The sequence below is a fragment of the Engystomops pustulosus genome, chromosome 7 (genome assembly GCF_040894005.1).
Source record: "Engystomops pustulosus chromosome 7, aEngPut4.maternal, whole genome shotgun sequence".
Classification (NCBI taxonomy): Eukaryota; Metazoa; Chordata; class Amphibia; order Anura; family Leptodactylidae; genus Engystomops; species Engystomops pustulosus.
In genome coordinates, this window is record NC_092417.1 from 2513599 (window position 1) to 2584410 (window position 70812).

General features: G+C 54.1%; 3 protein-coding genes and 1 long non-coding RNA gene across 6 annotated transcripts; 1 reads left to right on the top strand and 3 right to left on the bottom strand.

The window, feature by feature from the left end:
• The first annotated feature begins 1474 nt into the window (after positions 1-1474).
• LOC140069119 (uncharacterized) lies at positions 1475-2600 on the top strand. Its single transcript, XR_011848720.1, has 2 exons — positions 1475-1548; positions 1868-2600. It is a non-coding gene; the product is annotated as an uncharacterized lncRNA (long non-coding RNA).
• Positions 2218-6300, bottom strand: ILF2 (interleukin enhancer binding factor 2). The gene is made up of 14 exons (XM_072114479.1): positions 6147-6300; positions 5557-5613; positions 5431-5473; positions 5236-5340; positions 4376-4453; positions 4162-4264; positions 4017-4082; positions 3542-3658; positions 3383-3461; positions 3044-3193; positions 2854-2968; positions 2686-2776; positions 2446-2610; positions 2218-2368 (listed from the first exon to the last, which is right to left on the bottom strand). The coding sequence occupies exons 1-13, from the start codon at positions 6149-6151 to the stop codon at positions 2453-2455; spliced, it is 1167 nt and encodes a 388-aa protein (XP_071970580.1). The 5' UTR covers positions 6152-6300; the 3' UTR covers positions 2218-2368; positions 2446-2452.
• A 10855-nt stretch (positions 6301-17155) lies between these two features.
• SNAPIN (SNAP associated protein) lies at positions 17156-22640 on the bottom strand. Its single transcript, XM_072114022.1, has 4 exons — positions 22460-22640; positions 18692-18738; positions 18500-18618; positions 17156-17664 (listed from the first exon to the last, which is right to left on the bottom strand). Exons 1-4 carry the CDS (start codon positions 22561-22563, stop codon positions 17560-17562), a joined length of 375 nt encoding a protein of 124 aa, XP_071970123.1. The 5' UTR covers positions 22564-22640; the 3' UTR covers positions 17156-17559.
• Positions 22641-38615: 15975 nt separating this feature from the next.
• Positions 38616-52564, bottom strand: LOC140069121 (mothers against decapentaplegic homolog 4-like). Of its 3 annotated transcripts, none has more exons than XM_072114482.1 (12): positions 52379-52564; positions 47532-47780; positions 43108-43282; positions 43012-43032; positions 42712-42933; positions 40574-40729; positions 40385-40489; positions 40245-40298; positions 39992-40175; positions 39739-39907; positions 39500-39638; positions 38616-39324 (listed from the first exon to the last, which is right to left on the bottom strand). In XM_072114482.1, the coding sequence occupies exons 2-12, from the start codon at positions 47766-47768 to the stop codon at positions 39113-39115; spliced, it is 1674 nt and encodes a 557-aa protein (XP_071970583.1). In that variant the 5' UTR covers positions 47769-47780; positions 52379-52564; the 3' UTR covers positions 38616-39112. The 3 variants fall into 3 exon arrangements, with proteins under 3 accessions (XP_071970583.1, XP_071970581.1, XP_071970582.1); XM_072114480.1 differs by lacking the exon at positions 52379-52564 and adding an exon at positions 48634-48777; XM_072114481.1 differs by lacking the exons at positions 40385-40489; positions 40574-40729; positions 52379-52564 and adding an exon at positions 48634-48778.
• Between the last annotated feature and the right edge of the window lie 18248 nt (positions 52565-70812).

Consider the following 70812-nt stretch of genomic DNA (forward strand, 5'->3'; position numbering starts at 1 on the left):
GGTGGTCTCCGTGCTCGCCGCACACATGATGGGATTAGATACACGGCTCAGCAGTCTGTATCACACGTTATATGATAGTATATAGTCTGGGTCGCGGTTCTGGTGGTCTCCGTGCTCGGCGTACACATGATGGGATTAGATACACGACTCAGCAGTCTGTATCACACATGATGGGATTAGATACACGGCTCGGCAGTCAGTATCACACGTTATATGATAGTATATAGTCTGGGTCGCGGTTCTGGTGGTCTCCGTGCTCGGCGTACACATGATGGGATTAGATACACGGCTCAGCAGTCTGTATCACACGTTATATGATAGTATATAGTCTGGGTCGCGGTTCTGGTGGTCTCCGTGCTCGGTGCACACATGATGGGATTAGATACACGACTCAGCAGTCTGTATCACACATGATGGGATTAGATACACGGCTCGGCAGTCAGTATCACACGTTATATGATAGTATATAGTCTGGGTCGCGGTTCTGGTGGTCTCCGTGCTCGGCGTACACATGATGGGATTAGATACACGGCTCAGCAGTCTGTATCACACGTTATATGATAGTATATAGTCTGGGTCGCGGTTCTGGTGGTCTCCGTGCTCGGTGCACACATGATGGGATTAGATACACGGCTCAGCAGTCTGTATCACACATGATGGGATTAGATACACGGCTCAGCAGTCAGTATCACACAGGAGAGGATTAGATACACAGCTCAGCAGACAGTATCACACATGATGGGATTAGATACATGGCTCAGCAGTCAGTATCACACGTTATATGATTGTGTGTAGTCTGGGTCGCGGTTCTGGTGGTCTCCCTGCTCGGCGCACACATGATGGGATTAGATACACGGCTCAGCAGTCTGTATCACACATGATGGGATTAGATACACGGCTCAGCAGTCAGTATCACACGTTATATGATTGTGTATAGTCTGGGTCGCGGTTCTGGCTTCTCGCTCTTGGTATCGGAGAGGATGTAATAATCTTGTGGCGCCCCCTGGTGCTCACAGCTGAGGGCTGCAGGGGATAGGATTAGTGTAATGTGGACGCTGTACATGTGCATGTTATAGAGCAGGAGGAGCAGCTTATACACACAGGGGGTCACTTATCTGTCGTCGTGATTTTCTTGCTGTTTCTGGGTTTTGAACTTATTTCATTTGTCTTAAGGGATTTATATCCGGAACTACAGCGAGGGTCACCAAAACCTGGGACCCCCGGATGACTAGTAAGCACGACCACCAATAGCCATCGCCAAATACACCCAACATAATAAGGTCCAAAGAGATAGCCATCTGCTGCCGGACCAAAATAGGCGCATTATTCCATTACGGGGTTAAATTGCGTGAATAACCGTTATTATCTCATGTTTCATTCATTCGTTTACTAGTTAAAAATTTACCGTTATGTTTAACCCATGAGATCTTAATAAATGGTTTAAATCCAGATGACGCATGACCTGAGGCTGCCATGGTAACAGATACGGAGCTACCCTGGTGCTAACGGCAGCGATCAAAGGGTTAACACCCGTAATCTGTGTCAGCGGTGGGTACAGTATGGAGATGGGGGTCACCCCGTGTACGGAGAAGGGGGGGGGGTGTCACCTCGTATGGAGAAGGGGGTCATCCTGTGTACGGAGAAGGGGGGGGGGGGGGGTCACCCCACAATCAGTCCCCATACACCCGCAGCCGATGTGTGACGCCATTACGAGGTTATAAAGTCTCAACATTTCATAACTCTTCCACAAATTCTAGAGATCCCCCCCCCCCCCCCTCTCCTGATCGGGACCAGTTTAATTTTGACTTTTTAACCTCAATTTACACCAAAGTTGCACCGTTTCTCCCCCTTCTATTCACATGTGGAGATGTATCAGGCGTAACACAGAGTTTCTTGCGCTGCTAATATATCAAAGGTGTCGGAAGAGTCGCAAAATGACGAGGGAAGAGAAGATAACGACCCCCCAGGAGGACGCGGCGGCCGCTACACGAGGGGGAGCGTTACCATGGATCCTCTGCAGGTCACACACTAATGAAACCATCCTTCACGTGGGGTCTGAGGTCTCCCTCTAACGCCCTCCCTGGGGAGACATTAATACTGCCGGAGGATGCGACAGGCACCAGGAACGCGTGACCCTTACTCATCCAGACATCAGTACAAGCTACTGCTCCCTGTTATCAGCCGCACATAATCCTCAGGGATGAGACGAGACAAAGATTAACGAACAAATAAAAATTTATTGTGGACAAGAACTCAAGTCGCTACAGTATAAAATAAGTCACAACAAGGCGGGAAAACACAAAGATGGTGGCAGGGGCGGGGCTTGGTCCAGGAGGAGGCGGGGCAAAGAACTGACATCAACCAACACCTGGAGAGAGAAAAGCAGAGGTTAGGACCGGACCCCAATATGACACCTTACATGGCGGAGCACCCCTACCCCCTTACCTGCAGGTCACTCCTGGGTCTCCATGTTCTCCTCCTCCTCCGCTCCCTCTGGGATATCAGGACTCTCCTCCTCCTCACCCTCCTTCCTTTCCGGGGGCCTCTCATAAGCCTTCTCTGAGGGGGTGACGATGACTCCGTCCCAGGTGGACATCTCTGATGCGAGTGCTGTGGAGGCGGGAACTGATTAGGACTGAGCTCCTCCCTCTATAGCCAATACCTCCCCCATATTGAGCCACTTACCGCTGGCGTCGCCCTCCAGGCCCAGGATCTTGCGGTAACCTCCATGAGACAGGATGCGGATCAGGGTCTGTGCGGTGTAACACACCATGTCCTGCAAGGGGCAGAGGTCAGTAAGGTCATGCCTTCCAGGTGTTCACCCCTCCCCCATATAGTATCCCCCCCACTCACCTGCTGCTCCAAGGTCATCACTGTGTGCACCCGGAAGTTTCCGCTTTCACAAGGGTCCGTGATCCCTACAGATCCAGGGAGGAAGAGTCCAGCGGCCAAGATCTGGAGACATCGCCTGGAGGAGAGACGCACATTGAAGTAGGAGTGTCCTCATTCACCCCACCCCCTCATCAGATGCCCCGCCCCTTACCTGTAAGCTATGTTCAGTGCCAGTGGCTGCCGGGAGGGGTTATTCATGACGGCATAATGTGCCAGCAGGTCCAGGATCCAGGGGGTTAATGGTTCAAACCCAGGGAAGCGGCTGCGCAGGTCCTTCAGCAACCGGATCAGGACCTTCACCCTGACGGAGAGAAGAGCGTGAGGACCCCCTCAGAAAATAACGACTCCCCCATGGAAAGTCAAGAGCCTGCACAACATAATGGGAGGAGCCACACAATGCCGGGTGCAGCGACTCCTTCATGCACCTAGGGCATTATAAGACATGTAGCCCCCCCATTAGATGCAGCTCTGGATGTAACTGGAGACTTACGTGGAGTGTGACGCGTTCTCCTCGAACCATCGGGCATGTCTGATGGCGGCCAGCGCGCTCTGCAGGACCTTGATGTCCACTATAAGAGGGAGAGGGGTCAGTGACCAGAGAAGGGGTGATGGGGTCTGGTTTTGTTATGGGGTCTCAGGGGTTACTTACGGTGCAGCTCGGGGTCCAGCTTGCGCAGGTTTGGGGGGACGGTGGTGATGAGGATTTTCACGGTGGCGTCTGCAGAGCTGATCTCAAAGCCGGTGTCATTTGTGAGCATGGTGAGCACTGGGGGAGGGGAGACCGAGGTGAGCGGGGGTCCACACCACACACTGAGCAGACCACCCAGAGGAAGGTGTCACTGGTACGATTTACCCCACATCTTGGCATCTCTGCCCTCTAGAGCGCCAGCGAGTGGTCATGTGACCTCACCGATGCATCAGCGGCTTCTACTAAACCTCTAGTGTTACCCGTAATAACCCCCCACCAATTCACAGGTCACATGACCTCCCCCAAGAGCCATTATAGGCCCAGGTCCTGCATCAGGCAGTTACAAAACTGACACTGACAAGGGGGTGGAGCCTCTGGGGCCCCCACATAACACAGGAGAGCAGGGGCCCCTCCGTGCAGTCTGGGGGTCACTCACCTTCAGAGGGGTCCTGTGTCCGCAGAGTTTCCACAACTTTGATCCCCAGAGCAGCCACAGCTTCCACTACAATCAGATGGGGAGGAGTCAGTATAAGACATGGGAAAGGGGAGGGGCATGAGGGGTCAGGGGTCACACTACTCACATGTGGGGAGGATCTTCAGGATGACCACCAGGTCCGCCACGTTGTGCCCGGCAGTCATTGTGCCCTTCTTGTAGGAGCCCACCTGCCGCACCTCCTCTATTTGCTGTAAAAGGGAGGAACAGCATTAAAATCCGACCAATAGGGAGGCCACAAACACGGGGGAGCCAAGAGGCAGCCACATTGGAGGGGGGGGGGGGGGGGGGTCGGGTCTTACCACTTCAAAGTTTCCGGGGGCCACAATCAGGTTGTCGATGACGTTGTTGATCTTTGTTACCAGAGAAAGAATAGAGGCCTGGAGGAGAAATCAGAGGGTGAGGGCCACAGACTGGCACCAGGGGGCCCCAATACTCCTCCCACACCACCTACCACCCACCCTGGAAGAGAGACCAGAGGGCGAGGGGCACAGACTGGTACCAGGGGGCCACAATACTCCACCACCCCTGGGGGCCCCCTATTTATATACACCCCCCAGGCCTGCAGAAAGCAGAGGGTGAGGAGCATAGACTGGCACCAGGGGGCCCCAATACTCCTCCCACACCACCCAACCTGGAAGAGAGACCAGAGGGCGAGGGGCACAGACTGGCACCAGGGGGCCCCAATACTCCTCCCACCCCTGGGGGTCCCCCTATTTATATACACCCCCCAGGCCTGCAGAAAGCAGAGGGTGAGGAGCATAGACTGGCACCAGGGGGCCACAATACTCCACCACCCCTGGGGGCCCCCTATTTATATACACCCCCCAGGCCTGCAGAGGGTGAGGAGCATAGACTGGAACCAGGGGGCCCCAATACTCCTCCCACACCACCTACCACCCACCCTGGAAGAGAGACCAGAGGGCGAGGGGCACAGACTGGCACCAGGGGGCCCAATACTCCTCCCGCCCCTGGGGGTCCCCCTATTTATATACACCCCCCAGGCCTGCAGAGGGTGAGGAGCATAGACTGGCACCAGGGGGCCCCCCCCAATACTCGTCCAACACCCTGGAAGGCAGGGACTGAGGGGCGCTGACTGATTCTGGGGGTCCCCTAAGTTATAAACCCCCCACCACCAGACATGGGGGCTGCCCCTCATTACCTGCTCGGCGGGGGTGGGGGCGAGGTCCTGGTTACGTTTCAGCAGCGTCTCGCTGAAAGGGGTCTCGTCGGGGGCGGGCTTCACCCGGGGGAACGCCATCTCACACTGCGGGGGGAGACAGAACAGATTATTATGAGCACAAGGAGTCACAGAGGCGGAGTCACCAGACAGGACGCAGGGGGCGGAGTCACTCACCACATGGAAGTCGAAGGGAATGTGTGGAACGAAAGGTCTGAACCTGCAGGAGAGAAGGAGACGGATGAGTCCACAGAGACCCCCCACATCACAGAGAGACCCCCCAGAGATACCCCATGTACTTACCCGGTGCCGGGACCAACCCTGGAGCCAAAGCGTCCACGACCGCGACCACGCTCTCCCCTGCAAGACACACAGGCCACGTGACCACAAGATCCACACACAGTCATGTGACCACCCCTGCAGATGACATGGGTCCCCCTGATACCCCTACAGTCATGTGACCTGCCTTATACATAATCATGTGACCCCCCTGATACCCCCACACAGTCATGTAAATGCCCCACACATAACACCAATATACAGTCATGTGACCTGCCTTAAAGGGGAGCTCCATAGACACCTCCAGGAGCCCAGCATCACTATGGAGCATCAGCAGCGCCCCCGCTCCTCGCACTGAGGAGAACTACAACTCCCAGCAGACACTACAGCGCCGCAGCGGCCTGAGCAAGGCCCGGATAGGGAGACTACAAGGAGAGCCCGGGACTCCTGCTCACTTCACAGTCCCCCGGCTCCTCTCTCTTCCCCCGGCTCCTCTCTCTTCCCCCGGCTCCTCTCTCATCCCCCGGCTCCTCTCTCATCCCCCGGCTCCTCTCTCTTCCCCCGGCTCCTCTCTCTTCCCCCGGCTCCTCTCTACCGTCTCCCGCTCCTCTCACCTCATGATTCCGATCTCAGCTCCTGCCGTTCCCGCACACAATGAACACACGCTCAACCCTCGAGGCTGCGACACTGAGAGAAGAAGCCGCAATGCTATTGGGTATAAACGCCGGCAGCCCGGCCAACCAGCGAAGCCGTTATTCAAGCCGCGCCCACACCACTGCTATCGTCCAATGGAAAACTACTACACAGTTACGTCAAGAATGACTGACAATATATTTGACCAATAAGAATAGGCGCAGTATCCCCGCCCCCTGAACGTCTTTAACATGATGGCGGCGGCTTCATTGAATTTTAAATAACTTTATTTAGTCGTAGAACACATGAACAATACAACATGTCCCATTCATTCCAGGAAAACGGAACCAAAATGCAACAGTCAAAAACTGATATAAATAACCGCCCAGTATCTAATCCTCTCCTATGTGATACTGAGCTGTGTATCTAATCCTCTCCTGTGTGATACTGAGCTGTGTATCTAATCCTCTCCTGTGTGATACTGAGCTGTGTATCTAATCCTCTCCTGTGTGATACTGAGCTGTGTATCTATAATCCTCTCCTGTGTGATACTGACTGATGAGGTGTATCTAATCATTTCCTGTGTGATACTGTCTGCTGAGCTGTGTATCTAATCCTCTCCTGTGTGATACTGAGCTGTGTATCTAATCCTCTCCTGTGTGATACTGAGCTGTGTATCTAATCCTCTCCTGTGTGATACTGTCTGATGAGGTGTGTATCTACTCCTATCCTGTGTGATACTGTCTGCTGAGCTGTGTATCTAATCCTCTCCTATGTGATACTGAGCTGTGTATCTAATCCTCTCCTGTGTGATACTGTCTGATGAGGTGTGTATCTAATCCTCTCCTATGTGATACTGAGCTGTGTATCTAATCCTCTCCTATGTGATACTGAGCTGTGTATCTAATCCTCTCCTGTGTGATACTGCTGAGCTGTGTATCTAATCCTATCCTATGTGATACTGAGCTGTGTATCTAATCCTCTCCTGTGTGATACTGTCTGATGAGGTGTATCTAATCATTTCCTGTGTGATACTGTCTGCTGAGCTGTGTATCTAATCCTATCCTGTGTGATACTGACTTCTGAGCTGTGTATCTAATCCTCTCCTGTGTGATACTGCTGAGCTGTGTATCTAATCCTCTCCTGTGTGATACTGCTGAGCTGTGTATCTAATCCTCTCCTGTGTGATACTGCTGAGCTGTGTATCTAATCCTCTCCTGTGTGATACTGCTGAGCTGTGTATCTAATCCCCTCCTGTGTGATACTGCTGAGCTGTGTATCTAATCCTATCCTGTGTGATACTGACTTCTGAGCTGTGTATCTAATCCTCTCCTGTGTGATACTGCTGAGCTGTGTATCTAATCCTCTCCTGTGTGATACTGCTGAGCTGTGTATCTAATCCTCTCCTGTGTGATACTGCTGAGCTGTGTATCTAATCCTCTCCTATGTGATACTGCTGAGCTGTGTATCTAATCCTCTCCTGTGTGATACTGTCTGCTGAGCTGTGCATCTAACCCCATCCTGTGTGATACTGACTGCTGAGCTGTGTATCTAATCCTATCCTGTGTGATACTGACTGCTGAGCTGTGTATCTAATCCTATCCCGTGTGATACTGACTGCGCTGTGTATCTAATCCTATCAGGTGTGATACTGCTGAGCTGTGTAGCTAATCCTCTCCTGTGCAATACTGACTGCTGAGCAGTGTATCTAATCCTCTCCTGTGTGATACTGAGCTGTGTATCTAATCCTCTCCTGTGTGATACTGCTGAGCTGTGTATCTCATCCTTTCCTGTGTGATACTGCTGTGCTGTGTATCTAATCCTCCCCTGTGTGATACTGCTGAGCTGTGTATCTCATCCTCTCCTGTGTGATACTGCTGAGCAGTGTATCTAATCCTCTCCTGTGTGATACTGAGCTGTGTATCTAATCCTCTCCTGTGTGATGCTGTCTGCTGAGCCGTGTATCTAATCCTTTCCTGTGTGATACTGTCTGCTGAGCTGTGTATCTAATCCTCTCCAGTGTGATACTGCTGAGCTGTGTATCTAATCCTTTCCTGTGTGATACTGCTGAGCTGTGTATCTAATCCTCTCCTGTGTGATACTGCTGAGCTGTGTATCTAATCCTCTCCTGTGTGATACTGCTGAGCAGTGTATCTAATCCTATCATGTGTGATACACGGTATCTTTAGCCCTCCAGCTCCCCTCATGCATTATTCATGTGGTCGGTGTATAGCGCCCCCTGTTGTGCTATTGTCTGCTGGTGTCGGCCCCTCCTGTCTGGTGTAGATGCAGATCACCTGTAATACATAACAATGTGGCCCTTGTGGCTGCAGATTGTGGAGTGGCTGGAGCAGGACATACATTGTGGCTTTATGTATTGGGGAGATAAGCGGTGGTGGAGCAGCGGCTCAATCATCCCCTGACAATGAGGATCCGCAGACAATTGTCACCGCTACATAAAGTTTTTGAGTGAAATACTGAAAAAATAAAGCACAAGCAAAGGCAATAAAGGGGGACCCTACCCACAATGCTGTACAGAGACCCCCTAACAGGCTGCAGTGTATAGGACCCCCAGCAGGGGGCAGCATTGTACCAGAGACCCCTCATCCCATATAATCAGACCTTTGAGTATGTTGTTAGGACTGTGATGAATGGATTTATATTCCAGAATTGTGACAGGGGGCCTGTCCTCACACTGCTGTGCTCTCCGCAGCCAGCATTTTCAATAATTCCTAGAGAGATGTTTAATCATCCCTCACACTGCTGTGCTCTGTGCAACCAGTCTTATGAATTGTCTCTGGAGAGTTGTGTATTGATACCTTACACCGTTGTACTCTGTGCTCTCTGCAGTCAATGGTGGCTGTTTCTCTGGAGAGATGTGTAATCAGACCTCACACTGCTGTGCTCTGTGCTCTCTGCAGCCAGTGTTATGTATTGTCCCTGGAGAGATGTGTAATCAGACCTCACACTGCTGTGCTCTGTGCTCTCTGCAGCCAGTGTTATGTATTGTCCCTGGAGAGATGTGTAATCAGACCTCACACTGCTGTGCTCTGTGCTCTCTGCAGCCAGTGGTATGTACTGTCCCTGGAGAGATGTGTAATCAGACCTCACACTGCTGTGCTCTGTGCTCTCTGCAGCCAGTGTTATGTACTGACCCTGGAGTGATGTGTAATCAGACCTCACACTGCTGTGCTCTGTGCTCTCTGCAGCCAGTGTTATGTATTGTCCCTGGAGAGATGTGTAATCAGACCTCACACTGCTGTGCTCTGTGCTCTCTGCAGCCAGTGTTATGTATTGTCCCTGGAGAGATGTGTAATCAGACCTCACACTGCTGTGCTCTGTGCTCTCTGCAGCCAGTGTTATGTATTGTCCCTGGAGAGATGTGTAATCAGACCTCACACTGCTGTGCTCTGTGCTCTCTGCAGCCAGTGTTATGTATTGTCCCTGGAGAGATGTGTAATCAGACCTCACACTGCTGTGCTCTGTGCTCTCTACAGCCAGTGTTATGTATTGTCCCTGGAGAGATGTGTAATCAGACCTCACACCGCTGTGCTCTGTGCTCTCTGCAGCCAGTGTTATGTATTGTCCCTGGAGAGATGTGTAATCAGACCTCACACTGCTGTGCTCTGTGCAGTCAGTGTTATATATTGTCCCTGGAGAGATGTGTAATCAGACCTCACACTGCTGTACTCTGTGCTCCCTGCAGCCAGTGTTATGTATTATCCCTGGAGAGATGTGTAATCAGACCTCACACTGCTGTGCTCTGTGCTCTCTGCAGCCAGTGTTATGTATTGTCCCTGGAGAGATGTGTAATCAGACCTCACACTGCTGTGCTCTATGCTCTCTGCAGCCAGTGTTATGTATTGTCCCTGGAGAGATGTGTAATCAGACCTCACACTGCTGTGCTCTGTGCTCTCTGCAGCCAGTGGTATGTACTGTCCCTGGAGAGATGTGTAATCAGACCTCACACTGCTGTGCTCTGTGCTCTCTGCAGCCAGTGTTATGTACTGACCCTGGAGTGATGTGTAATCAGACCTCACACTGCTGTGCTCTGTGCTCTCTGCAGCCAGTGTTATGTATTGTCCCTGGAGAGATGTGTAATCAGACCTCACACTGCTGTGCTCTGTGCTCTCTGCAGCCAGTGTTATGTATTGTCCCTGGAGAGATGTGTAATCAGACCTCACACTGCTGTGCTCTGTGCTCTCTGCAGCCAGTGTTATGTATTGTCCCTGGAGAGATGTGTAATCAGACCTCACACTGCTGTGCTCTGTGCTCTCTGCAGCCAGTGTTATGTACTGACCCTGGAGTGATGTGTAATCAGACCTCACACTGCTGTGCTCTGTGCTCTGTGCAGTCAGTGTTATGTATTGTCCCTGGAGAGATGTGTAATCAGACCTCACACTGCTGTGCTCTCTGCAGCCAGTGTTATGTATTGTCCCTGGAGTGATGTGTAATCAGACCTCACACTGCTGTGCTCTGTGCTCCCTGCAGCCAGTGTTATGTATTGTCCCTGGAGAGATGTGTAATCAGACCTCACACTGCTGTGCTCTGTGCTCTCTGCAGCCAGTGTTATGTATTGTCCCTGGAGAGATGTGTAATCAGACCTCACACCGCTGTGCTCTGTGCTCTCTGCAGCCAGTGTTATGTATTGTCCCTGGAGAGATGTGTAATCAGACCTCACACTGCTGTGCTCTGTGCTCTCTGCAGCCAGTGTTATGTATTGTCCCTGGAGAGATGTGTAATCAGACCTCACACTGCTGTGCTTTGTGCAGTCAGTGTTATGTATTGTCCCTGGAGAGATGTGTAATCAGACCTCACACTGCTGTGCTCTGTGCAGTCAGTGTTATATATTGTCCCTGGAGAGATGTGTAATCAGACCTCACACTGCTGTGCTCTGTGCTCTCTGCAGCCAGTGTTATGTATTGTCCCTGGAGAGATGTGTAATCAGACCTCACACTGCTGTGCTCTGTGCTCTCTGCAGCCAGTGTTATGTATTGTCCCTGGAGAGATGTGTAATCAGACCTCACACTGCTGTGCTCTGTGCAGCCAGTGTTATGTATTGTCCCTGGAGAGATGTGTAATCAGACCTCACACTGCTGTGCTCTCTGCAGTCAGTGTTATGTATTGTCCCTGGAGAGATGTGTAATCAGACCTCACACTGCTGTGCTCTGTGCTCTCTGCAGCCAGTGTTATGTATTGTCCCTGGAGAGATGTGTAATCAGACCTCACACTGCTGTGCTCTGTGCTCTCTGCAGCCAGTGTTATGTACTGTCCCTGGAGAGATGTGTAATCAGACCTCACACTGCTGTGCTCTGTGCTCTCTGCAGCCAGTGTTATGTACTGTCCCTGGAGAGATGTGTAATCAGACCTCACACTGCTGTGCTCTGTGCTCTCTGCAGACAGTGTTATGTATTATCCCTGGAGAGATGTGTAATCAGACCTGACACTGCTGTGCTCTGTGCTCTCTGCAGCCAGTGTTATGCATTGTCCCTGGAGAGATGTGTAATTAGACCTCACACTGCTGTGCTCTGTGCTCTCTGCAGCCAGTGTTATGTATTATCCCTGGAGAGATGTGTAATCAGACCTCACACTGCTGTGCTCTGTGCTCTCTGCAGCCAGTGTTATGTATTGTGTCTGGAGAGATGTGTAATCAGACCTCACACTGCTGTGCTCTGTGCTCTCTGCAGCCAGTGTTATGTATTGTCCCTGGAGAGATGTGTAATCAGACCTCACACTGTTGTGCTCTATGCTCTCTGCAGCCAGTGTTATGTATTGTCCCTGGAGAGATGTGTAATCAGACCTCACACTGCTGTGCTCTGTGCTCTCTGAAGACAGTGTTATGTATTTTCCCTGGAGAGATGTGTAATCAGACCTCACACTGCTGTGCTCTGTGCTCTCTGAAGACAGTGTTATGTATTGTCCCTGGAGAGATGTGTAATCAGTCCTCACACTGCTGTGCTCTATGCAGCCAGTGTTATGTATTGTCCCTGGAGAGATGTGTAATCAGACCTCACACTGCTGTGCTCTGTGCTCTCTGCAGCCAGTGTTATGTATTGTCTCTAGAGAGATGTGTAATCATACCTCACACTGCTGTGCTCTGTGTACTCTGCAGCCAGTGTTATGTACTGTCCCTGGAGAGATGTGTAATCAGAACTCACACTGCTGTGCTCTGTACTCTCTGCAGCCAGTGTTATGTACTGTCTCTGGAGAGATGTGTAATCAGACCTCACACTGCTGTGCTCTGTGCTCTCTGCAGCCAGTGTTATGTATTATCCCTGGAGAGATGTGTAATCAGACCTCACACTGCTGTGCTCTGTGCTCTCTGCAGCCAGTGTTATGTATTGTCCCTGAAGAGATGTGTAATCAGACCTCACACTGCTGTGCTCTGTGCTCTCTGCAGCCAGTGTTATGTATTGTCCCTGGAGAGATGTGTAATCAGACCTCACACTGCTGTGCTCTGTGCTCTCTGCAGCCAGTGTTATGTATTATCCCTGGAGAGATGTGTAATCAGACCTCACACTGCTGTGCTCTGTGCTCTCTGCAGCCAGTGTTATGTATTATCCATGGAGAGATGTGTAATCAGACCTCACACTGCTGTGCTCTGTGCTCTCTGCAGCCAGTGTTATGTATTATCCATGGAGAGATGTGTAACCAGACCTCACACTGCTGTGTTCTATGCAGCCAGTGTTATGTATTGTCCCTGGAGAGATGTGTAATCAGACTTCACACTGCTGTGCTCTGTACTCTCTGCAGCAAGTGTTATGTATTATCCCTGGAGAGATGTGTAATCAGACCTCACACTGCTGTGCTCTGTACTCTCTGCAGCAAGTGTTATGTACTGTCCCTGGAGAGATGTGTAATCAGACCTCACACTGCTGTGCTCTGTGCAGCCAGTGTTATGTATTGTCCCTGGAGAGATGTGTAATCAGACCTCACACTGCTGTGCTCTGTGCAGCCAGTGTTATGTATTGTCCCTGGAGAGATGTGTAATCATACCTCACACTGCTGTGCTCTGTACTCTCTGCAGCAAGTGTTATGTACTGTCCCTGGAGAGATGTGTAATCAGACCTCACACTGCTGTGCTCTGTGCAGCCAGTGTTATGTATTATCCCTGGAGAGATGTGTAATCAGACCTCACACTGCTGTGCTCTGTGCTCTCTGCAGCCAGTGTTATGTATTGTCCCTGGAGAGATGTGTAATCAGACCTCACACTGCTGTGCTCTGTGCTCTCTGCAGTCAGTGTTATGTATTGTCCCTGGAGAGATGTGTAATCAGACCTCACACTGCTGTGCTCTGTGCTCTCTGCAGCCAGTGTTATGTATTATCCATGGAGAGATGTGTAATCAGACCTCACACTGCTGTGCTCTGTGCTCTCTGCAGCCAGTGTTATGTATTGTCCCTGGAGAGATGTGTAATCAGACCTCACACTGCTGTGTTCTATGCAGCCAGTGTTATGTATTGTCCCTGGAGAGATGTGTAATCAGACCTCACACTGCTGTGCTCTGTACTCTCTGCAGCAAGTGTTATGTACTGTCCCTGGAGAGATGTGTAATCAGACCTCACACTGCTGTGCTCTGTGCAGCCAGTGTTATGTATTGTCCCTGGAGAGATGTGTAATCAGACCTCACACTGCTGTGCTCTGTGCAGCCAGTGTTATGTATTGTCCCTGGAGAGATGTGTAATCAGACCTCACACTGCTGTGCTCTGTGCTCTCTGCAGCCAGTGTTATGTATTGTCCCTGGAGAGATGTGTAATCAGACCTCACACTGCTGTGCTCTGTACTCTCTGCAGCAAGTGTTATGTACTGTCCCTGGAGAGATGTGTAATCAGACCTCACACTGCTGTGCTCTGTGCTCTCTGCAGCCAGTGTTATGTATTATCCCTGGAGAGATGTGTAATCAGACCTCACACTGCTGTGCTCTGTGCTCTCTGCAGCCAGTGTTATGTATTGTCCCTGGAGAGATGTGTAATCAGACCTCACACTGCTGTGCTCTGTGCTCTCTGTAGCCAGTGTTACGTATTATCCCTGGAGAGATGTGTAATCAGACCTCACACTGCTGTGCTCTGTGCTCTCTGCAGCCAGTGTTATGTATTGTCCCTGGAGAGATGTGTAATCAGACCTCACACTGCTGTGCTCTGTGCTCTCTGCAGCCAGTGTTATGTATTGTCCCTGGAGTGATGTATAATCAGACCTCACACTGCTGTGCTCTGTGCTCTCTGCAGCCAGTGTTATGTACTGTCCCTGGAGAGATGTGCAATCATACCTCACACTGCTGTGCTCTGTGCTCTCTGCAGCCAGTGTTATGTATTGTCCCTGGAGAGATGTGTAATCAGACCTCACTCTGCTGTGCTCTGTGCTCTCTGCAGCCAGTGTTATGTATTGTCCCTGGAGAGATGTGTAATCAGACCTCACACTGCTGTGCTCTGTGCTCTCTGCAGCCAGTGGTATGTATTGTCCCTGGAGAGATGTGTAACCAGACCTCACACTGCTGTGCTCTGTGCTCTCTGCAGCCAGTGTTAGGTATTGTCCCTGGAGAGATGTGTAATCAGACCTCACACTGCTGTGCTCTGTTCTCTCTGCAGCCAGTGTTATGTACTGTCCCTGGAGAGATGTGTAATCAGACCTCACACTGCTGTGCTCTGTGCTCTCTGCAGCCAGTGTTATGTACTGTCCCTGGAGAGACATGTAATCAGACTTCACACTGCTGTGCTCTGTGCTCTGTGCAGCCAGTGTTATGTATTGTCCCTGGAGAGATGTGTACTCATACCTCACACTGCTGTGCTCTGTGCACTCTGCAGCCAGTGTTATGTACTGTCCCTGGAGAGATGTGTAATCAGACCTCACTCTGCTGTGCTCTGTGCTCTCTGCAGCCAGTGTTATGTACTGTCCCTGGAGAGATGTGTAATCAGACCTCACACTGCTGTGCTCTGTGTAACCATACCTCACAGTACCCGGACAGGTTTTGTGTCCATCACTTAGGCCTTTTCGGAGGCATCGGACGCACACACATAGTAGTGATCCCAAACTATGACCCGGCTCATGCACCGGCTACGGCCTCCTCAGTGCTTAACGTGGACGCTGTTATAGAAGATTGTGACTGACCGCCGCTCCTGATGCCGGGCCTCATCCTCCTCGACCAGACCCTCTAGGGCCAGTCCCACCTGAACCCTATGGACCTGGCTGGTTCCAGTATCTGCCTGCCAGACGTTTGGGTCGCCCTTGGTTCTGGGACCTTTACTTCTGACCTACCCCGTCCGTGGAGTCGGTGGTGTTTATTTGCCCGGGGGCGTCCTCTGATATTTGCGCCATGGCTCCTCGGCAGGGTCAGGACACTGAGAGTGTCGGATCGCTCCCTACGCTGAGGTTTTCCGGATCCTTCTGGAGGAGCTCGATGTATTTGGACGTTCTCGGAATTACATGTGGACATCACAGGAGACGGCTCCAAATATTCCACCACATCCCAATCCGCCATCTCAGGGGTAGATCCGTAGGGGTAGGTTTCCTTTAATAATCCTAGGGGGGTCTGATCACTTATACAATATACTGCTAAAGAGGAATCGGCTCCCTCATCCCCCCTCCCTCAGGAATGAGTCAGACATTGGCTGTGTGTGACTCGCTAAAGAGGAATCAGCTCCCTCATCCCCCCTCCTTCAGGAATGAGACAGACATTGGCTGTGTGTGACTCGCTAAAGAGGAATCAGCTCCCTCATCCCCCCTCCCTCAGGAATGAGACAGACATTGGCTGTGTGTGACTCGCTAAAGAGGAATCAGCTCCCTCGTCCCCCCTCCTTCAGGAATGAGACAGGCATTGGCTGTGTGTGACTCGCTGCAGAGAAATCAGCTCCCTCATCCCCCCTCCTTCAGGAATGAGTCAGACATTGGCTGTGTGTGACTCGCTAAAGAGGAATCAGCTCCCTCGTCCCCCCTCCTTCAGGAATGAGACAGGCATTGGCTGTGTGTGACTCGCTGCAGAGAAATCAGCTCCCTCATCCCCCCTCCTTCAGGAATGAGACAGACATTGGCTGTGTGTGACTCGCTAAAGAGGAATCAGCTCCCTCATCCCCCTCCTTCAGGAATGAGACAGACATTGGCTGTGTGTGACTCGCTGAAGAGAAATCAGCTCCCTCATCCCCCCTCCTTCAGGAATGAGACAGACATTGGCTGTGTGTGACTAGCTGCAGAGAATTCAGCTCCCTCATCCCCCCCCTCCTTCAGGTATGAGACAGACATTGGCTGTGTGTGACTCGCTAAAGAGAAATCAGCTCCCTCATCCCCCCTCCTTCAGGAATGAGACAGACATTGGCTGTGTGTGACTCACTGAAGAGGAATCAGCTCCCTCATCCCCCCTCCTTCAGGAATGAGACAGACATTGGCTGTGTGTGACTCACTGAAGAGGAATCAGCTCCCTCATCCCCCCTCCTTCAGGTATGAGACAGACATTTGCTGTGTGTGACTCGCTAAAGAGAAATCAGCTCCCTCATCCCCCCTCCTTCAGGAATGAGACAGACATTGGCTGTGTGTGACTCACTGAAGAGGAATCAGCTCCCTCATCCCCCCTCCTTCAGGAATGAGACAGACATTGGCTGTGTGTGACTCACTGAAGAGGAATCAGCTCCCTCATCCCCCCTCCTTCAGGTATGAGACAGACATTTGCTGTGTGTGACTCACTGAAGAGGAATCAGCTCCCTCATCCCCCCTCTTTCAGGTATGAGACAGACATTTGCTCTGTGTGATTTGCTGAAGAGAAATCCGTTCCCTCGTTCCCAGCGGACGGCTTGCCCTCTACACAGGGACTATCCTCATCCTACGACCTCCTGAAGAACATGATGCTGGTCACTGACAGTGGAGATGAGATCTTATAGACCATAAGTATAACACAAGATAAGTACCCCCCCCCCCCCTTATGCTGGAGATGTAGAGGAGGGAGGACCCCATTACAGGGAGGAGACGTCGCTGCCCGATATAGAGAACATTTATTGCAGATTATAGGAGATGGCGACACAAATGTGATGATAAAGCATCTATATAACTAGCCCCTCCCCCTCACACAGTGCCCGCCCCCGCTGTGTATCACCCGCCTTCTTGTTGCCATTGTCCGTTCATGATGAGACAAGCTGTAAGGGCTCTGCCCGATGGAACATTTGCATACTCCGCCCCTGAAAGGTCTCTGAAGCTCCACCCCCTGCTGGGGATTAACCAATGGGATGCTGAGATGGGGCGGTGTCAATGTGTCATGCATGGCTATGAGAGTCTGGTGGGTGGAGCGGTGGCACCTGGCGCCTCAATCCTGGCTGCGTCGGGTTTGGACCCCAGAACATTGCGCCCGTTGCGCTGGAAACATCCTCTGCTGATGTCATTCGCAGCTCAGCTCCGAAGCTCCTCCCCCTGCGGCCTCACTTATTGGGGGAGGTCTGGGAATGGTGGGCCCCCGCCTCCAGCATGGCTCTCCTCCGCGCCGTCTCCTTGGCCACGCTGTGGTTAAGACGCCGCAGACGCTCCTGTCACAAAGCAGAGACAACCATGAGGCCGGGCGGCAGTTAGGAAGGGCGCCCTACCCAGAGACACAGGTGAGAGTATGAAGGGGCACCCTACCCAGAGGCACAGGTGAGAGTATGAAGGGGCACCCTACCCAGAGGCACAGGTGAGAGTATGAAGGGCACCCTACCCAGAGGCACAGGTGAGGGTATGAAGGGTGCCCTACCCAGAGGCACAGGTGAGAGTATGAAGGGGCACCCTACCCAGAGGCACAGGTGAGAGTATGAAGGGGCACCCTACCCAGAGGCACAGGTGAGAGTATGAAGGGGCACCCTACCCAGAGGCACAGGTGAGAGTATGAAGGGGCACCCTACCCAGAGGCACAGGTGAGAGTATGAAGGGGCACCCTACCCAGAGGCACAGGTGAGAGTATGAAGGGGCACCCTACCCAGAGGCACAGGTGAGAGTATGAAGGGCGCCCTACCCAGAAGCACAGGTGAGAGTATGAAGGGGCACCCTACCCAGAGGCACAGGTGAGAGTATGAAGGGGCACCCTACCCAGAGGCACAGGTGAGAGTATGAAGGGGCACCCTACCCAGAGGCACAGGTGAGAGTATGAAGGGGCACCCTACCCAGAGGCACAGGTGAGAGTATGAAGGGGCACCCTACCCAGAGGCACAGGTGAGAGTATGAAGGGGCACCCTACCCAGAGGCACAGGTGAGAGTATGAAGGGCGCCCTACCCAGAGGCACAGGTGAGAGTATGAAGGGGCACCCTACCCAGAGGCACAGGCGAGGGCATGAAGGGGCACCCCACCCCGGGTATGGGTGAGGGTATACAGGGGCACCACTCTGGTACCTGTGCATTTTGCAGGATGTTATTCACCAGCACCACCCGGCGTCGGGCGTTGAGCAGTTTCTTCACGTACGGGTCCAGGTCCAGCGCCACCTTCTGGTCCTCATTGATCTTACACAGCTCTGTGGGGGAAAGATGGCGGTCAGCGAGGCAGCACTCCCTGATGACATCACAGCACAGGCACCGCCCACTCACCTGACGCCAGGTTGTCAATGTGCTCCCGGAGGTCCACCTGACTCTCCCTGCAAAGAGAACGGAGCGTGAGGGGGGCGGCACCCAAATATAGGGGGAGGGGCTCAGTAAAGGGGGAGTGGTGTCCTGTATTAGGGGAGGAGCTCAGTATTGGGGGAGGGGTGTCCTGTATTGGCGGAGGAGCTCAGTATAGAGGAGGGGTGTCCAGTACTAGGGGAGGAGCTCAGTATAGAGGAGGGGTGTCCTGTACTAGGGGAGGAGCTCAGTATAGAGGAGGGGTGTCCAGTACTAGGGGAGGAGCTCAGTATAGAGGAGGGGTGTCCTGTACTAGGGGAGGAGCTCAGTATAGAGGAGGGGTGTCCCGTACTAGGGGAGGAGCTCAGTATAGAGGAGGGGTGTCCTGTACTAGGGGAGGAGCTCAGTATAGAGGAGGGGTGTCCTGTACTAGTGGAGGAGCTCAGTATAGAGGAGGGGTGTCCTGTACTAGGGGAGGAGCTCAGTATAGAGGAGGGGTGTCCTGTACTAGGGGAGGAGCTCAGTATAGAGGAGGGGTGTCCTGTACTAGGGGAGGAGCTCAGTATAGAGGAGGGGTGTCCTGTACTAGGGGAGGAGCTCAGTATAGAGGAGGGGTGTCCTGTACTAGGGGAGGAGCTCAGTGAAGAGGAGGGGTGTTCTGCATTAGGGGAGAAGCTCAGTATAGAGGAGGGGTGTCCTGTACTAGGGGAGGAGCTCAGTATAGAGGAGGGGTGTCCTGTATTGGGGAGGAGCTCAGAATAGGAGGAGGGGTGTCCTGTATTAGGGGAGGAGCGTCCTGTATTGGGGGAGGAGCTCAGAATAGGGGGGGGTGTCCTGTACTAGGGGAGGAGCTCAGTGTAGAGGAGGGGTGTCCTGTACTAGGGGAGGAGCTCAGTATAGAGGAGGGGTGTCCTGTACTAGGGGAGGAGCTCAGTGTAGAGGAGGGGTGTTCTGCATTAGGGGAGAAGCTCAGTATAGGGGGAGGAGTGTCCTGTATTGGGGAGGAGCTCAGAATAGGAGGAGGGGTGTCCTGTATTAGGGGAGGAGCGTCCTGTATTGGGGGAGGAGCTCAGAATAGGGGGGGGGGGTGTCCTGTATTGGGGAGGAGCTCAGAATAGGAGGAGGGGTGTTCTGTATTAGGGGAGGAGCTCAGTTAACGGGGAGGGGTGTCCTGTATTGGGGGAGGAGCTCAGTAAAGGGGGAGGGGTGTCTTGTTTTGGGGGAGGAGCTCAGTATAGGAGGAGGGGTTTTCTGTATTGGGGAGGAGCTCAGTATAAAGGAGGGGTGTCTTGTATTGGGGAGGAGCTCAGTATAGGGGGAGGGGTGTTCTGTATTAGGGGAGGAGCTCAGTATAGAGGAGGGGTGTCCTGTACTAGGGGAGGAGCTCAGTATAGAGGAGGGGTGTCCTGTACTAGGGGAGGAGCTCAGTATAGAGGAGGGGTGTCCTGTACTAGGGGAGGAGCTCAGTATAGAGGAGGGGTGTCCTGTACTAGGGGAGGAGCTCAGTATAGAGGAGGGGTGTCCTGTACTAGGGGAGGAGCTCAGTATAGAGGAGGGGTGTCCTGTACTAGGGGAGGAGCTCAGTATAGAGGAGGGGTGTCCTGTACTAGGGGAGGAGCTCAGTATAGAGGAGGGGTGTCCTGTACTAGGGGAGGAGCTCAGTGAAGAGGAGGGGTGTTCTGCATTAGGGGAGAAGCTCAGTATAGAGGAGGGGTGTCCTGTATTGGGGAGGAGCTCAGAATAGGAGGAGGGGTGTCCGGTATTAGGGGAGGAGCGTCCTGTATTGGGGGAGGAGCTCAGAATAGGGGGGGGGGTGTCCTGTACTAGGGGAGGAGCTCAGTGTAGAGGAGGGGTGTCCTGTACTAGGGGAGGAGCTCAGTATAGAGGAGGGGTGTCCTGTACTAGGGGAGGAGCTCAGTGTAGAGGAGGGGTGTCCTGTACTAGGGGAGGAGCTCAGTATAGAGGAGGGGTGTACAGTACTAGGGGAGGAGCTCAGTGTAGAGGAGGGGTGTTCTGCATTAGGGGAGAAGCTCAGTATAGAGGAGGGGTGTCCAGTACTAGGGGAGGAGCTCAGTATAGAGGAGGGGTGTCCTGTACTAGGGGAGGAGCTCAGTGTAGAGGAGGGGTGTCCTGTACTAGGGGAGGAGCTCAGTATAGAGGAGGGGTGTCCTGTACTAGGGGAGGAGCTCAGTGTAGAGGAGGGGTGTTCTGCATTAGGGGAGAAGCTCAGTATAGAGGAGGGGTGTCCTGTACTAGGGGAGGAGCTCAGTATAGAGGAGGGGTGTCCTGTATTGGGGAGGAGCTCAGAATAGGAGGAGGGGTGTCCTGTATTAGGGGAGGAGCGTCCTGTATTGGGGGAGGAGCTCAGAATAGGGGGGGGGTGTCCTGTACTAGGGGAGGAGCTCAGTGTAGAGGAGGGGTGTCCTGTACTAGGGGAGGAGCTCAGTATAGAGGAGGGGTGTCCTGTACTAGGGGAGGAGCTCAGTGTAGAGGAGGGGTGTTCTGCATTAGGGGAGAAGCTCAGTATAGGGGGAGGAGTGTCCTGTATTGGGGAGGAGCTCAGAATAGGAGGAGGGGTGTCCTGTATTAGGGGAGGAGCGTCCTGTATTGGGGGAGGAGCTCAGAATAGGGGGGGGGGGGGTGTCCTGTATTGGGGAGGAGCTCAGAATAGGAGGAGGGGTGTTCTGTATTAGGGGAGGAGCTCAGTTAACGGGGAGAGGTGTCCTGTATTGGGGGAGGAGCTCAGTAAAGGGGGAGGGGTGTCTTGTTTTGGGGGAGGAGCTCAGTATAGGAGGAGGGGTTTTCTGTATTGGGGAGGAGCTCAGTATAAAGGAGGGGTGTCTTGTATTGGGGAGGAATTCAGTATAGGGGGAGTGGTGTTCTGTATTAGGGGAGGAGCTCAGTACACAGCGACGGGTGCCCTGCATTAAGGGAGGAGCTCAGTATAGGGGGAGGAGCTCAGTATAGGGGGAGGGGTGTCCTGTATTGGGGAGGAGCTCAGTATAGGGGAGGGGCGTCCTGTATTGGGGAAGGATCTCAGTATAGGGGGAGCAGTGTCCTGTATTAGGGGAGGAGTTCAGTATAAGGGGAGGAGTGTCCTGTATTGGGGGAGGAGCTCAGAATAGGAGGAGGGGTGTTCTGTATTAGGGGAGGAGCTCAGTACACGGGGAGGGGTGTCCTGTATTGCGGGAGGAGCTCAGTAAAGGGGGAGGGGTGTCTTGTTTTGGGGGAGGAGCTCAGTATAGGAGGAGGGGTTTTCTGTATTGGGGAGGAGCTCAGTATAAAGGAGGGGTGTCTTGTATTGGGGAGGAGCTCAGTATAGGGGGAGGGATGTTCTGTATTAGGGGAGGGGGTGTCCTGTATTAGGGGAGGAGCTCATTAAAAGGGAAGGAGTGTCCTGTATTGGAGGAGGAGTGTCCTGTATTGGGGGAGGAGCTCAGCATAGGGGGAGCAGTGTCCTGTATAGGGGAGGAGCTCAGTATAGGGGGAGGGGTGTCCTGTATTGGGGAGGAGCTCAGTATAGGGGGAGGGCTGTTTGTATTAGGGGAGGGGCGTCTTGAATTGGGGGAGGGGTTCCTGTATTAGGGGAGGAGCTCAGTATAAGGTGAGGAGTGTCCTGTATTGGAGGAGGAGTGTCCTGTATTGGGGGAGGAGCTCAGCATAGGGGGAGCAGTGTCCTGTATAGGGGAGGAGCTCAGTATAAGGGGTAGGGGTGTCCTATAATGGGGGTACAGCTCAGTACTGGGGTCCCCGCACCTCACAGCATGGACGTGGGAGTCTAGCTGCTGCACGGCCGGCTTCAGGAGCTCGAGCAGTCCCTCCGCGAACACGTCCCGCCCCGGAGACACCGGCGCCGCCATCCTACACCGAGCCGGAAGTGACGTCACCTCCCAACACCCGGGGCCGCCGCCTCATCGCGGTAGCAGAACTATCCGGCCGCTAGAGGGCGCTCAGCACTCTGTCTCCTGCACCGCCGCCATCTTCCCGGAGCCGGCCGCATCTGCCGTGAGACACTCAGTCTCCGGAAATATGGCGGCGGCGCCCGGACACCGCGACAGAAAACAGAGAGGATCTTATCCTCCATGTACAGGAGGCTGCCCCGAGCAGATGGAGGTCACATGACCCTCATCACCTGACAGGAAAATAATCCCGCCAAAAGGAAAAGAATAATTATTAATGTAGAGAGAGAGACACGCCCTGGGCCGCAGACGGGGATTTTGTGACGATTTTTAACTTCCAAAATAAGGATGCACTGACCCCGTCCTGGGGCCTAGGATAGTGGCGCATCCTTCATACAGTGATACTTTGGGGTGCGGGATGCAACCCAATATTTACCTCTGGTTGCTATAGGTTACAGGGACCTTCCCATGGCGATTATTCCCGGTTATTACAACATGGTATTTTTGCACGGTTTTCAAGAGAAACACATGCGATCGGGTTATTAATCGCATGCGTTTCCACAGGTAACGCATATGCGATCGGCCCGAGCCCCGCCCACTGTGCGCTAGCATCACGTTATGAACGCGACGATAGCGGAACGTGTGAACGCGCCCTCAGACTCAGGACTTTGAAAGGTCCTGCAATGGCTCTTGTGTGCACATGTAATGAGAGCAGGAACAGATGTACAAGGATTTCTCTGAATAAAATATTGTGGGTGGTTTGGGTGGCCATGGACCCCGGCTACTGCCCGATCTGCCCGTATTATAATCCACATTGCTTTGATAAGTAGAATTGCTCAAAAGTTATAACCATACAAAGCCACGCAAGTCAGAATACAATCTGTCTACGTCCTTAAGGGGTTAAACTCGTTCTCAATTGAATATTTTTTTTATTAGTAGCAGCAATGCACATCAGGGTGGGAGCAGAGGCAGGTCTGAAGCAAAACGTGGTCGGTAGTGAGGAGGAGGAGACGTGTGAGGATTATATAGAGCTGTGATCACATGAGGAGGAGGAGGAGGAGACGTGTGAGGATTATATAGAGCTGTGATCACATGAGGAGGAGACGTGTGAGGATTATATAGAGCTGTGATCACATGAGGAGGAGGAGGAGACGTGTGAGGATTATATAGAGCTGTGATCACATGAGGAGGAGGAGGAGACGTGTGAGGATTATATAGAGCTGTGATCACATGAGGAGGAGGAGGAGGAGACGTGTGAGGATTATATAGAGCTGTGATCACATGAGGAGGAGGAGACGTGTGAGGATTATATAGAGCTGTGATCACATGAGGAGGAGACGTGTGAGGATTATATAGAGCTGTGATCACATGAGGAGGAGGAGGAGACGTGTGAGGATTATATAGAGCTGTGATCACATGAGGAGGAGGAGGAGACGTGTGAGGATTATATAGAGCTGTGATCACATGAGGAGGAGGAGGAGGAGACGTGTGAGGATTATATAGAGCTGTGATCACATGAGGAGGAGGAGACGTGTGAGGATTATATAGAGCTGTGATCACATGAGGAGGAGGAGGAGACGTGTGAGGATTATATAGAGCTGTGATCACATGAGGAGGAGGAGGAGACGTGTGAGGATTATATAGAGCTGTGATCACATGAGGAGGAGGAGACGTGTGAGGATTATATAGAGCTGTGATCACATGAGGAGGAGGAGGAGACGTGTGAGGATTATATAGAGCTGTGATCACATGAGGAGGAGGAGGAGACGTGTGAGGATTATATAGAGCTGTAATCACATGAGGAGTAGGAGGAGACGTGTGAGGATTATATAGAGCTGTGATCACATGAGGAGGAGGAGACGTGTGAGGATTATATAGAGCTGTGATCACATGAGGAGGAGGAGGAGGAGACGTGTGAGGATTATATAGAGCTGTGATCACATGAGGAGGAGGAGGAGACGTGTGAGGATTATATAGAGTTGTGATCACATGAGGAGGAGGAGGAGGAGACGTGTGAGGATTATATAGAGCTGTGATCACATGAGGAGGAGGAGGAGACGTGTGAGGATTATATAGAGCTGTGATCACATGAGGAGGAGGAGGAGGAGACGTGTGAGGATTATATAGAGCTGTGATCACATGAGGAGGAGGAGGAGACGTGTGAGGATTATATAGAGCTGTGATCACATGAGGAGGAGGAGACGTGTGAGGATTATATAGAGCTGTGATCACATGAGGAGGAGGAGGAGACGTGTGAGGATTATATAGAGCTGTGATCACATGAGGAGGAGGAGGAGGAGACGTGTGAGGATTATATAGAGCTGTGATCACATGAGGAGGAGGAGGAGACGTGTGAGGATTATATAGAGCTGTGATCACATGAGGAGGAGGAGGAGACGTGTGAGGATTATATAGAGCTGTGATCACATGAGGAGGAGGAGGAGGAGACGTGTGAGGATTATATAGAGCTGTGATCACATGAGGAGGAGGAGACGTGTGAGGATTATATAGAGCTGTGATCACATGAGGAGGAGACGTGTGAGGATTATATAGAGCTGTGATCACATGAGGAGGAGGAGGAGACGTGTGAGGATTATATAGAGCTGTGATCACATGAGGAGGAGGAGGAGACGTGTGAGGATTATATAGAGCTGTGATCACATGAGGAGGAGGAGGAGGAGACGTGTGAGGATTATATAGAGCTGTGATCACATGAGGAGGAGGAGACGTGTGAGGATTATATAGAGCTGTGATCACATGAGGAGGAGGAGACGTGTGAGGATTATATAGAGCTGTGATCACATGAGGAGGAGGAGGAGACGTGTGAGGATTATATAGAGCTGTGATCACATGAGGAGGAGGAGGAGACGTGTGAGGATTATATAGAGCTGTGATCACATGAGGAGGAGGAGACGTGTGAGGATTATATAGAGCTGTGATCACATGAGGAGGAGGAGGAGACGTGTGAGGATTATATAGAGCTGTGATCACATGAGGAGGAGGAGGAGACGTGTGAGGATTATATAGAGCTGTAATCACATGAGGAGTAGGAGGAGACGTGTGAGGATTATATAGAGCTGTGATCACATGAGGAGGAGGAGACGTGTGAGGATTATATAGAGCTGTGATCACATGAGGAGGAGGAGGAGGAGACGTGTGAGGATTATATAGAGCTGTGATCACATGAGGAGGAGGAGGAGACGTGTGAGGATTATATAGAGTTGTGATCACATGAGGAGGAGGAGGAGGAGACGTGTGAGGATTATATAGAGCTGTGATCACATGAGGAGGAGGAGGAGACGTGTGAGGATTATATAGAGCTGTGATCACATGAGGAGGAGGAGGAGGAGACGTGTGAGGATTATATAGAGCTGTGATCACATGAGGAGGAGGAGGAGACGTGTGAGGATTATATAGAGCTGTGATCACATGAGGAGGAGGAGACGTGTGAGGATTATATAGAGCTGTGATCACATGAGGAGGAGGAGGAGACGTGTGAGGATTATATAGAGCTGTGATCACATGAGGAGGAGGAGGAGGAGACGTGTGAGGATTATATAGAGCTGTGATCACATGAGGAGGAGGAGACGTGTGAGGATTATATAGAGCTGTGATCACATGAAGAGGAGGAGGAGACGTGTGAGGATTATATAGAGCTGTGATCACATGAGGAGGAGGAGGAGGAGACGTGTGAGGATTATATAGAGCTGTAATCACATGAGGAGGAGGAGGAGACGTGTGAGGATTATATAGAGCTGTGATCACATGAGGAGGAGGAGACGTGTGAGGATTATATAGAGCTGTGATCACATGAGGAGGAGGAGACGTGTGAGGATTATATAGAGCTGTGATCACATGAGGAGGAGGAGACGTGTGAGGATTATATAGAGCTGTGATCACATGAGGAGGAGGAGACGTGTGAGGATTATATAGAGTTGTGATCACATGAGGAGGAGGAGGAGGAGACGTGTGAGGATTATATAGAGCTGTGATCACATGAGGAGGAGGAGGAGACGTGTGAGGATTATATAGAGCTGTGATCACATGAGGAGGAGGAGGAGACGTGTGAGGATTATATAGAGCTGTGATCACATGAGGAGGAGGAGGAGGAGACGTGTGAGGATTATATAGAGCTGTGATCACATGAGGAGGAGGAGGAGACGTGTGAGGATTATATAGAGCTGTGATCACATGAGGAGGAGGAGACGTGTGAGGATTATATAGAGCTGTGATCACATGAGGAGGAGGAGGAGGAGACGTGTGAGAATTATATAGAGCTGTGATCACATGAGGAGGAGGAGACGTGTGAGGATTATATAGAGCTGTGATCACATGAGGAGGAGGAGACGTGTGAGGATTATATAGAGTTGTGATCACATGAGGAGGAGGAGGAGGAGACGTGTGAGGATTATATAGAGCTGTGATCACATGAGGAGGAGGAGGAGACGTGTGAGGATTATATAGAGCTGTGATCACATGAGGAGGAGGAGGAGACGTGTGAGGATTATATAGAGCTGTGATCACATGAGGAGGAGGAGACGTGTGAGGATTATATAGAGCTGTGATCACATGAGGAGGAGGAGGAGACGTGTGAGGATTATATAGAGCTGTGATCACATGAGGAGGAGGAGACGTGTGAGGATTATATAGAGCTGTAATCACATGAGGAGGAGGAGGAGACGTGTGAGGATTATATAGAGCTGTGATCACATGAGGAGGAGGAGGAGACGTGTGAGGATTATATAGAGCTGTGATCACATGAGGAGGAGGAGGAGACGTGTGAGGATTATATAGAGCTGTAATCACATGAGGAGGAGGAGGAGACGTGTGAGGATTATATAGAGCTGTGATCACATGAGGAGGAGGAGACGTGTGAGGATTATATAGAGCTGTGATCACATGAGGAGGAGGAGGAGGAGACGTGTGAGGATTATATAGAGCTCTGATCACATGAGGAGGAGGAGACGTGTGAGGATTATATAGAGCTGTGATCACATGAGGAGGAGGAGACGTGTGAGGATTATATAGAGCTGTGATCACATGAGGAGGAGGAGACGTGTGAGGATTATATAGAGCTGTGATCACATGAGGAGGAGGAGGAGACGTGTGAGGATTATATAGAGCTGTGATCACATGAGGAGGAGGAGGAGACGTGTGAGGATTATATAGAGCTGTGATCACATGAGGAGGAGGAGACGTGTGAGGATTATATAGAGCTGTGATCACATGAGGAGGAGGAGGAGACGTGTGAGGATTATATAGAGCTGTGATCACATGAGGAGGAGGAGGAGGAGACGTGTGAGGATTATATAGAGCTGTGATCACATGAGGAGGAGACGTGTGAGGAGTATATAGAGCTGTGATCACATGAGGAGGAGGAGGAGACGTGTGAGGATTATATAGAGCTGTGATCACATGAGGAGGAGGAGGAGACGTGTGAGGATTATATAGAGCTGTGATCACATGAGGAGGAGGAGGAGACGTGTGAGGATTATATAGAGCTGTGATCACATGAGGAGGAGGAGACGTGTGAGGATTATATAGAGCTGTGATCACATGAGGAGGAGGAGACGTGTGAGGATTATATAGAGCTGTGATCACATGAGGAGGAGGAGACGTGTGAGGATTATATAGAGCTGTGATCACATGAGGAGGAGGAGGAGACGTGTGAGGATTATATAGAGCTGTGATCACATGAGGAGGAGGAGGAGACGTGTGAGGATTATATAGAGCTGTGATCACATGAGGAGGAGGAGGAGACGTGTGAGGATTATATAGAGCTGTGATCACATGAGGAGGAGGAGGAAGAGACGTGTGAGGATTATATAGAGCTGTGATCACATGAGGAGGAGGAGGAGACGTGTGAGGATTATATAGAGCTGTGATCACATGAGGAGGAGGAGACGTGTGAGGATTATATAGAGCTGTGATCACATGAGGAGGAGGAGGAGACGTGTGAGGATTATATAGAGCTGTGATCACATGAGGAGGAGGAGGAGACGTGTGAGGATTATATAGAGCTGTGATCACATGAGGAGGAGGAGGAGACGTGTGAGGATTATATAGAGCTGTGATCACATGAGGAGGAGGAGGAGACGTGTGAGGATTATATAGAGCTGTGATCACATGAGGAGGAGGAGGAGGAGGAGACGTGTGAGGATTATATAGAGCTGTGATCACATGAGGAGGAGGAGGAGACGTGTGAGGATTATATAGAGCTGTGATCACATGAGGAGGAGGAGGAGACGTGTGAGGATTATATAGAGCTGTGATCACATGAGGAGGAGGAGGAGACGTGTGAGGATTATATAGAGCTGTGATCACATGAGGAGGAGGAGGAGACGTGTGAGTATTATATAGAGCTGTGATCACATGAGGAGGAGGAGACGTGTGAGGATTATATAGAGCTGTGATCACATGAGGAGGAGGAGGAGACGTGTGAGGATTATATAGAGCTGTGATCACATGAGGAGGAGACGTGTGAGGATTATATAGAGCTGTGATCACATGAGGAGGAGGAGGAGACGTGTGAGGATTATATAGAGCTGTGATCACATGAGGAGGAGGAGGAGGAGGAGGAGGAGACGTGTGAGGATTATATAGAGCTGGGATCACATGAGGAGGAGGAGGAGACGTGTGAGGATTATATAGAGCTGTGATCACATGAGGAGGAGGAGGAGGAGACGTGTGAGGATTATATAGAGCTGTGATCACATGAGGAGGAGGAGGAGACGTGTGAGGATTATATAGAGCTGTGATCACATGAGGAGGAGGAGGAGACGTGTGAGGATTATATAGAGCTGTGATCACATGAGGAGGAGGAGGAGGAGACGTGTGAGGATTATATAGAGCTGTGATCACATGAGGAGGAGGAGGAGACGTGTGAGAATTATATAGAGCTGTGATCACATGAGGAGAAGGAGGAGACGTGTGAGGATTATATAGAGCTGTGATCACATGAGGAGGAGGAGGAGACGTGTGAGGATTATATAGAGCTGTGATCACATGAGGAGGAGGAGACGTGTGAGGATTATATAGAGCTGTGATCACATGAGGAGGAGGAGGAGACGTGTGAGGATTATATAGAGCTGTGATCACATGAGGAGGAGGAGACGTGTGAGGATTATATAGAGCTGTGATCACATGAGGAGGAGGAGACGTGTGAGGATTATATAGAGCTGTGATCACATGAGGAGGAGGAGACGTGTGAGGATTATATAGAGCTGTGATCACATGAGGAGGAGGAGGAGGAGGAGACGTGTGAGGATTATATAGAGCTGTGATCACATGAGGAGGAGGAGGAGACGTGTGAGGATTATATAGAGCTGTGATCACATGAGGAGGAGGAGGAGACGTGTGAGGATTATATAGAGCTGTGATCACATGAGGAGGAGGAGGAGGAGACGTGTGAGGATTATATAGAGCTGTGATCACATGAGGAGGAGGAGGAGGAGATGTGTGAGGATTATATAGAGCTGTGATCACATGAGGAGGAGGAGACGTGTGAGGATTATATAGAGCTGTGATCACATGAGGAGGAGGAGACGTGTGAGGATTATATAGAGCTGTGATCACATGAGGAGGAGGAGGAGGAGATGTGTGAGGATTATATAGAGCTGTGATCACATGAGGAGGAGACGTGTGAGGATTATATAGAGCTGTGATCACATGAGGAGGAGACGTGTGAGGATTATATAGAGCTGTGATCACATGAGGAGGAGGAGGAGGAGATGTGTGAGGATTATATAGAGCTGTGATCACATGAGGAGGAGGAGACGTGTGAGGATTATATAGAGCTGTGATCACATGAGGAGGAGGAGACGTGTGAGGATTATATAGAGCTGTGATCACATGAGGAGGAGGAGACGTGTGAGGATTATATAGAGCTGTGATCACATGAGGAGGAGGAGGAGGAGGAGACGTGTGAGGATTATATAGAGCTGTGATCACATGAGGAGGAGGAGGAGACGTGTGAGGATTATATAGAGCTGTGATCACATGAGGAGGAGGAGGAGACGTGTGAGGATTATATAGAGCTGTGATCACATGAGGAGGAGGAGGAGACGTGTGAGGATTATATAGAGCTGTGATCACATGAGGAGGAGGAGGAGACGTGTGAGGATTATATAGAGCTGTGATCACATGAGGAGGAGGAGGAGACGTGTGAGGATTATATAGAGCTGTGATCACATGAGGAGGAGGAGGAGACGTGTGAGGATTATATAGAGCTGTGATCACATGAGGAGGAGGAGGAGGAGACGTGTGAGGATTATATAGAGCTGTGATCACATGAGGAGGAGGAGGAGACGTGTGAGGATTATATAGAGCTGTGATCACATGAGGAGGAGGAGACGTGTGAGGATTATATAGAGCTGTGATCACATGAGGAGGAGGAGGAGACGTGTGAGGATTATATAGAGCTGTGATCACATGAGGAGGAGGAGACGTGTGAGGATTATATAGAGCTGTGATCACATGAGGAGGAGGAGGAGGAGACGTGTGAGGATTATATAGAGCTGTGATCACATGAGGAGGAGGAGGAGACGTGTGAGGATTATATAGAGCTGTGATCACATGAGGAGGAGGAGACGTGTGAGGATTATATAGAGCTGTGATCACATGAGGAGGAGGAGGAGACGTGTGAGGAGTATATAGAGCTGTGATCACATGAGGAGGAGGAGGAGACGTGTGAGGAGTATATAGAGCTGTGATCACATGAGGAGGAGGAGGAGGAGACGTGTGAGGATTATATAGAGCTGTGATCACATGAGGAGGAGGAGGAGACGTGTGAGGATTATATAGAGCTGTGATCACATGAGGAGGAGGAGACGTGTGAGGATTATATAGAGCTGTAATCACATGAGGAGGAGGAGGAGACGTGTGAGGATTATATAGAGCTGTGATCACATGAGGAGGAGGAGGAGGAGACGTGTGAGGATTATATAGAGCTGTGATCACATGAGGAGGAGGAGACGTGTGAGGATTATATAGAGCTGTGATCACATGAGGAGGAGGAGGAGACGTGTGAGGATTATATAGAGCTGTGATCACATGAGGAGGAGGAGGAGACGTGTGAGGATTATATAGAGCTGTGATCACATGAGGAGGAGGAGGAGGAGACGTGTGAGGATTATATAGAGCTGTGATCACATGAGGAGGAGGAGACGTGTGAGGATTATATAGAGCTGTGATCACATGAGGAGGAGGAGGAGACGTGTGAGGATTATATAGAGCTGTGATCACATGAGGAGGAGGAGGAGACGTGTGAGGATTATATAGAGCTGTGATCACATGAGGAGGAGGAGGAGGAGACGTGTGAGGATTATATAGAGCTGTGATCACATGAGGAGAAGGAGGAGACGTGTGAGAATTATATAGAGCTGTGATCACATGAGGAGGAGGAGACGTGTGAGGATTATATAGAGCTGTGATCACATGAGGAGGAGGAGGAGGAGATGTGTGAGGATTATATAGAGCTGTGATCACATGAGGAGGAGGAGACGTGTGAGGATTATATACAGCTGTGATCACATGAGGAGGAGGAGGAGACGTGTGAGGAGTATATAGAGCTGTGATCACATGAGGAGGAGGAGGAGACGTGTGAGGATTATATAGAGCTGTGATCACATGAGGAGGAGGAGGAGGAGACGTGTGAGGAGTATATAGAGCTGTGATCACATGAGGAGGAGGAGGAGGAGACGTGTGAGGATTATATAGAGCTGTGATCACATGAGGAGGAGGAGACGTGTGAGGATTATATAGAGCTGTGATCACATGAGGAGGAGGAGGAGGAGACGTGTGAGGATTATATAGAGCTGTGATCACATGAGGAGGAGGAGGAGACGTGTGAGGATTATATAGAGCTGTGATCACATGAGGAGGAGGAGGAGGAGACGTGTGAGGATTATATAGAGCTGTGATCACATGAGGAGGAGGAGGAGACGTGTGAGGATTATATAGAGCTGTGATCACATGAGGAGGAGGAGGAGACGTGTGAGGATTATATAGAGCTGTGATCACATGAGGAGGAGGAGGAGGAGACGTGTGAGGATTATATAGAGCTGTGATCACATGAGGAGGAGGAGGAGGAGACGTGTGAGGATTATATAGAGCTGTGATCACATGAGGAGGAGGAGGAGACGTGTGAGGATTATATAGAGCTGTGATCACATGAGGAGGAGGAGGAGACGTGTGAGGATTATATAGAGCTCTGATCACATGAGGAGGAGGAGGAGGAGACGTGTGAGGATTATATAGAGCTGTGATCACATGAGGAGGAGGAGACGTGTGAGGATTATATAGAGCTGTGATCACATGAGGAGGAGGAGGAGGAGACGTGTGAGGATTATATAGAGCTGTGATCACATGAGGAGGAGGAGGAGACGTGTGAGGATTATATAGAGCTCTGATCACATGAGGAGGAGGAGGAGGAGACGTGTGAGGATTATATAGAGCTGTGATCACATGAGGAGGAGGAGGAGGAGACGTGTGAGGATTATATAGAGCTGTGATCACATGAGGAGGAGGAGGAGACGTGTGAGGATTATATAGAGCTGTGATCACATGAGGAGGAGGAGGAGACGTGTGAGGATTATATAGAGCTGTGATCACATGAGGAGGAGGAGGAGACGTGTGAGGATTATATAGAGCTGTGATCACATGAGGAGGAGGAGGAGACGTGTGAGGATTATATAGAGCTCTGATCACATGAGGAGGAGGAGGAGACGTGTGAGGATTATATAGAGCTGTGATCACATGAGGAGGAGGAGGAGACGTGTGAGGATTATATAGAGCTGGGATCACATGAGGAGGAGGAGGAGACGTGTGAGGATTATATAGAGCTGTGATCACATGAGGAGGAGGAGGAGACGTGTGAGGATTATATAGAGCTGTGATCACATGAGGAGGAGGAGACGTGTGAGGATTATATAGAGCTGTGATCACATGAGGAGGAGGAGACGTGTGAGGATTATATAGAGCTGTGATCACATGAGGAGGAGGAGGAGACGTGTGAGGATTATATAGAGCTGTGATCACATGAGGAGGAGGAGGAGACGTGTGAGGATTATATAGAGCTGTGATCACATGAGGAGGAGGAGGAGGAGACGTGTGAGGATTATATAGAGCTGTGATCACATGAGGAGGAGGAGGAGACGTGTGAGGATTATATAGAGCTCTGATCACATGAGGAGGAGGAGGAGGAGACGTGTGAGGATTATATAGAGCTGTGATCACATGAGGAGGAGGAGGAGACGTGTGAGGATTATATAGAGCTGTGATCACATGAGGAGGAGGAGGAGACGTGTGAGGATTATATAGAGCTGTGATCACATGAGGAGGAGGAGGAGACGTGTGAGGATTATATAGAGCTGTGATCACATGAGGAGGAGGAGGAGGAGACGTGTGAGGATTATATAGAGCTGTGATCACATGAGGAGGAGGAGGAGACATGTGAGGATTATATAGAGCTGTGATCACATGAGGAGGAGGAGGAGACGTGTGAGGATTATATAGAGCTGTGATCACATGAGGAGGAGGAGGAGGAGACGTGTGAGGATTATATAGAGCTGTGATCACATGAGGAGGAGGAGGAGACGTGTGAGGATTATATAGAGCTGTGATCACATGAGGAGGAGGAGGAGACATGTGAGGATTATATAGAGCTGTGATCACATGAGGAGGAGGAGGAGGAGACGTGTGAGGATTATATAGAGCTGTGATCACATGAGGAGGAGGAGGAGGAGACGTGTGAGGATTATATAGAGCTGTGATCACATGAGGAGGAGGAGGAGACGTGTGAGGATTATATAGAGCTGTGATCACATGAGGAGGAGGAGGAGGAGACGTGTGAGGATTATATAGAGCTGTGATCACATGAGGAGGAGGAGGAGGAGACGTGTGAGGATTATATAGAGCTGTGATCACATGAGGAGGAGGAGGAGACGTGTGAGGATTATATAGAGCTGTGATCACATGAGGAGGAGGAGACGCGGTATATTATAGACATGAGGAGGAGGAGACGTGGTATATTATAGACACGAGGAGGAGGAGGAGACGTGGTATATTATAGACACGAGGAGGAGGAGGAGGAGACGTGGTACATTATAGACACGAGGAGGAGGAGGAGACGTGGTACATTATAGACACGAGGAGGAGGAGGAGACGTGGTACATTATAGACACGAGGAGGAGGAGGAGACGTGGTACATTATAGACACGAGGAGGAGGAGGAGACGTGGTACATTATAGGCACGAGGAGGAGGAGACGTGGTACATTATAGACATGAGGAGGAGGAGACGTGGTACATTACAGACATGAGGAGGAGACGTGGTACATTACAGACATGAGGAGGAGCCGTGGTATATTATAGACATGAGGCGGAGGAGGAGACGTGGTATATTATAGACATGAGGAGGAGGAGGAGACGTGGTATATTACAGACATGAGGAGGAGGAGCCGTGGTATATTATAGACATGAGGAGGAGGAGGAGACGTGGTATATTACAGACATGAGGAGGAGGAGCCGTGGTATATTATAGACATGAGGAGGAGGAGGAGCCGTGGTATATTATAGACATGAGGAGGAGGAGGAGACGTGGTATATTATAGACATGAGGAGGAGACGTGGTATATTGTAGACATTAGGAGACGTGGTATATTACAGACATGAGGAGGAGACGGTGTATATTACAGACATGAGGAGGAGGAGACGTGGTATATTATAGACATGAGGAGGAGGAGACGTGGTACATTACAGACATGAGGAGGAGGAGACGTGGTACATTACAGACATGAGGAGGAGGAGGAGACGTGGTATATTACAGACATGAGGAGGAGACGTGGTACATTACAGACATGAGGAGGAGGAGACGTGGTACATTACAGACATGAGGAGGAGGAGGAGACGTGGTACATTACAGACATGAGGAGGAGGAGACGTGGTACATTACAGACATGAGGAGGAGGAGACGTGGTACATTACAGACATGAGGAGGAGGAGGAGACGTGGTACATTACAGACATGAGGAGGAGGAGGAGACGTGGTATATTACAGACATGAGGAGGAGGAGGAGACGTGGTATATTACAGACATGAGGAGGAGACGTGGTATATTACAGACATGAGGAGGAGACGTGGTATATTACAGACATGAGGAGGAGGAGGAGACGGTGTATATTACAGACATGAGGAGGAGGAGGAGACGGTGTATATTACAGACATGAGGAGGAGGAGGAGACGGTGTATATTACAGACATGAGGAGGAGGAGGAGACGTGGTATATTACAGACATGAGGAGGAGACGTGGTATATTACAGACATGAGGAGGAGACGTGGTATATTACAGACATGAGGAGGAGGAGGAGACGGTGTATATTACAGACATGAGGAGGAGACGGTGTATATTACAGACATGAGGAGGAGACGGTGTATATTACAGACATGAGGAGGAGACGGTGTATATTACAGACATGAGGAGGAGACGGTGTATATTACAGACATGAGGAGGAGACGGTGTATATTACAGACATGAGGAGGAGGAGGAGACGGTGTATATTACAGACATGAGGAGGAGACGTGGTATATTACAGACATGAGGAGGAGACGTGGTATATTACAGACATGAGGAGGAGACGTGGTATATTACAGACATGAGGAGGAGACGTGGTATATTACAGACATGAGGAGGAGACGTGGTATATTACAGACATGAGGAGGAGACGTGGTATATTACAGACATGAGGAGGAGACGTGGTATATTACAGACATGAGGAGGAGACGTGGTATATTACAGACATGAGGAGGAGACGTGGTATATTACAGACATGAGGAGGAGGAGACGTGGTATATTACAGACATGAGGAGGAGGAGACGTGGTATATTACAGACATGAGGAGGAGGAGACGTGGTATATTACAGACATGAGGAGGAGGAGACGTGGTATATTACAGACATGAGGAGGAGGAGACGTGGTACATTACAGACATGAGGAGGAGGAGACGGTGTATATTACAGACATGAGGAGGAGGAAGAGACGTGGTATATTATAGACATGAGGAGGAGGAGGAGACGTGGTATATTACAGACATGAGGAGGAGGAGGAGGAGACGTGGTATATTATATAGACATGAGGAGGAGACGTGGTATATTACAGACATGAGGAGGAGGAGGAGACGTGGTATATTACAGACATGAGGAGGAGACGTGGTATATTACAGACATGAGGAGGAGACGTGGTATATTACAGACATGAGGAGGAGGAGGAGACGGTGTATATTACAGACATGAGGAGGAGGAGGAGACGGTGTATATTACAGACATGAGGAGGAGGAGGAGACGGTGTATATTACAGACATGAGGAGGAGGAGGAGACGTGGTATATTACAGACATGAGGAGGAGACGTGGTATATTACAGACATGAGGAGGAGGAGGAGACGGTGTATATTACAGACATGAGGAGGAGACGGTGTATATTACAGACATGAGGAGGAGACGGTGTATATTACAGACATGAGGAGGAGGAGGAGACGGTGTATATTACAGACATGAGGAGGAGGAGGAGACGTGGTATATTACAGACATGAGGAGGAGACGTGGTATATTACAGACATGAGGAGGAGGAGGAGACGGTGTATATTACAGACATGAGGAGGAGACGGTGTATATTACAGACATGAGGAGGAGACGGTGTATATTACAGACATGAGGAGGAGGAGGAGACGTGGTATATTACAGACATGAGGAGGAGACGTGGTATATTACAGACATGAGGAGGAGACGTGGTATATTACAGACATGAGGAGGAGACGTGGTATATTACAGACATGAGGAGGAGACGTGGTATATTACAGACATGAGGAGGAGACGTGGTATATTACAGACATGAGGAGGAGACGTGGTATATTACAGACATGAGGAGGAGACGTGGTATATTACAGACATGAGGAGGAGACGTGGTATATTACAGACATGAGGAGGAGACGTGGTATATTACAGACATGAGGAGGAGACGTGGTATATTACAGACATGAGGAGGAGACGTGGTATATTACAGACATGAGGAGGAGGAGACGTGGTATATTACAGACATGAGGAGGAGGAGACGTGGTATATTACAGACATGAGGAGGAGGAGACGTGGTATATTACAGACATGAGGAGGAGGAGACGTGGTATATTACAGACATGAGGAGGAGGAGACGTGGTATATTACAGACATGAGGAGGAGGAGACGTGGTACATTACAGACATGAGGAGGAGGAGACGGTGTATATTACAGACATGAGGAGGAGGAAGAGACGTGGTATATTATAGACATGAGGAGGAGACGTGGTATATTACAGACATGAGGAGGAGGAGGAGACGTGGTATATTACAGACATGAGGAGGAGACGTGGTATATTACAGACATGAGGAGGAGACGTGGTATATTACAGACATGAGGAGGAGACGTGGTATATTACAGACATGAGGAGGAGACGTGGTATATTACAGACATGAGGAGGAGACGTGGTATATTACAGACATGAGGAGGAGACGTGGTATATTACAGACATGAGGAGGAGACGTGGTATATTACAGACATGAGGAGGAGACGTGGTATATTACAGACATGAGGAGGAGACGTGGTATATTACAGACATGAGGAGGAGGAGACGTGGTATATTACAGACATGAGGAGGAGGAGACGTGGTATATTACAGACATGAGGAGGAGGAGACGTGGTATATTACAGACATGAGGAGGAGGAGACGTGGTATATTACAGACATGAGGAGGAGGAGACGTGGTACATTACAGACATGAGGAGGAGGAGACGGTGTATATTACAGACATGAGGAGGAGGAAGAGACGTGGTATATTATAGACATGAGGAGGAGGAGGAGACGTGGTATATTACAGACATGAGGAGGAGGAGGAGGAGACGTGGTATATTATATAGACATGAGGAGGAGACGTGGTATATTATAGACATGAGGAGGAGGAGGAGACGTGGTATATTATACATGAGGCAGGTGACTGTAATACATAAATATTTTATTTAATATAAGTCAGTTTTTATGTGGAAATCCTATCAAAAAGCAGACTACTCTCCGTGCTGTGCCCTAGTTTAGCAGTTTTTGGTATTTTCTTTTTATTAAGACTCGGTCCCTCGTCTCTCCTCATAAAACCTAAAACCAACATAAAATAAGTCTGGATTGTCCCTCCCTCAGGTCTGGATCCTGCAGGTCACGTGGCCACGTCGTCTCATGAATGTCATACAAAACAACAATGACTATTTGTACTATAAGGAGACGAGGTAAAGCTCCTCCCGGTCCCCTCCCGTCTCTGGAATGGCGTCCTCCAGACTGGAGATGGTTCCTTCGTCATGTCTGCACCCAGAGGTACATCCCAAATACTGTGACTGCAGAAGCCATCGGTTCTATCAATGCCGTAGAAGACATCAGGCCAGTCCATGGGTTCCACCTCCTACAAGTTCTTTTTGGCATGAAGGACCTTTGTACCGTCCAATGTTAATTGACAGAGTTCGGATCCGCCATCGGCAACGTGTGAAGAACTTCGTCTAAAAGCTGAAGCGCGCGGTGAAGGTGGACTTCTATCCAGCACGGGGTCTGTTTGATGCTCTGACGAGGGTAGTCCGGTCCCCAACCTTTAACGAAACTGAGGCGGAGGATGCAGAGACGACGGAGATCATCGACACCGATACCAGCGGCTGCGGACAGACCTGCGCAGAGAAGATGGAACGCCTTAAAGTACACGGGGGATTATACGGAAAGAGCGCGATCTACGTCACCCTGTACCTCTACCACACACCGACCCCAGGGATTCTTACAAGTGTAACAAATAGGTGCTTTTACAAGCCACTGTATATATTAGCCTCCTCCACCGCTCATACTTACTGACAGCCGGTGCGATGCCGCCCACAGATCCCGGCCCAGGGATGTTCCCAGCCACGGCCGCCGCTTGAGCTGCTGCTGCTGCCTGCGCTGTGGCCGCCTGTTGCTGCATTTGTCTATGACACTGCCGCAGATCAAACACCTAACCGAGAATGTATAGAAGAGATTATAAAGCACGGAGTAATGTCTGTGACCATCCCCATGAGATCCCTTGGAGGTAATAAGCTGGAGATGGCAGGTACCTTAATGTAGGCTCCAGGGTAGATCTTGTGCACGGCGTCCCCCGGCGCCCGGCCCGCCTCTCTATCCAGGTAGTAGCTTTGTACGAACACAGCGTGATCACTCAGGCACCTCATCCAGACGTCGCCCTCTCCACGACACTCCAACTGGACGCCTTTTCCAATGTGTAACCTGCGCAGGAAGAAGACGGACGGTCTCTCTGATCCTTGTACAATACCGCACAAGGGTAACACGCAGCAGCGGCCATGGCCTCACCTCGCCCGCTCACTTGTGTCTGTACGATGCACGTTAGACAGCTGCCCAAGGCAGAACCTGTCCCCTCCAGAGGGGTCTACGTAACCATCCACCGTCACCACTGGGCAGTTTGCGGGAACCTTAAAGATCTCCCCCACCTGAACATCCATCTCAAAGTATGCAACCGAGCACCAGAACTCCGGACCTGCCAGGAACCAACGTCAGTACATTGTATACACACAGGGAGGAGAGCAGCCACCAGGAGGTCACCTACCTGGGTGATTGGATACAGGGTGTGAATATTGAGGCGAGCTCTGGTGAAGAGGCCCTGCAGGGAGCGAGATAGAAGAACAGGGTTACTATGAGTAAGTTAGAAGCTGTGGAGCGTACAGCAGGGCCGGCCGGGGGACGTACAGTACTGGTTCGGGTGGTGCAGAGGGGCCTGTTGGCTTCCCCTCCCGTTAGGCTGCGGTCCAGGACTGGGGGTATAGGCTGCCGTGTTGCTTCCAGTCCACGTAGCTGAGAAGCAAGTGAGAGGAGGAAGGTGAGAAGGTGGGACACAGAGGTCTCAGATGCTAGATCCATGCTACAGGCTCTACTCACTGTGATACGGCTGCTTGGGTGGTGACGGGTACCCGTTACTCTGAGAGTTATGGTTTGGTGTAGAAGGGGGGGAGGTGGAGACCATCTGCTGAGGAGGTACAATCGGTAACATACCCTCATTATGTGCCAAGGACGAGAGTGCGCAACCAGGGGCCACTGCATGAAACAGACCAAGGTAAACATCACCAAACACGTGACAAGAGAAGCCACACATCTCCACACAATGACCAAGATCCGAGTGGCGTACTGCTTTGTGTCCTGATGATCTGGGGGTAGTGCTGATCACTGCTCTGTGTCCTGGTGATCTGGGGGTAGTGCTAATCACTGCTCTATGTCCTGGTGATCTGGGGTAGTGCTGATCACTGCTCTGTGTCCTGGTGATCTGGGGGTAGTGCTGATCACTGCTCTATGTCCTGGTGATCTGGGGGTAGTGCTGATCACTGCTCTATGTCCTGGTGATCTGGGGTAGTGCTGATCACTGCTCTGTGTCCCGGTGATCTGGGGGTAGTGCTGATCACTGCTCTGTGTCCCGGTGATCTGGGGGTAGTGCTGATCACTGCTCTATGTCCTGGTGATCTGGGGGTAGTGCTGATCACTGCTCTATGTCCTGGTGATCTGGGGTAGTGCTGATCACTGCTCTGTGCCCTGGTGATCTGGGGGTAGTGCTGATCACTGCTCTATGTCCTGGTGATCTGGGGGTAGTGCTGATCACTGCTCTATGTCCTGGTGATCTGGGGGTAGTGCTGATCACTGCTCTATGTCCTGGTGATCTGGGGGTAGTGCTGATCACTGCTCTATGTCCTGGTGATCTGGGGGTAGTGCTAGTTCCTGCTCTGTGTCCTGGTGATCTGGAGGTAGTGCTGATCACTGCTCTATGTCCTGGTGATCTGGGGCTAGTGCTGATCACTGCTCTATGTCCTGGTGATCTGGGGCTAGTGCTGATCACTGCTCTATGTCCTGGTGATCTGGGGCTAGTGCTGATCACTGCTCTGTGTCCTGGTGATCTGGGGGTAGTGCTGATCACTGCTCTGTGTCCTGGTGATCTGGGGGTAGTGCTGATCACTGCTCTGTGTCCCGGTGATCTGGGGGTAGTGCTGATCACTGCTCTGTGTCCCGGTGATCTGGGGGTAGTGCTGATCACTGCTCTGTGTCCTGGTGATCTGGGGGTAGTGCTGATCACTGCTCTGTGTCCTGATGATCTGGAGGTAGTGCTGATCACTGCTCTATGTCCTGGTGATCTGGGGCTAGTGCTGATCACTGCTCTATGTCCTGGTGATCTGGGGCTAGTGCTGATCACTGCTCTATGTCCTGGTGATCTGGGGCTAGTGCTGTTTACTGCTCTTTCTCCTGGTGATCTGGGGATAGTGCTGATTACTGATCTATGTCCTGGTGATCTGGGGGTAGTGCTAGTTCCTGCTTTGTGTCCTGGTGATCTGGAGGTAGTGCTGTTTACTGCTCTATGTCCTGGTGATCTGGGGCTAGTGCCGTTTACTGCTCTATGTCCTGGTGATCTGGGGGTAGTGCTAATCACTGCTCTGTGTCTTGGTGATCTGGGGGTAGTGCTAGTTCCTGCTCTGTGTCCTGGTGATCTGGAGGTAGTGCTGATCACTGCTCTATGTCCTGGTGATCTGAGGGTAGTGCTGATCACTGCTCTATGTCCTGGTGATTTGAGGGTAGTGCTGATCACTGCTCTGTGCCCTGGTGATCTGGGGGTAGTGCTAATCACTGCTCTTTCTCCTGGTGATCTGGGAGTAGTGCTGATCACTGCTCTGTGTCCTGGTGATCTGGGGGTAATGCTAGTTCCTGCTTTATGTCCTGGTGATCTGAGGGTAGTGCTGATCACTGCTCTATGTCCTGGTGATCTGGGGGTAATGCTAGTTCCTGCTCTATGTCCTGGTGATCTGGGGGTAATGCTAGTTCCTGCTCTATGTCCTGGTGATCTGAGGGTAATGCTAGTTCCTGCTCTATGTCCTGGTGATCTGAGGGTAGTGCTGATCACTGCTCTATGTCCTGGTGATTTGGGGGTAGTGCTAGTTCCTGCTCTGTGTCCTGGTGATCTGGGGTTAGTGCTGATCACTGCTCTATGTCCTGGTGATCTGGGGGTAGTGCTGATCCCTATTCCCCCTTGTGACACTGACCTGAGGGCGAGATGGGCATATTGGGGTACATGCCCACGGCTGACTGTGGGCTCTTGGGTAATGTTAGAGGAGGCAGCGTTGGTCGGTAGGAGTCTGTAGGAGGCATCTGAGGTAGGGGATGGTTCATGGAGGGCTGGAGCTCCTGGGAGGTGGAGATACAGGACGGAGGGTCCATGTCGCAGTCGTTAGAATACTCCTCCTTCACGGGGCGGCATGGCGTACCTTCAGGGAGAAGAGTAATGACATGAAGACCGGAGGACGGGAGAAGACGTGACGGAACGGGGGAAGGAGGACACTGACCTGAGCTCTGGATACTCAGCCCTGAAACACAAGAACATCAGACAATGAGATCACAGCAGAACCTCAGCGCCACCTCCCCCCAGTGCCCGCACTTACCGATACCCGGGGACACCACCCGCTCGTAGTGATACGGGTTCACACACACGCTGTCATATTTCAGGTCAAACGCATACTGACAGAACTTCACGTGCTTCAACTCATTCTTGTGCAAGTCGGGCCAGCGCCAGAGCCGGGCATAGATCACATGGGGGAAGCCTTTCCTGCCCGCCACCTGCAGGAGAAGAGTGGCACATCAGCTGATGGAATACAGCCTATCCATCACCAAGAATACAGCCTATCCATCGCTAGAGAGCAGCGGCGCCGTCACCGAGAATACAGCCTATCCATCACTAGAGAGCAGCAGTGCCATCACTGGGAATACAGCCTATCCATCACTAGAGAGCAGCGGTGTCATCACTGAGAATACAGCCTATTCATCACTAGAGAGCAGCGGCGCCATCACTGAGAATACAGCCTATCCATCACTAGAGAGCAGCGGTGCCATCACTGAGAATACAGCCTATCCATCACTAGAGAGCAGTGGTGCCATCACTGAGAATACAGCCCATCCATCACTAGAGAGCAGCGGTGCCATCACTGAGAATACAGCCCATCCATCACTAGAGAGCAGCGGTGCAAGCACTGAGAATACAGCCTATCCATCACTAGAGAGCAGCGGTGTCATCACTGAGAATACAGCCTATCCATCACTAGAGAGCAGCGGCTCCATCACTGAGAATACAGCCTATCCATCACTAGAGAGCAGCGGCGCCATCACTGAGAATACAGCCTATCCATCACTAGAGAGCAGCGGCGACATCACTGAGAATACAGCCTATCCATCACTAGAGAGCAGCGGCTCCATCACTGAGAATACAGCCTATCCATCACTAGAGAGCAGCGGCGTCATCACTGAGAATACAGCCTATCCATCACTAGAGAGCAGCGGCACCATCACTGAGAATACAGCCTATCCATCACTAGAGAGCAGCGGTGCCATCACTGAGAATACAGCCTATCCATCACTAGAGAGCAGCGGTGCCATCACCGAGAATACAGCCTATCCATCACTAGAGAGCAGCGGTGTCATCACCGTGAATACAGCCTATCCCTCGCTAGAGAGCAGCGGTGCCATCACCGGGAATACAGCCTATCCATCGCTAGAGAGCAGCAGTGCCATCACTGAGAATACAGCCTATCCATCGCTAGAGAGCAGCGGTGCCATCACTGAGAATACAGCCTATCCATCACTAGAGAGCAGCGGTGCCATCACTGAGAATACAGCTTATCCATCACTAGAGAGCAGCGGTGCCATCACTGAGAATACAGCCTATCCATCACTAGAGAGCAGCGGTGTCATCACTGAGAATACAGCCTATCCATCACTAGAGAACACCGGTGTCATCACTGAGAATACAGCCTATCCATCACTAGAGAGCAGCGGTGCCATCACTGAGAATACAGCCTATCCATCACTAGAGAGCAGCGGCTCCATCACTGAGAATACAGCCTATCCATCACTAGAGAGCAGCGGCCCCATCACTGAGAATACAGCCTATCCATCACTAGAGAGCAGCGGTGCTATCACTGAGAATACAGCCTATCCATCACTAGAGAGCAGCTGTGTCATCACTGAGAATACAGCCTATCCATCACTAGAGAGCAGCGGTGCCATCACTGAGAATACAGCCTATCCATCACTAGAGAGCAGCGGTGCCATCACTGAGAATACAGCCTATCCATCACTAGAGAGCAGCGGTGCCATCACTGAGAATACAGCCTATCCATCACTAGAGAGCAGCGGTGCCATCACTGAGAATACAGTCTATCCATCACTAGAGAGCAGCGGCGCCATCACTGAGAATACAACCTATCCATCACTAGAGAGCAGCGGTGTCATCACCGTGAATACAGCCTATCCCTCGCTAGAGAGCAGCGGTGCCATCACCGGGAATACAGCCTATCCATCGCTAGAGAGCAGCAGTGCCATCACCGAGAATACAGCCTATCCATCGCTAGAGAGCAGCGGTGCCATCACCGGGAATACAGTCTATCCATCACTAGAGAGCAGGGGTGCCATCACTGAGAATACAGCCTATCCATCACTAGAGAGCAGCGGTGCCATCACTGAAAATACAGCCTATCCATCACTAGAGAGCAGCGGCTCCATCACTGAGAATACAGCCTATCCATCACTAGAGAGCAGCGGTGACATCACTGAGAATACAGCCTATCCATCACTAGAGAACAGCGGCGCCATCACTGAGAATACAGCCTATCCATCACTAGAGAGCAGCGGTGCCATCACTGAGAATACAGCCTATCCATCACTAGAGAGCAGCGGTGTCATCACTGAGAATACAGCCTATCCATCACTAGAGAGCAGCGGTGCCATCACTGAGAATACAGCCTATCCATCACTAGAGAGCAGCGGTGCCATCACTGAGAATACAGCCTATACATCACTAGAGAGCAGCGGTGCCATCACTGAGAATACAGCCTATCCATCACTAGAGAGCAGGGGTGCCATCACTGAGAATACAGCCTATCCATCACTAGAGAGCAGCGGCGCCATCACTGAGAATACAGCCTATCCTTCACTAGAGAACAGCAGTGCTATAACTAAGAATACAGCCTATCCATCACTAGAGAGCAGCGGTGTCATCACTGAGAATACAGCCTATCCATCACTAGAGAGCAGCGGCGCCATCACTGAGAATACAGCCTATCCATCACTAGAGAGCAGCGGCGCCATCACTGAGAATACAACCTATCCATCACTAGAGAGCAGCGGTGTCATCACCGTGAATACAGCCTATCCCTCGCTAGAGAGCAGCGGTGCCATCACCGGGAATACAGCCTATCCATCGCTAGAGAGCAGCAGTGCCATCACCGAGAATACAGCCTATCCATCGCTAGAGAGCAGCGGTGCCATCACCGGGAATACAGTCTATCCATCACTAGAGAGCAGGGGTGCCATCACTGAGAATACAGCCTATCCATCACTAGAGAGCAGCGGTGCCATCACTGAAAATACAGCCTATCCATCACTAGAGAGCAGCGGCTCCATCACTGAGAATACAGCCTATCCATCACTAGAGAGCAGCGGTGACATCACTGAGAATACAGCCTATCCATCACTAGAGAACAGCGGCGCCATCACTGAGAATACAGCCTATCCATCACTAGAGAGCAGCGGTGCCATCACTGAGAATACAGCCTATCCATCACTAGAGAGCAGCGGTGTCATCACTGAGAATACAGCCTATCCATCACTAGAGAGCAGCGGTGCCATCACTGAGAATACAGCCTATCCATCACTAGAGAGCAGCGGTGCCATCACTGAGAATACAGCCTATACATCACTAGAGAGCAGCGGTGTCATCACTGAGAATACAGTCTATCCATCACTAGAGAGCAGCGGTGCCATCACTGAGAATACAGCCTATCCATCACTAGAGAGCAGCGGTGCCATCACTGAGAATACAGCCTATCCATCACTAGGGAGCAGCGGTGCCATCACTGAGAATACAGCCTATCCATCACTAGAGAGCAGCGGTGCCATCACTGAGAATACAGCCTATCCATCACTAGAGAGCAGCGGTGCCATCACTGAGAATACAGCCTATCCATCACTAGAGAGCAGCGGTGCCATCACTGAGAATACAGCCTATCCATCACTAGAGAGCAGCGCTGCCATCACTGAGAATACAGCCTATCCATCACTAGAGAGCAGGGGTGCCATCACTGAGAATACAGCCTATCCATCACTAGAGAGCAGCGGTGCCATCACTGTTATAACACGGGGGCTCTTCATGTTGCCTATGGATATACATCACCCCTGGAGTAACCCCCGGATTTCCCATGCACTACATAGTAGAAGGCTGAGTATTTTCGGGGGAACAGCGGTTGGGGGTACAGGAATGCAGGAGCAGGTTGTGCGCTGTATATAGGAGACATGCGGCTCCATCCCCCTCTCTCCCTGGAGGACTCAGCGCAGACAAAACATCCCCCCCCCTCATCCTGCCAGACAGTGACTCATCAGTACAGCAGGCGGAGAGAGACGGGAGAGACCTCCAGCATCAGACTGCAAGGAGTAACGAGACTGCAGTGTGTGCAAGCGCTAGAGATACTGGAGAGACCCCAGCTACAAGTGTGTGCACAAACCGGGGGGGCACTACAGCCACAAACCGGGGGGGCACTACAGCCACAAACCGGGGGGGGGCAAACCTGGGCACAACAGTTGCAAACCGGGGGGCACTACAGCCATGAACAGATCGGAAAGGGGGTAGGAAAAATGGCAAACCATGGCAGAAAGGGGGCACACATGCTACAAAACGGAGCTAGAAGGGGACAGGAAAGCCACAATCCCGGGCAGGAAGGGGGCACAAAGTTTATGTCAGACATCAGAGAAGCAAAGACCCCAAACCATCCCAGAGCGAGAAAGAATGGGGAGACAGGGGGTCCGCACTAGGGGGTACCTGCAGCCTCCCGTCCAGGGTGCGCTGGATGGTCACGCACTTGCTGGGGTGCACTCCGTTGGTGGTGATGGCGGTGATGAGGGAGTCCAGCTCATCCTTCTTCTCCTTCAGCTTCTTGACCAGGCTCTCGATGGCGCGCTTGGCAAAGCCCTCGTTGTCCCCTCCCTGGCGGTGGCACATCAGGCTGTGCACGATGCTGAGGCAGGCATCACTGCTATTCGGGGGGGTGAGGGACATGGTGGGGATCACCTGCAAGAGAGCGACGGGATGTGAGTATGATGAGAGGAGCCGAGGAGCTCACGTCCTGAGACTCCACCCCAAGAGCTGACACTCATGCCGGGAGAAGAGCTGAGCCCAGGAGCTGACACTCATGCCGGGAGAAGAGCTGAGCCCAGGAGCTGACACTCATGCCGGGAGAAGAGCTGAGCCCAGGAGCTGACACTCATGCCGGGAGAAGAGCTGAGCCCAGGAGCTGACACTCATGCCGGGAGAAGAGCTGAGCCCAGGAGCTGAGCCCAAGAGCTGACACTCATGCCGGGAGGAGAGCTGAGCCCAGGAGCTGACACTCATACTGGGAGAAGAGCTGAGCCCAGGAGCTGACACTCATACTGGGAGAAGAGCTGAGCTGAGGAGCTGACACTCATGCCGGGAGGAGAGCTGAGCCCAGGAGCTGACACTCATACTGGGAGAAGAGCTGAGCCCAGGAGCTGACACTCATGCCGGGAGAAGAGCTGAGCCCAGGAGCTGACACTCATGCCGGGAGAAGAGCTGAGCCCAGGAGCTGACACTCATGCCGGGAGAAGAGCTGAGCCCAGGAGCTGACACTCATGCTGGGAGAAGAGCTGAGCCCAGGAGCTGACACTCTACACCCAGCAGCGCCAGCTCTTCCCCTCCCCCATATTTATTATTATTAATAGTGAGGGAGGAGGAGGGGGATGGGGGTCCCAGGAATGTGCAGCGAGCTGACGACTGACAAGGACCACACAGTGTGACGCCAGCAGATACCGGACCCCTCCCCCATCAAAACACTCCAAACATCTGACCATGCTGTGTGCAACTACAACTCCCAACATGCACTGCAATAAAAGATACACAGGCTCACCCCTTCAGACAGACCCTCCCCAAATATCTCCTCATCGGCGTACATGGCGGGCGCCTTGGACAGACCCACAAACGCCATCATGGCTGCCAAGTGGAGGCGCTGATTTACATGAGGCTCCTATGTAACCTCCAGCCGGGGCAATAAGTGGCCCCAGGTGACTCCAATCTGCCCTCCAGGGGTCGTTAGGGCAGGGGGCTGGGGGGGGTGTCAGGGCAGGGGGCTGGGGGGGGTGTCAGGGCAGGGGGCTGGGGGGGGTGTCAGGGCAGGGGGCTGGGGGGGGTGTCAGGGCAGGGGGCTGGGGGGGGTGTCAGGGCAGGGGGCTGGGGGGGGTGTCAGGGCAGGGGGCTGGGGGGGGTGTCAGGGCAGGGGGCTGGGGGGGGTGTCAGGGCAGGGGGCTGGGGGGGGTGTCAGGGCAGGGGGCTGGGGGGGGTGTCAGGGCAGAGGGCTGGGGGGGTGTCAGGGCAGAGGGCTGGGGGGCAGAAAGGCCGATGGGTTGAGGGGGCTCGGGGGTTTGGCTAAGCTCAGGAGCCACAGATAAGGGGTCGGTGAATTCGGGAGGTCACAGAGTCAGAGGAACTGAGGGGTAAACATAGGACAAGATGAGGGGCGCGGATGTCTAGACCTGGTCTAATAAGCTCAAGGGGCTCAGATATGGGGGTCCGGGGATCTAAGGGGGTCAGATAAGCTGAAGGGGCACATATGGGGGTCCTGTGTGTGATGGGGATAAAGATGTGGGGGTCCCGTGTAGTGAGGGGGCTACAGGTGTGGGGGTCTCGTGTAGTGAGGGGGCTACAGGTGTGGGGGTCCCGTGTAGTGAGAGGGCTACAGATGTGGGGGTCCCGTGTAGTGAGGGGCTACAGATGTGGGGATCCCGGGTAGTGAGGGGGCTACAGGTGTGGTGGTCCCGGGTAGTGAGGGGGCTACAGGTGTGGGGGTCCCGTGTAGTGAGGGGGCTACAGATGTGGGGGTCCCGTGTAGTGAGGGGGCTACAGATGTGGGGGTCCTGTGTAGTGAGGGGGCTACAGATGTGGGGGTCCTGTGTGGTGAGGGGGCTACAGATGTGGGGGTCCTGTGTGGTGAGGGGACTAGAGTCAGAGGAACTGAGGAGTAAACATGGGACAAGATGAGGGGCGCGGATGTCTAGACCTGGTCTAATAAGCTCAAGGGGCTCAGATATGGGGGTCCGGGGATCTAAGGGGGTCAGATATGGGGGTCTGGGGATCTAAGGGGGTCAGATAAGCTGAAGGGGCACATATGGGGGTCCTGTGTGTGATGGGGATAAAGATGTGGGGGTCCCATGTAGTGAGGGGGCTACAGGTGTGGGGGTCCCGTGTAGTGAGGGGGCTACAGGTGTGGGGGTCCCGTGTAGTGAGGGGGCTACAGGTGTGGGGGTCCCATGTAGTGAGGGGGCTACAGGTGTGGGGGTCCCGTGTAGTGAGGGGGCTACAGGTGTGGGGGTCCCGGGTAGTGAGGGGGCTACAGATGTGGGGGTCCTGTGTAGTGAGGGGGCTACAGGTGTGGGGGTCCTGTGTAGTGAGGGGGCTACAGGTGTGGGGGTCCTGTGTAGTGAGGGGGCTACAGGTGTGGTGGTCCCGGGTAGTGAGGGGGCTACAGGTGTGGGGGTCCTGTGTAGTGAGGGGGCTACAGATGTGGGGGTCCTGTGAGTGAGAGGGCTACAGATGTGGGGGTCCCGTGTAGTGAGGGGCTACAGATGTGGGGATCCCGGGTAGTGAGGGGGCTACAGGTGTGGTGGTCCCGGGTAGTGAGGGGGCTACAGGTGTGGGGGTCCCGTGTAGTGAGGGGGCTACAGATGTGGGGGTCCCGTGTAGTGAGGGGGCTACAGATGTGGGGGTCCTGTGTGGTGAGGGGACTACAGATGTGGGGGTCCTGTGAGTGAGGGGGCTACAGATGTGGTGGTCCCGGGTAGTGAGGGGGCTACAGATGTGGGGGTCCCGTGTAGTGAGGGGGCTACAGATGTGGGGGTCCCGTGTAGTGAGGGGGCTACAGATGTGGGGGTCCTGTGAGTGAGGGGGCTACAGATGTGGGGGTCCCGGGTAGTGAGGGGGCTACAGATGTGGGGGTCCCGGGTAGTGAGGGGGCTACAGATGTGGGGGTCCCGGGTAGTGAGGGGGCTACAGATGTGGGGGTCCCGGGTAGTGAGGGGGCTACAGGTGTGGGGGTCCCATGTAGTGAGGGGGCTACAGGTGTGGGGGTCCCATGTAGTGAGGGGGCTACAGGTGTGGGGGTCCCGGGTAGTGAGGGGGCTACAGATGTGGGGGTCCCGTGTAGTGAGGGGCTACAGATGTGGGGATCCCGTGTAGTGAGGGGGCTACAGATGTGGGGATCCCGTGTAGTGAGGGGGCTACAGATGTGGGGGTCCCGTGTAGTGAGGGGGCTACAGATGTGGGGGTCCTGTGAGTGAGGGGGCTACAGATGTGGGGGTCCCGGGTAGTGAGGGGGCTACAGATGTGGGGGTCCCGGGTAGTGAGAGGGCTACAGATGTGGGGGTCCCGGGTAGTGAGGGGGCTACAGATGTGGGGGTCCCGGGTAGTGAGGGGGCTACAGATGTGGGGGTCCCGGGTAGTGAGGGGGCTACAGATGTGGGGGTCCCGGGTAGTGAGGGGGCTACAGATGTGGGGGTCCCGGGTAGTGAGGGGGCTACAGGTGTGGGGGTCCCGGGTAGTGAGGGGGCTACAGGTGTGGGGGTCCCGGGTAGTGAGGGGGCTACAGGTGTGGGGGTCCCGGGTAGTGAGGGGGCTACAGGTGTGGGGGTCCCGGGTAGTGAGGGGGCTACAGGTGTGGGGGTCCCGGGTAGTGAGGGGGCTACAGGTGTGGTGGTCCCGGGTAGTGAGGGGGCTACAGGTGTGGTGGTCCCGGGTAGTGAGGGGGCTACAGGTGTGGTGGTCCCGGGTAGTGAGGGGGCTACAGGTGTGGGGGTCCCGGGTAGTGAGGGGGCTACAGGTGTGGGGGTCCCGGGTAGTGAGGGGGCTACAGGTGTGGGGGTCCCGGGTAGTGAGGGGGCTACAGGTGTGGGGGTCCCGGGTAGTGAGGGGGCTACAGGTGTGGTGGTCCCGGGTAGTGAGGGGGCTACAGGTGTGGTGGTCCCGGGTAGTGAGGGGGCTACAGGTGTGGTGGTCCCGGGTAGTGAGGGGGCTACAGGTGTGGTGGTCCCGGGTAGTGAGGGGGCTACAGGTGTGGGGGTCCTGTGTAGTGAGGGGGCTACAGATGTGGGGGTCCTGTGAGTGAGAGGGCTACAGATGTGGGGATCCCGTGTAGTGAGGGGGCTACAGATGTGGGGATCCCGTGTAGTGAGGGGGCTACAGGTGTGGGGGTCCCGTGTAGTGAGGGGGCTACAGATGTGGGGATCCCGTGTAGTGAGGGGGCTACAGATGTGGGGGTCCTGTGAGTGAGGGGGCTACAGATGTGGGGGTCCTGTGAGTGAGGGGGCTACAGATGTGGGGGTCCTGTGAGTGAGGGGGCTACAGATGTGGGGGTCCCGGGTAGTGAGGGGGCTACAGATGTGGTGGTCCCGGGTAGTGAGGGGGCTACAGATGTGGTGGTCCCGGGTAGTGAGGGGGCTACAGATGTGGGGGTCCCGGGTAGTGAGGGGGCTACAGATGTGGTGGTCCCGGGTAGTGAGGGGGCTACAGATGTGGGGGTCCCGTGTATTTCAGGGTCCTGTGTAGTGTGGGGGTCCCGTGTATTTCGGGGTCGGCCATGCAGTCGGGTCGCACGTGATACGCACTTTGTGAGGCTGCTGCTGCAGTCGGGCTCCCGGCTCATGGTCCCCACTCCTCCGCTGTGTCCCGGCCTGTGATGGGCAGCGCTGAAATCCTCTGTGCTGCTCTCGCACTTCTTCCCTCTCCACAACTTGTTTTCGCTCCGTTATAACAATAGGTGAAGCCGGCGCTGACGTCACGCGCTCCCCTGGCGGCTGCGGCCAATCAGCGCGCGTGTTGCCTGGGCGCGCCGTCCTGGCGGCCAATGGCGGGGCTCGTCTCTTGCGGGCGCTGTCTGCCGGCGGCTCTTGTTTACTTTGTGTTGTTGTGTCTGCGGCCCGAGGCCTGAGGGGAACTGAGGTGTTCACACTGTGCGTTATACAGGGGCTGGGAGCTGTAGTGATCACACTGTGCGTTATACAGGGGCTGGGAGCGGTAGTGTTCACACTGTGCGTTATACAGGGACTGGGAGCGGTAGTGATCACACTGTGCGTTATACAGGGGCTGGGAGCTGTAGTGATCACACTGTGCGTTATACAGGGGCTGGGAGCTGTAGTGATCACACTGTGTGTTATACAGGGGCTGGGAGCTGTAGTGTTCACACTGTGCGTTATACAGGGGCTGGGAGCTGAGGTGTTCACACTGTGCGTTATACAGGGGCTGGGAGCGGTAGTGTTCACACTGTGCGTTATACAGGGGCTGGGAGCGGTAGTGATCACACTGTGCGTTATACAGGGGCTGGGAGCGGTAGTGTTCACACTGCGTTATACAGGGGCTGGGAGCGGTAGTGTTCACACTGTGCGTTATACAGGGGCTGGGAGCTGTAGTGATCACACTGTGCGTTATACAGGGGCTGGGAGCTGTAGTGATCACACTGTGCGTTATACAGGGGCTGCACGGCTGGGGGCTGTAGTGATCACACTGTGTGTTATACGGGGGCTGCACGGCTGGGGGCTGTAGTGATCACACTGTGTGTTATACGGGGGCTGCACGGCTGGGGGCTGTAGTGATCACACTGTGTGTTATACGGGGGCTGCACGGCTGGGGGCTGTAGTGATCACACTGTGTGTTATACGGGGGCTGCACGGCTGGGGGCTGTAGTGTTCACACTGTGTGTTATACGGGGGCCGCACGGCTGGGGGCTGTAGTGATCACACTGTGTGTTATACGGGGGCTGCACGGCTGGGGGCTGTAGTGATCACACTGTGTGTTATACAGGGGCTGCACGGCTGGGGGCTGTAGTGATCACACTGTGTGTTATACGGGGGGCGCACGGCTGGGGGCTGTAGTGATCACACTGTGTGTTATACAGGGGCTGCACGGCTGGGGGTGTAGTGATCACACTGTGTGTTATACGGGGGCTGCACGGCTGGGGGCTGTAGTGATCACACTGTGTGTTATACGGGGGCTGCACGGCTGGGGGCTGTAGTGTTCACACTGTGTGTTATACGGGGGCCGCACGGCTGGGGGCTGTAGTGATCACACTGTGTGTTATACGGGGGCTGCACGGCTGGGGGCTGTAGTGATCACACTGTGTGTTATACAGGGGCTTCACGGCTGGGGGCTGTAGTGATCACACTGTGTGTTATACGGGGGCCGCACGGCTGGGGGCTGTAGTGATCACACTGTGTGTTATACAGGGGCTTCACGGCTGGGGGTGTAGTGATCACACTGTGTGTTATACGGGGGCCGCACGGCTGGGGGCTGTAGTGATCACACTGTGTGTTATACGGGGGCCGCACGGCTGGGGGCTGTAGTGATCACACTGTGTGTTATACGGGGGCTGCACGGCTGGGGGCTGTAGTGATCACACTGTGTGTTATACGGGGGCGCACGGCTGGGAGCTGTAGTGATCACACTGTGTGTTATACGGGGGCTGCACGGCTGGGGGCTGTAGTGATCACACTGTGTGTTATACGGGGGCTGCACGGCTGGGGGCTGTAGTGATCACACTGTGTGTTATACGGGGGCCGCACGGCTGGGGGCTGTAGTGATCACACTGTGTGTTATACGGGGGCTGCACGGCTGGGGGCTGTAGTGATCACACTGTGTGTTATACGGGGGCTGCACGGCTGGGGGCTGTAGTGATCACACTGTGTGTTATACGGGGGCTGCACGGCTGGGGGCTGTAGTGATCACACTGTGTGTTATACGGGGGCTGCACGGCTGGGGGCTGTAGTGATCACACTGTGTGTTATACGGGGGCCGCACGGCTGGGGGCTGTAGTGATCACACTGTGTGTTATACGGGGGCTGCACGGCTGGGGGCTGTAGTGATCACACTGTGCGTTATACGGGGGCTGCACGGCTGGGGGCTGTAGTGATCACACTGTGTGTTATACGGGGGCCGCACGGCTGGGGGCTGTAGTGATCACACTGTGTGTTATACGGGGGCTGCACGGCTGGGGGCTGTAGTGATCACACTGTGTGTTATACGGGGGCTGCACGGCTGGGGGCTGTAGTGATCACACTGTGTGTTATACGGGGGCTGCACGGCTGGGGGCTGTAGTGATCACACTGTGTGTTATACGGGGGCCGCACGGCTGGGGGCTGTAGTGATCACACTGTGTGTTATACGGGGGCTGCACGGCTGGGGGCTGTAGTGATCACACTGTGTGTTATACGGGGGCTGCACGGCTGGGGGCTGTAGTGATCACACTGTGTGTTATACGGGGGCTGCACGGCTGGGGGCTGTAGTGATCACACTGTGTGTTATACGGGGGCTGCACGGCTGGGAGCTGTAGTGATCACACTGTGTGTTATACGGGGGCTGCACGGCTGGGGGCTGTAGTGATCACACTGTGTGTTATACGGGGGCTGCACGGCTGGGGGCTGTAGTGATCACACTGTGTGTTATACGGGGGCTGGGGGCTGTAGTGATCACACTGTGTGTTATACGGGGGCTGCACGGCTGGGGGCTGTAGTGATCACACTGTGTGTTATACGGGGGCTGCACGGCTGGGGGCTGTAGTGATCACACTGTGTGTTATACAGGGGCTGCACGGCTGGGGGCTGTAGTGATCACACTGTGTGTTATACGGGGGCTGCACGGCTGGGGGCTGTAGTGATCACACTGTGTGTTATACGGGGGCTGCACGGCTGGGGGCTGTAGTGATCACACTGTGTGTTATACGGAGGCTGCACGGCTGGGGGCTGTAGTGATCACACTGTGTGTTATACGGGGGCTGCACGGCTGGGAGCTGTAGTGATCACACTGTGTGTTATACGGGGGGCTGCACGGCTGGGGGCTGTAGTGATCACACTGTGTGTTATACGGGGGCTGCACGGCTGGGGGCTGTAGTGATCACACTGTGTGTTATACGGGGGCTGCACGGCTGGGGGCTGTAGTGATCACACTGTGTGTTATACGGGGGCTGCACGGCTGGGGGCTGTAGTGATCACACTGTGTGTTATACGGGGGCTGCACGGCTGGGGGCTGTAGTGATCACACTGTGTGTTATACGGGGGGCGCACGGCTGGGGGCTGTAGTGATCACACTGTGTGTTATACGGGGGCTGCACGGCTGGGGGCTGTAGTGATCACACTGTGTGTTATACGGGGGGCGCACGGCTGGGGGCTGTAGTGATCACACTGTGTGTTATACGGGGGCTGCACGGCTGGGGGCTGTAGTGATCACACTGTGTGTTATACGGGGGCTGCACGGCTGGGGGCTGTAGTGATCACACTGTGTGTTATACGGGGGCTGCACGGCTGGGGGCTGTAGTGATCACACTGTGTGTTATACGGGGGCTGCACGGCTGGGGGCTGTAGTGATCACACTGTGTGTTATACGGGGGCTGCACGGCTGGGGGCTGTAGTGATCACACTGTGTGTTATACGGGGGCTGCACGGCTGGGGGCTGTAGTGATCACACTGTGTGTTATACGGGGGCTGCACGGCTGGGGGCTGTAGTGATCACACTGTGTGTTATACGGGGGCTGCACGGCTGGGGGCTGTAGTGATCACACTGCGTTATACAGGGGCTGGGAGCTGAGGTCTTCACACTGTGTGTTATACGGGGGCTGCACGGCTGGGGGCTGTAGTGATCACACTGTGTGTTATACGGAGGCTGCACGGCTGGGGGCTGTAGTGATCACACTGTGTGTTATACGGGGGCTGCACGGCTGGGGGCTGTAGTGATCACACTGTGTGTTATACGGGGGGCGCACGGCTGGGGGCTGTAGTGATCACACTGTGTGTTATACGGGGGCTGCACGGCTGGGGGCTGTAGTGATCACACTGTGTGTTATACGGGGGCCGCACGGCTGGGGGCTGTAGTGATCACACTGTATGTTATACAGGGGCTGCACGGCTGGGGGCTGTAGTGATCACACTGTGTGTTATACGGGGGCTGGGGGCTGTAGTGATCACACTGTGTGTTATACGGGGGCTGCACGGCTGGGGGCTGTAGTGATCACACTGTGTGTTATACGGGGGCTGCACGGCTGGGGGCTGTAGTGATCACACTGTGTGTTATACGGGGGCTGCACGGCTGGGGGCTGTAGTGATCACACTGTGTGTTATACGGGGGCTGCACGGCTGGGGGCTGTAGTGATCACACTGTGTGTTATACGGGGGCTGGGGGCTGTAGTGATCACACTGTGTGTTATACGGGGGCTGCACGGCTGGGGGCTGTAGTGATCACACTGTGTTATATAGGGGCTGCACGGCTGGGGGCTGTAGTGATCACACTGTGTTATACGGGGGCTGGGGGCTGTAGTGATCACACTGTGTGTTATACGGGGGCTGCACGGCTGGGGGCTGTAGTGATCACACTGTGTGTTATACGGGGGCTGGGGGCTGTAGTGATCACACTGTGTGTTATACGGGGGCTGCACGGCTGGGGGCTGTAGTGATCACACTGTGTGTTATACGGTGGCTGCACGGCTGGGGGCTGTAGTGATCACACTGTGTGTTATACGGGGGCTGCACGGCTGGGGGCTGTAGTGATCACACTGTGTGTTATACGGGGGCTGCACGGCTGGGGGCTGTAGTGATCACACTGTGTGTTATACGGGGGCTGCACGGCTGGGGGCTGTAGTGATCACACTGTGTGTTATACGGGGGCTGGGGGCTGTAGTGATCACACTGTGTGTTATACAGGGGCTGGGGGCTGTAGTGATCACACTGTGTGTTATACGGGGGCTGGGGGCTGTAGTGATCACACTGTGTGTTATACAGGGGCTGGGGGCTGTAGTGATCACACTGTGTGTTATCCGGGGGCTGCACGGCTGGGGGCTGTAGTGATCACACTGTGTGTTATACGGGGGCTGCACGGCTGGGGGCTGTAGTGATCACACTGTGTGTTATACGGGGGCTGGGGGCTGTAGTGATCACACTGTGTGTTATACGGGGGCTGCACGGCTGGGGGCTGTAGTGATCACACTGTGTGTTATACGGGGGCTGCACGGCTGGGGGCTGTAGTGATCACACTGTGTGTTATACGGGGGCTGCACGGCTGGGGGCTGTAGTGATCACACTGTGTGTTATACGGGGGCTGCACGGCTGGGGGCTGTAGTGATCACACTGTGTTATACGGGGGCCGCACGGCTGGGGGCTGTAGTGATCACACTGTGTGTTATACGGGGGCTGCACGGCTGGGGGCTGTAGTGATCACGCTGTGTGTTATACGGGGGCTGCACGGCTGGGGGCTGTAGTGATCACACTGTGTGTTATACGGGGGCTGCACGGCTGTAGTGATCACACTGTGCGTTATACGGGGGCTGCACGGCTGGGGGCTGTAGTGATCACGCTGTGTGTTATACGGGGGCTGCACGGCTGGGGGCTGTAGTGATCACACTGTGTGTTATACGGGGGCCGCACGGCTGGGGGCTGTAGTGATCACACTGTGTGTTATACAGGGGCTGGGGGCTGTAGTGATCACACTGTGTGTTATCCGGGGGCTGCACGGCTGGGGGCTGTAGTGATCACACTGTGTGTTATACGGGGGCTGCACGGCTGGGGGCTGTAGTGATCACACTGTGTGTTATACGGGGGCTGCACGGCTGGGGGCTGTAGTGATCACACTGTGTGTTATACGGGGGCTGCACGGCTGGGGGCTGTAGTGATCACACTGTGTGTTATACGGGGGCTGCACGGCTGGGGGCTGTAGTGATCACACTGTGTGTTATACGGGGGCTGCACGGCTGGGGGCTGTAGTGATCACACTGTGTGTTATACGGGGGCTGCACGGCTGGGGGCTGTAGTGATCACACTGTGTTATACGGGGGCTGGGGGCTGTAGTGATCACACTGTGTGTTATACGGGGGCTGCACAGCTGGGGGCTGTAGTGATCACACTGTGTTATACGGGGGCTGCACGGCTGGGGGCTGTAGTGATCACACTGTGTGTTATACGGGGGCCGCACGGCTGGGGGCTGTAGTGATCACACTGTGTGTTATACGGGGGCTGCACGGCTGGGGGCTGTAGTGATCACACTGTGTGTTATACGGGGGCTGCACGGCTGGGGGCTGTAGTGATCACACTGTGTGTTATACAGGGGCTGGGGGCTGTAGTGATCACACTGTGTGTTATACGGGGGCTGGGGGCTGTAGTGATCACACTGTGTGTTATACGGGGGCCGCACGGCTGGGGGCTGTAGTGATCACACTGTGTGTTATACGGGGGCCGCACGGCTGGGGGCTGTAGTGATCACACTGTGTGTTATACGGGGGCTGCACGGCTGGGGGCTGTAGTGATCACACTGTGTGTTATACGGGGGCTGGGGGCTGTAGTGATCACACTGTGTGTTATACGGGGGCTGCACGGCTGGGGGCTGTAGTGATCACACTGTGTGTTATACGGGGGCTGCACGGCTGGGGGCTGTAGTGATCACACTGTGTTATACGGGGGCTGCACGGCTGGGGGCTGTAGTGATCACACTGTGTGTTATACGGGTGCCGCACGGCTGGGGGCTGTAGTGATCACACTGTGTGTTATACGGGGGCTGCACGGCTGGGGGCTGTAGTGATCACACTGTGTGTTATACGGGGGCTGCACGGCTGGGGGCTGTAGTGATCACACTGTGTGTTATACGGGGGCTGCACGGCTGGGGGCTGTAGTGATCACACTGTGTGTTATACGGGGGCTGCACGGCTGGGGGCTGTAGTGATCACACTGTGTGTTATACGGGGGCTGCACGGCTGGGGGCTGTAGTGATCACACTGTGTTATACGGGGGCTGCACGGCTGGGGGCTGTAGTGATCACACTGTGTGTTATACGGGGGCCGCACGGCTGGGGGCTGTAGTGATCACACTGTGTGTTATACGGGGGCCGCACGGCTGGGGGCTGTAGTGATCACACTGTGTGTTATACGGGGGCTGCACGGCTGGGGGCTGTAGTGATCACACTGTGTGTTATACGGGGGCTGCACGGCTGGGGGCTGTAGTGATCACACTGTGTGTTATACGGGGGCTGCACGGCTGGGGGCTGTAGTGATCACACTGTGTGTTATACGGGGGCTGCACGGCTGGGGGCTGTAGTGATCACACTGTGCGTTATACGGGGGCCGCACGGCTGGGGGCTGTAGTGATCACACTGTGTGTTATACGGGGGCTGCACGGCTGGGGGCTGTAGTGATCACACTGTGTGTTATACGGGGGCTGCACGGCTGGGGGCTGTAGTGATCACACTGTGTGTTATACGGGGGCCGCACGGCTGGGGGCTGTAGTGATCACACTGTGTGTTATACGGGGGCTGCACGGCTGGGGGCTGTAGTGATCACACTGTGTGTTATACAGGGGCTGGGGGCTGTAGTGATCACACTGTGTGTTATACGGGGGCCGCACGGCTGGGGGCTGTAGTGATCACACTGTGTGTTATACGGGGGCTGCACGGCTGGGGGCTGTAGTGATCACACTGTGTGTTATACGGGGGCTGCACGGCTGGGGGCTGTAGTGATCACACTGTGTGTTATACGGGGGCCGCACGGCTGGGAGCTGTAGTGATCACACTGTGTGTTATACGGGGGCTGCACGGCTGGGGGCTGTAGTGATCACACTGTGTGTTATACGGGGGCTGCACGGCTGGGGGCTGTAGTGATCACACTGTGTGTTATACGGGGGCTGCACGGCTGGGGGCTGTAGTGATCACACTGTGTGTTATACGGGGGCTGCACGGCTGGGGGCTGTAGTGATCACACTGTGTGTTATACGGGGGCTGCACGGCTGGGGGCTGTAGTGATCACACTGTGTGTTATACGGGGGCTGCACGGCTGGGGGCTGTAGTGATCACACTGTGTTATACGGGGGCTGCACGGCTGGGGGCTGTAGTGATCACACTGTGTGTTATACGGGGGCTGCACGGCTGGGGGCTGTAGTGATCACACTGTGTGTTATACGGGGGCTGCACGGCTGGGGGCTGTAGTGATCACACTGTGTGTTATACGGGGGCTGGGGGCTGTAGTGATCACACTGTGTGTTATACGGGGGCTGCACGGCTGGGGGCTGTAGTGATCACACTGTGTTATATAGGGGCTGCACGGCTGGGGGCTGTAGTGATCACACTGTGTTATACGGGGGCTGGGGGCTGTAGTGATCACACTGTGTTATACGGGGGCCGCACGGCTGGGGGCTGTAGTGATCACACTGTGTGTTATACGGGGGCTGGGGGCTGTAGTGATCACACTGTGTGTTATACGGGGGCTGCACGGCTGGGGGCTGTAGTGATCACACTGTGTGTTATACGGGGGCTGGGGGCTGTAGTGATCACACTGTGTGTTATACGGGGGCTGGGGGCTGTAGTGATCACACTGTGTGTTATACAGGGGCTGGGGGCTGTAGTGATCACACTGTGTGTTATCCGGGGGCTGCACGGCTGGGGGCTGTAGTGATCACACTGTGTGTTATACGGGGGCTGCACGGCTGGGGGCTGTAGTGATCACACTGTGTGTTATACGGGGGCTGGGGGCTGTAGTGATCACACTGTGTGTTATACGGGGGCTGCACGGCTGGGGGCTGTAGTGATCACACTGTGTGTTATACAGGGGCTGGGGGCTGTAGTGATCACACTGTGTGTTATACAGGGGCTGGGGGCTGTAGTGATCACACTGTGTGTTATCCGGGGGCTGCACGGCTGGGGGCTGTAGTGATCACACTGTGTGTTATACGGGGGCCGCACGGCTGGGGGCTGTAGTGATCACACTGTGTGTTATACGGGGGCTGCACGGCTGGGGGCTGTAGTGTTCACACTGTGTGTTATACGGGGGCTGCACGGCTGGGGGCTGTAGTGATCACACTGTGTGTTATACGGGGGCTGCACGGCTGGGGGCTGTAGTGATCACACTGTGTGTTATACGGGGGCTGCACGGCTGGGGGCTGTAGTGATCACACTGTGTGTTATACGGGGGCTGCACGGCTGGGGGCTGTAGTGTTCACACTGTGTGTTATACGGGGGCTGCACGGCTGGGGGCTGTAGTGATCACACTGTGTGTTATACGGGGGCTGCACGGCTGGGGGCTGTAGTGATCACACTGTGTGTTATACAGGGGCTGGGGGCTGTAGTGATCACACTGTGTGTTATACAGGGGCTGGGGGCTGTAGTGATCACACTGTGTGTTATCCGGGGGCTGCACGGCTGGGGGCTGTAGTGATCACACTGTGTGTTATACGGGGGCCGCACGGCTGGGAGCTGTAGTGATCACACTGTGTGTTATACGGGGGCTGCACGGCTGGGGGCTGTAGTGATCACACTGTGTGTTATACGGGGGCTGCACGGCTGGGGGCTGTAGTGATCACACTGTGTGTTATACGGGGGCTGCACGGCTGGGGGCTGTAGTGATCACACTGTGTGTTATACAGGGGCTGCACGGCTGGGGGCTGTAGTGATCACACTGTGTGTTATACGGGGGCTGCACGGCTGGGGGCTGTAGTGATCACACTGTGTGTTATACGGGGGCTGCACGGCTGGGGGCTGTAGTGTTCACACTGTGTGTTATACGGGGGCTGCACGGCTGGGGGCTGTAGTGATCACACTGTGTGTTATACGGGGGCTGCACGGCTGGGGGCTGTAGTGATCACACTGTGTGTTATACGGGGGCTGCACGGCTGGGGGCTGTAGTGATCACACTGTGTGTTATACGGGGGCTGCACGGCTGGGGGCTGTAGTGATCACACTGTGTTATACAGGGGCTGCACGGCTGGGGGCTGTAGTGATCACACTGTGTGTTATACGGGGGCCGCACGGCTGGGGGCTGTAGTGATCACACTGTGTGTTATACGGGGGCTGCACGGCTGGGGGCTGTAGTGATCACACTGTGTGTTATACGGGGGCTGCACGGCTGGGAGCTGTAGTGATCACACTGTGTGTTATACGGGGGCTGCACGGCTGGGGGCTGTAGTGATCACACTGTGTGTTATACGGGGGCTGCACGGCTGGGGGCTGTAGTGATCACACTGTGTGTTATACGGGGGCCGCACGGCTGGGGGCTGTAGTGATCACACTGTGTTATACGGGGGCTGGGGGCTGTAGTGATCACACTGTGTTATACGGGGGCCGCACGGCTGGGGGCTGTAGTGATCACACTGTGTGTTATACGGGGGCTGCACGGCTGGGGGCTGTAGTGATCACACTGTGTGTTATACGGGGGCTGCACGGCTGGGGGCTGTAGTGATCACACTGTGTGTTATACAGGGGCTGCACGGCTGGGGGCTGTAGTGATCACACTGTGTGTTATACGGGGGCTGCACGGCTGGGGGCTGTAGTGTTCACACTGTGTGTTATACGGGGGGCGCACGGCTGGGGGCTGTAGTGATCACACTGTGTGTTACACGGGGGCTGCACGGCTGGGGGCTGTAGTGATCACACTGTGTGTTATACGGGGGCTGCACGGCTGGGGGCTGTAGTGATCACACTGTGTGTTATACGGGGGCTGCACGGCTGGGGGCTGTAGTGATCACACTGTGTGTTATACGGGGGCCGCACGGCTGGGGGCTGTAGTGATCACACTGTGTGTTATACGGGGGCTGCACGGCTGGGGGCTGTAGTGATCACACTGTGTGTTATACGGGGGCTGCACGGCTGGGGGCTGTAGTGATCACACTGTGTGTTATACGGGGGCTGCACGGCTGGGAGCTGTAGTGATCACACTGTGTGTTATACGAGGGCCGCACGGCTGGGGGCTGTAGTGATCACACTGTGTGTTATACGGGGGCTGCACGGCTGGGGGCTGTAGTGATCACACTGTGTGTTATACGGGGGCCGCACGGCTGGGGGCTGTAGTGATCACACTGTGTGTTATACGGGGGCTGCACGGCTGGGGGCTGTAGTGATCACACTGTGTGTTATACGGGGGCCGCACGGCTGGGGGCTGTAGTGATCACACTGTGTGTTATACGGGGGCTGCACGGCTGGGGGCTGTAGTGATCACACTGTGTGTTATCCGGGGGCTGCACGGCTGGGGGCTGTAGTGATCACACTGTGTGTTATACGGGGGCCGCACGGCTGGGGGCTGTAGTGATCACACTGTGTGTTATACGGGGGCTGCACGGCTGGGGGTTGTAGTGATCACACTGTGTGTTATACGGGGGCCGCACGGCTGGGGGCTGTAGTGATCACACTGTGTGTTATACGGGGGCTGCACGGCTGGGGGCTGTAGTGATCACACTGTGTGTTATACGGGGGCCGCACGGCTGGGGGCTGTAGTGATCACAATGTGTGTTATACGGGGGCTGCACGGCTGGGGGCTGTAGTGATCACACTGTGTGTTATACGGGGGCTGCACGGCTGGAGGCTGTAGTGATCACACTGTGTGTTATAGGGGGGCTGCACGGCTGGGGGCTGTAGTGATTACACTGTGTGTTATACGGGGGCTGCACGGCTAAGGGCTGTAGTGATCACACTGTGCGTTATACAGGGGCTGGGGGCTGTAGTGATCACACTGTGTGTTATACGGGGGCTGCACGGCTGGGGGCTGTAGTGATCACACTGTGTGTTATACGGGGGCCGCACGGCTGGGGGCTGTAGTGATCACACTGTGTGTTATACGGGGGCTGCACGGCTGGGGGCTGTAGTGATCGCACTGTGTGTTATCCGGGGGCTGCACGGCTGGGGGCTGTAGTGATCACACTGTGTGTTATACGGGGGCTGCACGGCTGGGGGCTGTAGTGATCACACTGTGTGTTATACGGGGGCTGCACGGCTGGGGGCTGTAGTGATCACACTGTGTGTTATACGGGGGCTGCACGGCTGGGGGCTGTAGTGATCACACTGTGTGTTATACGGGGGCTGCACGGCTGGGGGCTGTAGTGATCACACTGTGTGTTATACGGGGGCTGCACGGCTGGGGGCTGTAGTGATCACACTGTGTGTTATACGGGGGCTGCACGGCTGGGGGCTGTAGTGATCACACTGTGTGTTATACGGGGGCTGCACGGCTGGGGGCTGTAGTGATCACACTGTGTGTTATACGGGGGCCGCACGGCTGGGGGCTGTAGTGATCACACTGTGTGTTATACGGGGGCTGCACGGCTGGGGGCTGTAGTGATCACACTGTGTGTTATACAGGGGCTGCACGGCTGGGGGCTGTAGTGATCACACTGTGTGTTATACGGGGGCTGCACGGCTGGGGGCTGTAGTGATCACACTGTGTGTTATACGGGGGCTGCACGGCTGGGGGCTGTAGTGATCACACTGTGTGTTATACGGGGGCTGCACGGCTGGGGGCTGTAGTGATCGCACTGTGTGTTATCCGGGGGCTGCACGGCTGGGGGCTGTAGTGATCACACTGTGTGTTATACGGGGGCTGCACGGCTGGGGGCTGTAGTGATCACACTGTGTGTTATACGGGGGCTGCACGGCTGGGGGCTGTAGTGATCACACTGTGTGTTATACGGGGGCTGCACGGCTGGGGGCTGTAGTGATCACACTGTGTGTTATACGGGGGCTGCACGGCTGGGGGCTGTAGTGATCACACTGTGTGTTATACGGGGGCTGCACGGCTGGGGGCTGTAGTGATCACACTGTGTGTTATACGGGGGCTGCACGGCTGGGAGCTGTAGTGATCACACTGTGTGTTATACGGGGGCTGCACGGCTGGGGGCTGTAGTGATCACACTGTGTGTTATACGGGGGGCTGCACGGCTGGGGGCTGTAGTGATCACACTGTGTGTTATACGGGGGCTGCACGGCTGGGAGCTGTAGTGATCACACTGTGTGTTATACGGGGGCTGCACGGCTGGGGGCTGTAGTGATCACACTGTGTGTTATACAGGGGCTGGGGGCTGTAGTGATCACACTGTGTGTTATACGGGGGCTGCACGGCTGGGGGCTGTAGTGATCACACTGTGTGTTATACGGGGGCTGCACGGCTGGGGGCTGTAGTGATCACACTGTGTGTTATACGGGGGCTGCACGGCTGGGGGCTGTAGTGATCACACTGTGTTATACGGGGGCCGCACGGCTGGGGGCTGTAGTGATCACACTGTGTGTTATACGGGGGCTGCACGGCTGGGGGCTGTAGTGATCACACTGTGTGTTATACGGGGGCCGCACGGCTGGGGGCTGTAGTGATCACACTGTGTGTTATACGGGGGCTGCACGGCTGGGGGCTGTAGTGATCACACTGTGTGTTATACGGGGGCTGGGGGCTGTAGTGATCGCACTGTGTGTTATACGGGGGCTGCACGGCTGGGGGCTGTAGTGATCACACTGTGTGTTATACGGGGGCCGCACGGCTGGGGGCTGTAGTGATCACACTGTGTGTTATACGGGGGCTGCACGGCTGGGGGCTGTAGTGATCACACTGTGTGTTATACGGGGGCCGCACGGCTGGGGGCTGTAGTGATCACACTGTGTGTTATACGGGGGCTGCACGGCTGGGGGCTGTAGTGATCACACTGTGTGTTATACGGGGGCTGCACGGCTGGGAGCTGTAGTGATCACACTGTGTGTTATACGGGGGCTGCACGGCTGGGGGCTGTAGTGATCACACTGTGTGTTATACGGGGGCTGCACGGCTGGGAGCTGTAGTGATCACACTGTGTGTTATAGGGGGGCTGCACGGCTGGGGGCTGTAGTGATCACACTGTGTGTTATACGGGGGCTGCACGGCTGGGGGCTGTAGTGATCACACTGTGTGTTATACGGGGGCCGCACGGCTGGGGGCTGTAGTGATCACACTGTGTGTTATACGGGGGCTGCACGGCTGGGGGCTGTAGTGATCACACTGTGTGTTATACGGGGGCCGCACGGCTGGGGGCTGTAGTGATCACACTGTGTGTTATACGGGGGCCGCACGGCTGGGGGCTGTAGTGATCACACTGTGTGTTATACGGGGGCTGCACGGCTGGGAGCTGTAGTGATCACACTGTGTGTTATACGGGGGCTGCACGGCTGGGGGCTGTAGTGATCACACTGTGTGTTATACGGAGGCTGCACGGCTGGGGGCTGTAGCGATCACACTGTGTGTTATACGGGGGCTGCACGGCTGGGGGCTGTAGTGATCACACTGTGTGTTATACGGGGGCCGCACGGCTGGGGGCTGTAGTGATCACACTGTGTGTTATACGGGGGCTGCACGGCTGGGAGCTGTAGTGATCACACTGTGTGTTATACGGGGGCTGCACGGCTGGGGGCTGTAGTGATCACACTGTGTGTTATACGGAGGCTGCACGGCTGGGGGCTGTAGCGATCACACTGTGTGTTATACGGGGGCTGCACGGCTGGGGGCTGTAGTGATCACACTGTGTGTTATACGGGGGCCGCACGGCTGGGGGCTGTAGTGATCACACAGTGTGTTATACGGGGGCTGCACGGCTGGGGGCTGTAGTGATCACACTGTGTGTTATACGGGGGCTGCACGGCTGGGGGCTGTAGTGATCACACTGTGTTATACGGGGGCTGCACGGCTGGGGGCTGTAGTGATCACACTGTGTGTTATACGGGGGCTGCACGGCTGGGGGCTGTAGTCATCACACTGTGTGTTATACGGGGGCCGCACGGCTGGGAGCTGTAGTGATCACACTGTGTGTTATACGGGGGCTGCACGGCTGGGGGCTGTAGTGATCACACTGTGTGTTATACGGGGGCTGCACGGCTGGGGGCTGTAGTGATCACACTGTGTGTTATACGGGGGCTGCACGGCTGGGGGCTGTAGTGATCACACTGTGTGTTATACGGGGGCTGCACGGCTGGGGGCTGTAGTGATCACACTGTGTGTTATACGGGGGCCGCACGGCTGGGGGCTGTAGTGATCACACTGTGTGTTATACGGGGGCTGCATGGCTGGGGGCTGTAGTGATCACACTGTGTGTTATACGGGGGCTGCACGGCTGGGGGCTGTAGTGATCACACTGTGTGTTATACGGGGGCTGCACGGCTGGGGGCTGTAGTGATCACACTGTGTGTTATACGGGGGCCGCACGGCTGGGGGCTGTAGTGATCACACTGTGTGTTATACGGGGGCTGCACGGCTGGGGGCTGTAGTGATCACACTGTGTGTTATACGGGGGCCGCACGGCTGGGGGCTGTAGTGATCACACTGTGTGTTATACGGGGGCTGCACGGCTGGGGGCTGTAGTGATCACACTGTGTGTTATACGAGGGCTGCACGGCTGGGGGCTGTATTGATCACACTGTGTGTTATACGGGGGCTGCACGGCTGGGGGCTGTATTGATCACACTGTGTGTTATACGGGGGCTGCACGGCTGGGGGCTGTAGTGATCACACTGTGTGTTATACGGGGGCTGCACGGCTGGGGGCTGTAGTGATCACACTGTGTGTTATACGGGGGCTGCATGGCTGGGGGCTGTAGTGATCACACTGTGTGTTATACGGGGGCCGCACGGCTGGGGGCTGTAGTGATCACACTGTGTGTTATACGGGGGCTGCACGGCTGGGGGCTGTAGTGATCACACTGTGTGTTATACGGGGGCCGCACGGCTGGGGGCTGTAGTGATCACACTGTGTGTTATACGGGGGCTGCACGGCTGGGGGCTGTAGTGATCACACTGTGTGTTATACGGGGGCTGCACGGCTGGGGGCTGTAGTGATCACACTGTGTGTTATACAGGGGCTGCACGGCTGGGGGCTGTAGTGATCACACTGTGTGTTATACGGGGGCTGCACGGCTGGGAGCTGTAGTGATCACACTGTGTGTTATACGAGGGCCGCACGGCTGGGGGCTGTAGTGATCACACTGTGTGTTATACGGGGGCTGCACGGCTGGGGGCTGTAGTGATCACACTGTGTGTTATACGGGGGCTGCACGGCTGGGGGCTGTAGTGATCACACTGTGTGTTATACGGGGGCTGCACGGCTGGGGGCTGTAGTGATCACACTGTGTGTTATACGGGGGCCGCACGGCTGGGGGCTGTAGTGATCACACTGTGTGTTATACGGGGGCTGCACGGCTGGGGGTTGTAGTGATCACACTGTGTGTTATACGGGGGCCGCACGGCTGGGGGCTGTAGTGATCACACTGTGTGTTATACGGGGGCTGCACGGCTGGGGGCTGTAGTGATCACACTGTGTGTTATACGGGGGCTGCACGGCTGGGGGCTGTAGTGATCACAATGTGTGTTATACGGGGGCTGCACGGCTGGGGGCTGTAGTGATCACACTGTGTGTTATACGGGGGCCGCACGGCTGGGGGCTGTAGTGATCACACTGTGTGTTATACGGGGGCTGCACGGCTGGAGGCTGTAGTGATCACACTGTGTGTTATACGGGGGCTGGGGGCTGTAGTGATCACACTGTGTGTTATACGGGGGCTGCACGGCTGGGGGCTGTAGTGATCACACTGTGTGTTATACGGGGGGCTGCACGGCTGGGGGCTGTAGTGATCACACTGTGTGTTATACATGGGCTGCACGGCTAAGGGCTGTAGTGATCACACTGTGTGTTATACGGGGGCTGCACGGCTGGGGGCTGTAGTGATCACACTGTGTGTTACACGGAGGCCGCACGGCTGGGGGCTGTAGTGATCACACTGTGTGTTATACGGGGGCTGCACGGCTGGGGGCTGTAGTGATCACACTGTGTGTTATACGGGGGCTGCACGGCTGGGAGCTGTAGTGATCACACTGTGTGTTATACGGGGGCTGCACGGCTGGGGGCTGTAGTGATCACACTGTGTGTTATACGGGGGCTGCACGGCTGGGAGCTGTAGTGATCACACTGTGTGTTATAGGGGGGCTGCACGGCTGGGGGCTGTAGTGATCACACTGTGTGTTATACGGGGGCTGCACGGCTGGGGGCTGTAGTGATCACACTGTGTGTTATACGGGGGCTGCACGGCTGGGGGCTGTAGTGATCACACTGTGTGTTATACGGGGGCTGCACGGCTGGGGGCTGTAGTGATCACACTGTGTGTTATACGGGGGCCGCACGGCTGGGGGCTGTAGTGATCACACTGTGTGTTATACGGGGGCTGCACGGCTGGGGGCTGTAGTGATCACACTGTGTGTTATACGGGGGCTGCACGGCTTGGGGCTGTAGTGATCACACTGTGTGTTATACGGGGGCTGCACGGCTGGGGGCTGTAGTGATCACACTGTGTGTTATACGGGGGCTGCACGGCTGGGGGCTGTAGTGATCACACTGTGTGTTATACGGGGGCTGCACGGCTGGGGGCTGTAGTGATCACATTGTGTGTTATACGGGGGCTGCACGGCTGGGGGCTGTAGTGATCACACTGTGTGTTATACGGGGGCTGCACGGCTGGGGGCTGTAGTGATCACACTGTGTGTTATACGGGGGCTGCACGGCTGGGGGCTGTAGTGATCACACTGTGTGTTATACGGGGGCTGCACGGCTGGGGGCTGTAGTGATCACACTGTGTGTTATACGGGGGCTGGGGGCTGTAGTGATCACACTGTGTGTTATACGGGGGCTGCACGGCTGGGGGCTGTAGTGATCACACTGTGTGTTATACGGGGGCTGCACGGCTGGGGGCTGTAGTGATCACACTGTGTGTTATACGGGGGCTGCACGGCTGGGGGCTGTAGTGATCACACTGTGTGTTATACGGGGCCGCACGGCTGGGGGCTGTAGTGATCACACTGTGTGTTATACGGGGGCCGCACGGCTGGGGGCTGTAGTGATCACACTGTGTGTTATACAGGGGCTGCACGGCTGGGGGCTGTAGTGATCACACTGTGTGTTATACGGGGGCTGCACGGCTGGGGGCTGTAGTGATCACACTGTGTGTTATACGGGGGCTGGGGGCTGTAGTGATCACACTGTGTGTTATACGGGGGCTGCACGGCTGGGGGCTGTAGTGATCACACTGTGTTATACGGGGGCTGCACGGCTGGGGGCTGTAGTGATCACACTGTGTGTTATACGGGGGCTGCACGGCTGGGGGCTGTAGTGATCACACTGTGTGTTATACGGGGGCTGCACGGCTGGGGGCTGTAGTGATCACACTGTGTTATACGGGGGCTGCACGGCTGGGGGCTGTAGTGATCACACTGTGTTATACGGGGGCTGCACGGCTGGGGGCTGTAGTGATCACACTGTGTT

What these genes read in the sequence shown, in the direction of transcription:
- ILF2 (XM_072114479.1), bottom strand. An exon ending in AGGGTTGGTCCCGGCACCGG is followed by an intron (nt 5,474 to 5,556) that starts GTAAGTACATGG and finishes TCTCTCCTGCAG; the next exon opens with GTTCAGACCTTTCGTTCCAC. An exon ending in CCTGAAGATCCTCCCCACAT is followed by an intron (nt 4,083 to 4,161) that starts GTGAGTAGTGTG and finishes ATCTGATTGTAG; the next exon opens with TGGAAGCTGTGGCTGCTCTG.
- SNAPIN (XM_072114022.1), bottom strand. Translation starts at nt 22,563, where the DNA reads ATGGCGGCGCCGGTGTCTCCGGGGCGGGACGTGTTCGCGGAGGGACTG. An exon ending in CATTGACAACCTGGCGTCAG is followed by an intron (nt 18,619 to 18,691) that starts GTGAGTGGGCGG and finishes TTTCCCCCACAG; the next exon opens with AGCTGTGTAAGATCAATGAG. An exon ending in ACATCCTGCAAAATGCACAG is followed by an intron (nt 17,665 to 18,499) that starts GTACCAGAGTGG and finishes GCTTTGTGACAG; the next exon opens with GAGCGTCTGCGGCGTCTTAA.
- LOC140069121 (XM_072114480.1), bottom strand. Translation starts at nt 48,714, where the DNA reads ATGATGGCGTTTGTGGGTCTGTCCAAGGCGCCCGCCATGTACGCCGAT. An exon ending in GACACAAGTGAGCGGGCGAG is followed by an intron (nt 39,908 to 39,991) that starts GTGAGGCCATGG and finishes CTTCCTGCGCAG; the next exon opens with GTTACACATTGGAAAAGGCG. An exon ending in ACCCTGGAGCCTACATTAAG is followed by an intron (nt 39,639 to 39,738) that starts GTACCTGCCATC and finishes ATTCTCGGTTAG; the next exon opens with GTGTTTGATCTGCGGCAGTG.